A 60,837-nucleotide genomic window follows, 5' to 3' on the forward strand; every position below is an offset into this window, starting at 1 on the left:
TAGTCTATGATAGTCTATGGTTTTAATGTGCTCTCTGTGGGTGGTGGAAGGTTTTGGCTATTTGGTGTGGCACATGCAGATTATTATTATTATAAAAATTATGTTTCCCAATTTAAAAAGTGTTTGTGTGATTTGACAATTGTAAATTGTCCACCTTGAAACTACACATTTCAAAGTAGATAATTAGACTGCTTTATTACCAGTTACTGCCAATTAGAATAATTGGAAATGTTGTTAATAGTAATGGAAACTTAGAATAACTATCTCTAATAAGCATGAGGAAATTTAGGCTTAAACTTGCATCTGAATAAAATCTATTAATAATTAAGTTAGATGAGTCATCTAATTACTATTGACCTTTTTGACTTGTCATAGCAGGAAAAGCAGGTGTTACTAATAACATTAACGGTGTCCCAGTAAGTGAGCCAGCTAAATGGAATTCAGCCATCCTTAACCATCATTTACACCTGTGCTTTTCCTACTGTGACATGTCACAATGTCTTCCATGTAAAAGACTTATCAATATTCACATTCTATGCACTACAAAGCAAATAATTGTATTTTGCATTTACACACAGCAAAAGTGCATTGATTACCCAACAGCACCAGAAAAAGTAAAATTTTTATAATAAATACAGACAATAGATTGGAGGAAATTAGCAAAATACCTTCTTTTCTCATCTTCTGCCGAGGGATCTTCTGTCCTGATTGAGAGAAGAAGCACAGGTCAGGTGAGCTCTTATAGGAGCAAAGTGGACATTAACACTCACAAACAAACAAACTAATGAGAAGCAGGAAACACTGGACTGTGGACGTGCAGTCACGTAGCTGCAGAACATTTGAGCTATGCTGCATTAGCCCTGTAGGGAATATTGCTAATTCCCTTTTGGGAGTTCTTAGCAACTGATTGCCAACTTTTGTTTCAGGTCTGGAACCACACTACTGAACAACCAGTTTCCAATGACTTCGGTTGTCTTTTTTTACTCGTTGTTGTTGTTTGCTTTGAAGCTGCACCACCTAATTCACTGTGTGGTACTTTTCCAGCAGTGTGAGCAAAATAATGACACAAAATCTAATAACCTTAGTCACATACAAGTAATCTCTGTTTATGTGTGTGTCTGTGTGTGTGTCTGTGTGTGTGTGTGTTATATTTTGCTGTGTAGTACAGTCCTAGGAAGCTGTGATTAGCTCTTCAGTGAGTCAGTAGTGTGCTGCTGTCACCTCTCATGGGTCCTGTGCTGGCGGTTCAGATGCTTATCAAGGAGTATACACACACGAAGACATATATGTGCAGTACACACACACACACACACACACAAACACACACACACACACGCACTGATTCCAGGAAATGCTGCCCCTCCCTGAGCTTTGATAGACAACCTCTCTTCTGTATGACACTTCAAAGAAAAACATGACGGGTCTAAATTGAATTCATTACATTTTATAAAGCCAGAAGAAACATTTTTTTTTTTTTTTTTTAACCAAAATAGTGGTTTAACAAAACAAGAGCCATTGGGGACCTGGTTTGATTTTTTTTTTTTACAGTGAAGTTGGTGTTCTTCAGTATCGGCCGTGGTCTTTTGTTAAGCAGGATCAAGACAACCTCACAGGAGATTACAATTTTTACTACATTTATCAAACTATGGATCACTACAGAAGTCTTCATTCTGCCAACGTATATACATTTCCAAATTTGATTTTTATTGTAGGTCATGAAGAAAAAAACTATATAATTCAATATCACACGTGAAGCAAAAGAAAACAAATGAAAGCAAACTTTTTTTATTTTGTCACTGCAGACACCACAGAAGTTATAAAAATATACAAAAATTGAAAAGAAATGGTGTAGAAATGGTGGTGTTTAGATCCCTTATGTTTGAAAGGGATCTAATTTAAATATTAAAGCTGTTCCATCTATGTTTAAACTCATGTCAAAGGCAAAGTGACTAATTTTAATGTTAAAAACAAAATCATGATATGATGAACCCCTGAAGAATTATTATCAAAGTATTGAGTGGCAAAACTTTAAATAATGTAAAATGTGAATGGATTTATTTTTTTACCATATCTAATTATCTAAAGAATTTGTCAAAATGATAACACAACACATACTTGCACTCCATGAATGATACATATATATAAAGGTCTTTTGTTAAGGCAGAAAGTGTGATCTGAATGTATGAAGCCTGAAGGCCACAGATAATGGCCTTCATAAACACTTTAAAATTGTTAGAAAATGACTGAAGTACTTACACATCTTTGGACACTTCTGCTGGCCCTGAAAAAGAAAAGAGATGAAAAGACAAGATTTAATTTCATTATGAAAATTATTGACGGAGGTGTGTGGAAAAAATTACATAACCTTTTGTATTTTGTGTTTTCTCATATACCTGTAGCGAATACTCCTACTACATTCAAAATGTCTATTCAGGCTTGGATTACTACAATGTGAAAGAGAAATTATGTTTATATGCTACAAATTTCAAAAGTAAATAGGTTTTACAAATAAATGTAATGGCACCTGTATTAAATTTTTTTTATCAATATAATGAGGAAAACTTTTAATGAACGGATCTGCCAAGTCGCAAAATGTTCACACCGAACAAGTCAGCAAAATGTTCCCTGACAACACATTTCATTTGTTTTCGTAAAATATGTGGCATCTAACGTGTTTTAACATGGTTATGTTTAGTCAGTCACAGCACTTGGTTAAGGTTAAGGAAGGAAAGATGTCTTGGTTTAATACTGAAAAAGTCAACTGACTTGAAGCACAAAACATGCCATGTTTATTTTATTAACATTTAACTGACACACAATCTTTACGTAACCTTAACTATGTGCTTATATTGCCTAACCCTAACCACACACAGCAAACCCCTGTCTCAATGCTTTAACTCTTGAAAGGCAGAGTTCATTTCAATGCAAATATATTTATTTATTTCCATATTGTTCAATGTTTATTTTTATGGGCACAAGTACATAGCATGACCCAATTCCACACACCACAGCATATATAGATTATGTTAGCAACGCCTGTCCCTAGATTGGCCTTTAAAATGTGCAAAACTTAACAAGAAAATGCATACAAACAGCACAAAACACAGCCAATAACACAGTAAAATGACCATTAAAGGTTTGAATGCAGGATTTATACTTCAGTGTAATACAAGTGTTTGCAGTATATCCACAATAGTGGTTTTCAGTAGGCTACTCACACTCTCTAAACAACAGGCTGTTTTAGTTATCCCAACATGCCCCTGAGGGGCAACAGAGGACACGTTGTAAACTGACATAAGGTATACAGTGTAAAATGCCTCGATTGAAAATGACACCTGGTGTGCTCATCGAAATGCTATCATTCTCATTCTTTGCTGAACCACAGGAACTGAACTTGATTTGAATCAAAATGAGATCATAATAGGTTCATTTGGGGCTAACTTCCTGCTTGAACATAGAGTATCACATTAACAACAGCAGGGGAACAGAAGCCTCTATTCTGCTCTTCAATCATTTTTTCATGCCCCACTCTATTGTGTCACTGTAGAAATGTGCCTTGAAAAGAAAAACATGTAACAGTATAAGACTGGAGAATCTACATTAGACAGAAATACAGTGAATTTCATCGTGTAAAACGAATGAAGGGACATTTTCACGGTAAATGTTTGAGTCTGCTGACATGACACAGGGGCCTATTCAGTAGCCTAACAAAAGCTCATTCATATCCGAGGGTGCACATCTGGGTGCATAAGACTAGGGATGAGCAATGTGATATAGAGTGCAGTGAGGCATTTGACTCTGGTCAGGCCACAGCTTGAAACTGAAACATTCTTGTATGACTTGACTTTAAAGCTTCCTGAATGACTTTGGTTATGGTTATGATTTCATTATCGTCTGGAAACAAAAAACTTAATTAATAAATGGTAACACATTACTTTAACCCCCCAATTTAGCATTAGTAAGCAGTATATAAACACCTCAGACATGGTTTATAACACACTCCAATGTAGTTACACCGAGATATAAAGTGTTTGTTATTATTTAAGATTTATGAATATATTGTACTATATTGTAATTTATTATCTGTTTATACACTAGTCTCCACTTATATATAGTTGTTGGCAAATACATTAATAAACACTTTTATCTGCTTACAACTACATTATAAGTATAGAGTCTTATAAGCCATTTATTAAATCTTTATATGTTTATTCTGATTATAAATGATAAGTAGCTAGATTAGAAATTATTGTTATCAAATAAACACTTGTAGACACTGTAAACAAAAGAAACACAATAAACCTGCTGCTGTCTAAATAATCTGTGGGATCTGTTTATCATAATCCCCTTAGCATTTATAAGCAGTATATAAACATTAAATCAATTATTTATAACACCCTATAATGTAGTTATACATAGATATAAGGATATTTTAAGTGCTTATTAATGTACAGTATTTGTCAGGAATTATAACTCCTCAGATGAAGACATATTATATATTATTACAACCGTTTTTTGCTGTATTGCCATTCATTATCTGTTTATACACCAACCTCCACAGGAGGAGTTATAGTTGTTGACAAATACATTCATCTGCACGTATATCTGCTTATAACTACATAGTAATGCAGTTTATTAAAGGTTTTTACACTTCTTACAAATGCTAAACAATTAAACATAAAACACAAATGTGTAGTGACACAATTCTACATCCTAGGTCAAAATGATATAAAATCTCTTCTTCTGTTTTAATTCTACAGAAAATAATAGTGTGGGAAACAGAGTCCTGTTGTCCTGGTGTCAGCTGGCATGGACAAATAAGTGCAGCCACTGCTCCACATTTGTCAAAGTGACAGAATGTCACACGTCCTTGACATTGTGCTGAAAGCTGACCTCTAAGAAGGAGAAGAAAAATGGAGCGGCTGCACAGGAATAGACACTGCTGTCGTCCTTCATAGACAAACAAGCCACACTCACGACAAACTCGGACACCTACTTAGATATTGTTTGCAGAAAGTGTAATCTAAGTAAAAATTTAAATTTAAAGCAAAAGACAACACTGGGTAGCGTTTCCCAGTAGCTGTCTGTGGTTAACATGCCTGGCAAGCACTGATTAGGTACCTGCAAGCACACACATTTACACAAGCATAAACACACACCATTCTGCTTTAATGGGCAGTGGTGGTGAGGTAATCCTGCAGATACTTCAATCTAATTATTACCTCAATTTGGCTGTGGTGCCCAGAGATTTGCTCAGTATGATTTAAAACAGGTATTCTATGAGCCTAAATCAACTGAGAGAGATGTGTTGTTTGAAGACAAGCCACAACAAAGCAGGACAAGCATTAGTAAACCACACAATATTTTTTCCCCATTCAAGGCTTTATGAATGAAACCTGGACATTGATGGAATATTTCAAAGCCACCTGCTTACAGGTACAAACAGCATCAGTCAAGCGGGGAGACAAAGACAAGTTAATGTCATTGAAACCGCTTGTCTTTCATCCTCAAAATCCATGGCAACCAGCGCAAACACACCAAGAAACATTAAAAAGCATGGATGACCTATAGAGGACTCACTTTTATATCAATGTAGACGTTAACATTGTAATTACAGTTTCCGTGTCATGATCCCTCATCAAAGCTGTACGTCCCTGAAGCTATTACTCTGGTGTGTTATACCAGAATATGGGAGACCCTTCATGATCAACCCATCACCCATAGCTTTAGGAGACCACTGAACGCACGCACACACACACACACACACACACACACACACACACACACACACACACACACATACAAACACACACACACACACAGAGTATGTTGCAAACTGATCAACATGCTGGGGCAGGGGGGTGATTAATAACATTTATAGCATTTTGAGATTAAATGAGATGATGTACAGCTGTCTATTTATTTCTGAATGAAATCAAGACATTGAGAGCCATACACACACAGACACACACATGGACACGTCTGAGGACATACACTGAATGCAAGGGTAACCCTGATACACTTAATTTACATTCAAAACACCTTCTCCCTTTGGTGCAGATACAGTGACAACTCTCTCCCTCACACTCTCTCACACACATTATCACACACACACACACACACACACACACACACACACATATATATATGAAAAGAGAGAGAGAGAGAGAGAGAGAGAGAGAGAGAGAGATGCACACACATATTCCTTAAAAACACTCACCCCCTCCTGAGTTGCTGGTGACTGAGGAATTGCCACAACCCATTTTGCATCGATGCAGCCACCGTCCAAGCAGACCGGAGACGCTTAAAAAGAAGAAGAAGAGGAGGAGGAGGAAGGAGAAGGAGGAAGAAAAGACTGAGACCCAATACACATTGGGAGAGGGGGAGAAAGTGAAGAGGAGATGGAAGAGAAAGAGGAAAAAGGTCAACAAAACGTCTCCCACTGTAAAACACCGGGATCTCCTTTTGGTCGTGTCCCCCCTCCCCTCGCTTCAGTCTTCAGTCTCTGCAATGCAATGGAGAGCTGCGAGTGAAGTGAAAGCATGGAGAGGGAGGCTTTTATACACACACATACACTAGGACAGAGACTGAGAGAGTGGGGAGAGAGAGAGAAAGATGCTATGCCCTCACATGATTTGCTCTTTTCCTCCACCCTGACATGGTTGCCCGGGAAACCAGTGGGGAAGGAGGCGGAGGGTGGGGTGAGACTCAACCAATAGGGAGCTTCCTTTTTATATAAAGGTGGAAAAAATAATAATGAAATGCATTTAAGGGGCATCAATATATCAGTCTGTGTGTGTGTGTGTGTGTGTGTGTGTGTGTGTGTGTGTGCGTGTGTGTGTGTGTGTGCGCGCGTGTGTGTGACATCCTACAAAATCCTCAAAATTGTCTTTGTGTGCTGAAAGATAAAGGACCCTTATTCATGCTTTTACTATCAGTGGGACACACACACACACACACACACACACACACACACACACACACACACACATCTATCACTTGTTTGAGCTGAAGAAGCCTTCAACATTCTTTTCATGAAATCACGAGGGTCAGGCTTAAGTCAGTTTGAAGTCCCTAATAAATCTCAATACATCTCTTTTCCTCTTCTTCAGTCATGCTGTTGTATGGTCTGACCAGACTATTGCAGTCATGTGAGTGGAGTTTAGACGACAGGATGCATTACATTAGCACTGCCCACCAGGGAAAGAAAAAAGATATTTTTCCCTCCAAGTCTTTTGTGCTAGACAGGCTAATTATGGTTTCCACAGGTTCCCAAACAGACTCTCATGATTGTGAGACGCTGTTTACTGGTAAATGAAATCATGTCACATGTCACAAAATCCTGGAATATACTCAACGGTAGAGGATGAGAGTTGATTTTCCACATATGTATGTGATTAAATGCTGTTCGATCCACCTTAAAGGAATATTTTGACATTTTTGGGAAATACACTTATTTGTTTTCTGGTAGAGAGTTAGATGAGGAGATCATACTCTCATATTTGGCAGCTACAGCCATCAGCCGGTTAGCTTTGCTTTGCACAAAGAGTGGAAACAGGGAGAAGCAGCTAGCCTGGGTCTGTCCAAAGGTAACAAAACCAGCTCCTCTAAAGCCCACTAATGAAAACATGATATTTTGTTTGTTTAATCCATACAAAAAACAAAACCTAAAAATGACAACTCGCAATTGTACATGGGACTATGTGTCAGACTTTTTCTTGGCCATGCGCAGTGACTTCCTGGAATCTCTGCTGGTTGCCTGGCAACAGCTGAGAGACAAGGAAACAGTCCGACACTTAAAGCTGGAGTGCGGGACTTTTACATTTAATGAACATCCGTTACATTCAAGTCTTTGCCAAGCGACTTCACACAATGCTGATTTTGCCTATCACTGTCAGGTATATGTCTCTGTGTTTCGCAGTATACCGAGCTTTTAAATCTGGTGTCTGTGGCGACATTCCCGCACTGGTGCTCCAGTAGTGATGCATTTTGCATCAAACAGCAATGATTGGTTTGCAAGAGCAGGATGGGGGAGCAACCATAGCGACGGAGTGGGCTACCGCCATGGCTACAGCAGAGCATCACGTGATTCACGTAGACTTCAGATAGTTCCAAGAAGTTCTTGGCAGGCATTTAGAATGTGTAAGTACAATACATCTATGGTAAATACAGAGATTTTTGGTAATTAGTTACACAATGAACAACTGTCTCTCTGCATGGCTCTGGGCTACGGAAAAACCTGTAGGCATATGCCAAAAGGTTCCGCACTCCACTGTAAAGTGGCAAATTGTCATTTTTTTGCTCTTTTTTGTAGGGATAAAACAACTTTCTCTGTGATCATTCGTAAATGCCAATATAGCCAAATACACAGCTGAGCTGTTGTCGTTAACTTGGATTTATGTTGATTATACATAGATATAAGGATGTTATCACCTTGGGAATGACTGCTGCCATGATTAAATAAGTATTTCAAACTTCAGTTGTCTGACAACAGAAACAGACAAATATGTAAATGAGAACAACTATATCATGAATTCGGCTGCATTAAAACACAGTGTAGGTGACCATAGAGAGCAGGAGACTGAACGGAGGTGACAGGCTGTCACTCAGCAGAGTAACCAGCTGTCTGTGTTGCCTAGCAACAGGCGGGGGGGGGGGGGGGGGGGCAGCAGCAAAGTTTTTCTGTAATTATCATAAACATCAATATGTTCAACAACCTGGAAACTCTAATTTCGACTCAAATCGTTTTTCACATGAAAATGGTGGCTTTAACATTTAGTCTTAGCATTGGTGCTTTCGGTTTAGCTCTTTTAAACACAATTGGCAGTATTGGTGGATGCAACTCCTTGTGTTTGGTCTGTCTCCTTCTGTCTAGAGCCTCACCAGACCAAATGTAATGCATTAGCATCAATAAGGATGGCAGCACAGGAGAAATTGCCCATAATACATTTTGGGGGAAAACGAAAGTACTTTTAAATAGCAGACATATTTTTTTGCTGTAGGCTCTACGCTCTAGGGGTGTCTTTTTCTGTAGCACCACTGTGAGGTTCACATATGTGTTTTTGTGTGAAATGTCTTTATAACTATTAGATGGACTGCCGTAAAATTTGAAACACACATTCATGTCCTCCTCAGGATGAATTGTAATAACTTTAGTAATCCCTTAACTTTTGACAAAACTAATGAAACTGCCATCATCATCAGCTGTACTTTGTGTTTGGTGCAAATGTTAGCATGCTAACATGCTAAATTAAATTGGTGAACATATGGTAACCATTATACCTGCTAAACATAAACATGCAAGCATTATGTTTGTAACCATGTTAGCATGCTGACATAATAGCATTTAGCTCAAAGCACAGCTGTGATAAGTGCAGCCTCACAGAGACGCTAGCTTTGAAGGTATACTTTGGCCACATTGGGTACTTTTCTATGGGGGGTAAGGGTCATTTTCTTGTACTGTCCCAGTCACAAGCTTTTGCACAATTCTTCTCTACTTTCTTCTGAGAGTTTGTTTCCTTGAATCACTGCTTTGTCTAATTCCAGGTTAGTTCTACCGACAAGCATCTCTTTTTATAGCCCAGACTTAGCCAAGCCAGCAAACACAATTAATTATAAAAGTCAGTACTGAAAAGCCTTATCTAATTTAGAGCACAACTTAACCAATTAAACAACACAAGTCCACTGGGGAGGAAAGAATGTGCTCCTGCTCAGGCTGCCTGGGAGATTGATGAGGAGACACTGCTTGTCATGGCTTGCCTACATTATCAAGACACAACACAACACGACATAACTACCTTAACAAGTCAATTAGACTGTTATAAAGACCTAAAATGTCTTGGATCAAGTAAAATAACTGAGGCAATTTCAATGTTACATCTTGTGTTTCATCTGCTTTCGAGGATAAAGTTATCTCTATAACAACAAGGTGTTATTTCTGTTCTCAAAATAGATCATATTACACTGGAAACACTGGAATATTTCAGTTCATTTTAACATTTGTTTCAAGTAAAACTCTATTATATTAAAGGTTGTGTTAGGATGGCGATGCCTTGATGATTTTTTTTGCACTTTAATAGAAGTTACAACAATGAGGTGATGTATAAGCTTTGCTATAGAGATCAGGTTTTACTGAGCAAATAACTTAAAGTATCAGTGTTGTTCTGTACTAAAATATATGTGGAAATCTCAACTATTCTAATACTGGCCAATATAATACGAGAAACAACATCTGGTGTAATTCTTGTTTGACTCCAGTATGTATGTCAGTATATATTATATCACTATTAACAGTTTTAATTCACAAGATACTTACTGGCTGTATTGTTCTTTGTATTTGGACACCTTTTGTTTTATTTACTTGTGTTTTTATTTTTCAAATAACCTGATCAAAAGTCATACATTTATACATACATAACACAGATGTAACCCCTCAAAAATGTTATTTTTCAAGAAAATCCACCCTGAAACATACCACCAACCATTTTTAATCCTTTGATGAAGATGGCTAATTTCCAAAACTAGCAGATAATTTTATAGTAATCTGATGTCAACCAACTTTTTTACTTTAGCTTTTACACCAAAACCTATCAATATCATTCAATATTCATATGAAGTCACTATAAAATTGTCAGTGCTATGAAGGCCACCTTTTTAGCATAAATCGGATCAGTCCAAATAAAACAAAGAGTCAAATCTGTGGTGTTTGTGTGTGATTAGAAGTACACTCAAATTGAGACTAAAGTGCCACATCATTGAGACAGTATGCTTTCGGCAAATATTTTAACATGACGAAGTAGTTGACTTTTAATATACAGTAGTTTAAGTATTACACAGGAAGTCATCTTATACCCTGGAATTAAGTGAATGGTAAATGTACGTCTGTGCATGATTTTTCTAGCAGATATTTTGTTTTTTTTATTACATTGGAGAACTGTTAGTATAGTGGCGGATGAAATTAAGATCAGATTACATGAAAGTAAAAGAGGAAGTGTGACATCAGAGAACATAGTCGGTCAGAGTATCTGACATTTGGAAAGTATAACAGCATGGTAACTATTCACTTTATCATCCAGGAGGGGATTTTTTTCCCCCCGGATGTGTGCAGCCTCTGCAGGAAGTGTGAAGTAATTAGAGAGCCATCAATATTCAGTACATCACATGATCTGCCTGTAAAATGGCTATTATGCAGAAACAAAGCAAGGCGAGAGCAGGATGATGATTTCTTCCAGGACTTAGTGAGTAGATGTGATTTTAAAAGGCACATGGTACTTCTCAACTATTTTTTATACCTAATATCCATTTATTTTGCTAAAAAGAATTCTCAGATTGTTGCCTTGACAAACATTTTAATAATCAGAGGAAGTCAGAGGTCGACAGGCCCTGCTGGTAACTCTATGCCTCATAATTTTGACGGCCGATGTGGAGAAATTCATAAAAACATAAATACCTGTGGTACTGAAACAATCAAGTCGATTCATCTCTTAGTCAATTGACACAATATTAATAGTTAAATTAGAATTCATCTTCTAGGTCATCTATTAAATTCATTAAAGTCTAAACAAGATTTACTGCTTTCCTTTGTTTTATATCATTGTAAATTGAACAACTTTTGGGTTTTGGACTGAAACTTTGAAGACATAACCTTTAAAAAAAGTTAGTTGAGCCTTTTTTTCTGTCATTTTATAAACTAAACAATTAATTAATCAATAAATACAATAATCAATTGTATTAGCCTACATAGGTTGATAAACACAATTACATGGTCATAATTATGAATCCAAACCAAAAGGTCAGTGTTGGAATCAAATCTTTAGTTAAGGAAAATAAGTTATAGGATGAATCAAAACTTTCATTGAAAGCCATAATCGTCTCCATAATGGGCTTACCTTTTATTGTGGTAATTACTTTAAAAGAGTGTGTCAGTTTGAAATGATTATATCTCATTTTGCAATTACTCTAGATTTCATGAGCACCATTTTAAGACACATCTCACCATTTCAAACATTGCTTCACTTTACTTGAGATTTCCTATTTGATGCTACTTTATGCTTGTACTGCGACTCAGACGGAAATATTGTACTTTTTGCTCCAATACATTTAATTGATGTGAGTAACAACTAACAATTAATTTGTATTAAAAATCTAATAATATCATACATAAAAAGTATGACATCTGCCTCCATAATGAGTAATGTAGTAAGTAATGATTTCACTTTTGTTACTCTGAGTACATTTCACTGATTGAGTATTTCTGTACTTTTAAGTAACATTTTGAATGCAGAACGTTTATTTGCAATTGATTATATTTAGGCTACATTGTGGTGCTACTTTTGATTCAGTGATAGATCACAACACTTCCACCATGTTCCACCACTGTTGAAATATGAAAGACTCGCTCTGTTTTACCTTTGGCCGACCAAGAATTTATGGTATCTTTCTTCATTTTGTAAGAGTCTGTGTCACTTATTTTTCAAGTGACAAATGCCGTATTTTGAAATTAAACTCTGCAATTCTTCAAATGTCCACATGGAGTCACTGTTGATACTAAAATGGTACAGTTAGACGTAGCCTACCAACCTAATAGTAAACCGCTAACTGCCTCGAAGCTTTGCTACAAAACAAATCACATCTTTAGAACAGAAGTAAATTACATATACAACCATACAAATATCTAGTTTAGAGTTAACTTGTCGCTGTTTTTACTAGTCACTAGTTGCTCTTAACTTGCTGTGGATGAGCTCAGACTTGGGCCCGCCTCCAACTCCTACGTGTTCCCTCTCACCCGCGCAGAGACTTCTGGGAAACAGAGTCCACGCTCTAAATAATTCAAGCTCCCATTCCTTTTCTTCCACCGCTCTCAAGATGCCGGCCGTACATCACAAACTGCTCCTGGAGGAGGCTTTACAGGACAGTCCTCAGGTAGGCCTGTGTGGGTTTTATCACGTTTAAAGACACAACTGTCACATAAAAAGACGCTACAGGCGCTGAAGTTAGCTTACTAGCCCAGACATTATCTTGTTCCCGTTGTATAGGCTGTTTCCTCTGGTCGATGACAGCTCCAAATTGACACACTGTTATGAGAATTCAAGCCTCTGTCAAGAGTGGCTGCACCTTCCTTCTGTAAACAATGTTGTAGTTTATACAGCTAGTCATAAATGTCGGCATTTGTGTGCCTGTGTTGTATTTACAAAGCTACTGCTCGTCACAGGGCTCCTCTCTCTGTCAGAGGTGTTATTCTGATGTATATCCAGACTCATACCACTATGGAAGATGTCACGACCATAGCTCAACCAGAAGTACTCTTCTGCAATCTTTTAATTTTCCAATGTCGTATGAAGTTAGATTTTTGGTTCTTGACCCAATTCTGGAGCCGAATTGGGCCTGATTCGCAGGATGTGGGAGGGGTTTCCATTATCGGACTCCCCTGGAATTAGTCAATAGTCTGCAACAGGGCAGCAGTGGTTGCTGTCAGTAGTGAATACCATATGTTGTTTGATGCTTATAGCTCTGAATTGCAGTATGAAAGCTGTTCACCAAGTCCCAGGCCTCATGCAAGGGTATTGGTGATGAAGAGGTGAAATACAGGGCAGTCTTTGCTATTGTGCACATCTTGTGTATTTTCTGCTGTCTGTTGCATCACTCTTTTCCCGAACAGGGCTGACCTCTTTGATGGCTCTGCTTAAGTGCAACCCATGCTGGAGGGTCATTTGTCTTCTGTACGTTTTTGTCCATCAAAATGCAGTTTCTACCTAATAAGAAATAGGGGTGGTGTTTTTCCACGTTGTGTAAACACAGCCAAGGTTGACAATATTCCAGATAATTTCCTTTTGGTGTGAAATGGCTTTCAATCCTTCTGTGGCAAAAGTCAGCCGGAGTGAAATGTAAACAGACTTTAGCCGATGGGTGTGTTCCTCTCTGCTGTATCTGCCCTGCCTTGCTGCACCTGTTTATGGAAAAGAAACAACACCCAGACAGGATATTCGCCATTTGCATATTCAGCCCTCTGTAAAATCATTATGCCTTTAGTTTCACTTTAAAGCAGCTCTTCAATATGCCTCTGCATGCTGTAGCTACCTTCTTTTCTTTCACATATTGTCTTATGGCCTCTTTACACTTCCAGCAGTATACTGTAATGCACTTATAATGTAAGTGATGGGGGACAAAAGCCACAGTCCTTGCTCTATGCAAAAATGTATTACAAAGTTTATCTGAAGTTAATATGAGTTCTCAGCAGTCTGAGTTGGTCAAATAAAGTGGATATCTTCCAATGTTACGACAAAGTGTTTTTGTTGGTATCCCTCCGAGGGAAGTTTGTACTAAAATGGCTGTAACTTTGGAAGATATCCACTTGATTTATCTAACTGCTAAAACCTCAGACACATTTCAGATAAACTTCATTTGTATGCCGAACGACAACTGTGGACTTTGTCCCCCATCACTTACATTGAAATTGCAGTAATCTCTTGAGGGCCAATATATTTAGACCTGTTTCAGTATTCATATGGGCACCTGACAATTTTTGTATTATTATTGTTGAACGATTAATAGACAAATTGTTTCAGCTACAATTATCGAGCAATCATCTTGTTGGTTCATCCCTTTGTCATATTCGTCAAAAGAGTGTGTGTACGTTTTGTCCCACAGACTCGCTCCCTGCTCAGTGTGTTTGAGGAAGATGCTGGGATGCTTACAGACTACACCAACCAGCTGCTACAATCGTTGCAGCGGGTGTTTGGAGCCCAGGTACTGAGCAAAACACAAACAGACGCACATACACTCTCTTCCCTTAGTGGTGTGTGGCTCTGTGAAACGTCCACACATGTTCAAACACTGAAACATTTTTTTTTTTTTTTTTTTTACATCTGTACAGGATTCATAATTTTATTTGCCTGATTGAAGATGACTTTGGGTTGAACATTTGCATAATTGAACTATAGTAGAGAATTGTTTTGATTTGCACTGAAGAGAAGATGGTGCTGATGGGGTTTCAGTTTTTGACCAGACAAATACCAAACTAGGATATTTGCAGGACATTTGCAACCTCACACATACAAACTGATGAATGAAACATTATTTTTACAAGGATCTTGTAAAAGCTGAGAAACATTTTAACCAGTTTTGCAACTTAAGTGGTGTTACATAGTGCCTTTAAAACAATCTATACAATCTGTACAATTTCCTCAGTGAACAGGGTGAAACACTACGTGTGCTGTCAGGGCGTAGACATGCTCAAATGTTGCAGTCACAATAAAGGCTTCATTTTTCTCCTGAAAACAAACACCGCTTATGTAACATGACGTCAAACCTTTTCTGAACCAATAATAGTTCACCAATAGAGTTGGCGTTTATATGACCTTGTTACCTTGTGCTTTTTCCAAGGCATTTTCATTGGAACCCTGATTCACCTGTTGTCCATTCACTTCATTTTATTCCTTCAACAGCTGAAGAAAGAATGACACATATAGAAGCTACGGACAAATCCCTAGTAATCTAGTCAGTGAACTTTGTTTTGTCCCTCTACCTTCCTATTACAGAGTGAGATGGGATTGGCCACAGAGCAGCTCTCACAGCAGCTTCTGGAATATGAGAAGAAAGTAAGTATGGGTGCCATGATCAAGGCATGGGAGGGGACATGTCCCCCTCACTTTCATTGTCTCAGGTTGATTTTCTTACTGCAGTCTCTCTGAGCATTGTTCTCTGACTGTCCAGCCACCATAGTCCAGATAAGAGAAGATAATAGTTGACAAAAATGGTAGATATAGAGCGCCTTGGTAGCTGAATGGTTGGTTAATTAGTTATTACCATTTGCTGTTGTGAGTTGGCCTCACAGGCCTTATTGATAAGGTTGTTGGGTTCGTATGCAGCCTGAAAGGAATAAGAGCAGCCACTACTTAAGGCTGAAAAAATGTTCTGCCAATGTGTGTTTTTGGGGTAATATTTATATTTCTAATTAATATTCTCCTAAAATAAATGCTAGCTTTGGACATTAGTCAAAAACAAGACAGTAAAGCACAGTGCTGTTCATATTAAAGATGCAGAAAAAACATTATCTAGCATTATCAAAAACAAAAATGATTTCAAGTGAGGTCAGTGCTGCTGAGCTTTAGAGTTTTACATTGCATCTGTACTTTTTTTTAATACTACCATTAATATGGAAAGCACAATTTGATTTAAATAAATCAAATTTTAGCCAATTTTATCATTGATAAATATATATATATATATACAGTTTGTTTATGTAATTTTGTCCTCCCCACTGAAACCAAACTTACGTCCTCGACCATGTTCGTGACTTAATCCCATTGTATGTGTCAGCCACACCTCATCTTTGCTTCTGAAAGAACCTTGAAGTAGAAGTGCCTCTCTGTTGGCAATCTATCATGGGGTCTCATATTATGTAGCTAACAAGAACTAAAAAGTAGAATAGTTGCTGTAGTCAACACAGCAGGTCTATTAAATCATGCTGGGGGAAAAAAGATATATGGATCAGTTAACTTTGTTGGAAAACAGAGTGGATAGAAAAACAATCTGCAATGACCTATAATGGATGTACTTTTTAGTTCCTTTAAACAAAGCTTGAAACTCAGCATCTTAGCATGGGGTTTATTAGCATCTTTGGCTTTGTTCCATGAAAGTGATGTGCCAGAAATCCTGGCAGAACGGGGTATTTTTTAACTTCTTAGCCCCTAGTATTGGCTAAATCTATGCTACATTATGCAGCTTTGTGGTTTAAACTTGTCCCCCTCTCTTCTTCTTCTGTCTAGAACTTTGCCCTTGGAAAAGGTGATGAAGAGGTAATCACCACGCTGCAGAACTTTGCCAAAACTGTAGGGGAGGTGAGTTCTGTGTTTGCAGTATTGCTGTTTTGTATGTGTGTGTGTGTGTGTGTGTTCTGCACTCACAGCTGAAGAGAGGGGTGATAAACTACTGCACGGCCAGTAGTTGGTCCTCTATCATGTTACAAAGGATATTGCACCTGAGCTCCCCTAGCACGCTGGTGAAAATGACCTCAATGAAAAGGCCTGAGCATTATCCTCCCTGTAAGACCGGAACTGTTTGTATGCTGACGCTAAGAGGGGAGCGGTGAGGTGCATATGATGCCTATTGCACCGGATGGATGGCTGGAGGGAGGCAGCGGTGGGTGCATGGATGGATGGATGAAGGAGGGGTGTGTAGGCCCAGGTATATAGATAAAACAGATGGGCCTTTCACTGTCAGCCATGGGGGTCCACAAGCCTGCCCAGTCAGCACTCAACAGGATTCAGGACACACATCCACACACACACATATGCTCAGAGGACACAGGTTGATTGTTTGCTTGACCTTTACCATTAATCAAGTTTATTTGTCACATATAATCATATAAAGCACAATCACAGTGAAATCAATTACCTCAGCATTTACAGAGGAGAACTCTTTTCACAGTGAGAATTAGGGCATACTACTACTCTGCCAAATCCTGTGAACTTTAGTACTTGCTAAATCTTTTAGATTAAACTGAACGTCAGCTTGTTAGATGTTGTGTTGAGTGTTGCTTGTTGATAAGCGTCGAGAATTATAGCAGGATTTGCTTGTGTGCGATATGTGGTCCTGTTTCCAATGTCAGAGTAAACAGCAGGTTTTATTATTCTCTTCACGAAATCTACTGGTCCACAATATGGTTTTTTTATGATGTAGCAGAGGCGTTGTCTGCAGTTATACACCCATTTCACAGAGAATGTTACTTTCCAGATTGCTGCAGCAATGGCTGGCAGCAAATGTCACTGTACATATTAAAATAAATTGAAATCCCTCAAGATGTTTGGCGGGGGTACATTTTCTGTTTGTGTGCTTGTGCAGAGCTTGATATTCCTGTGTAATCTGTTTTGTGTGGTCCAGCTGAACTCGCTCCACTCTGAGCTAGCCAACCAGATGGCTGACAGCATGGTCTTCCCCTTGATCCAGTTCCGAGAGAAAGACCTCACAGGTAGGGCCACACACTCACATGTAATACATTTTACATTTAAGTATATTTACTGTATTTTATGCCTTTATTACCAAGTTGACGATAGAGAGATGACAGAAAATGTCATGGATGGAGAGAGGGAATGACATGCAACAGAGGTTCAAAATTAGGATGTTGCTATTCATGGTCAGCACCTTAACCCCAAGGCCACCATCATAGCACATTATTGTCATATTATTACAGATTAATCTGCTCTCTGTTATAGGGTTTAGAATATTAAAGCTAAGATATTATTCTTCTAAATATCAAAAATGTAAAACAAAACACACATTTCAAAATCACATTCATCAATAATTCTAAAATACAATGGATTCAGTTTGTACAACCATTTTGTCTTGAGTTATCTGCTTCAAGCAATAATGCTATTCTAACAAAACATACTATATGTTGAACGTTTCAGAGATAAGCACACTGAAGGAAATATTTGGGATTGCCACAGATGGTAAGTACACATCCTAACCTATTTCGGAAAACAATTACAGCATCCAGTTGCTATCTGATTCTCATGTCCTTTCTCCTCTCCTGCAGAGCATGAGGCAGCTATGGTCAAATACAGCCGATTGCCCAAGAAGAAGGAGAATGAGAAGGTAGAGTGAAAGGGAAGTGCTTTCTCAGCTTCACACAGCTTTTCCCCATTGATCCCAGGCTGTTAAAGGCCTTACAGTGCAGTAATGCTCTGGTAATGCAGTGGGAGTGTTTTATAATCGTTTGAAATACAAATAGATGGAATTAATTATTCCTCTGCTGCCAGGCCCCACTGTTGTAGTTAGACTGTAACAGCAGCATGCGCTATAATGGCTGCAAAGATAAGATTCCTATACTTTGCTTCTATTGAATGTGTCGCCATGTCTTCTTGGACCTACGAGATAATGCGACTCATGTTGCTTATTTGTATGTGTGTGAGAGTAGAACAAGTGTTTGCATATTGTATGAGTGTGTGTGCAGAGCTTGATAGTGTGTGTGTGTGTGTGTGTGTGTGTGTGTGTGTGTGTGTATATATTTGCATGTTTAACTCTCTCCTGTCTGAAAAGCTGAAGTCAGACTTGGTGAAGGAGGTGGCCTACACTAGAAGGAAGCAGCACCAGGCCTCACTCCAGTATTACTGCGCCCTCAACGCCCTGCAGTATCGCAAGAGAGTAGCTATGCTGGAACCTATGCTAGGCTACACACAGGCACAGGTACTGAGCAGCTTTTCGGCCTACAAACTGGGCCAGACCTCATTATCGCATCAGTATTGAAGTTCAGGATTTAAAAATGAGAAGCGATTTCCTGATTGGAACTCATTTACTATCATTAGTGCAATGTGTCCATGAAATATAAACTATGGGGGCAAAAGACATTAAATTTTAAGGCCTAAGCCTGTAAGGATGTGACTAGAGCTGCAACAAGAAGTTAATTAATTGATTAGTCAATCAACAGAAACATTAATCTGCTGTTTTTATAATGGATTAATTGTCATTTTTCAAGCAAAAACACCAAACATTCTCTGGTTGCAGCTTCTCATTTGTGAGGATTTGATGCTTTTCTTTTTCAAATATGATAGCAAACTAAATATCTTTGGACTGTTGTCCAAATAAAACAAGCTATCTGAATACATCACCTTTTGCTGTGGAAAATGATAAAGTATTTATCACTGTTTTCTGACATTTTACAGAGAAAACGATGGGAAAAGAAAATAAAGGGCAGATTAATTGATAATGAAACTAATCGTTCACTGCAGCCCTCCATGTGACCATGTGATTATTGTCTGTTTCTAGAAATTTCTAGAATTGCTCATTATTATCTCTAATCTCTCAGATCAGCTTCTTCAAGAAAGGCGTGGAGCTTGTGTCAAAGAAGATGGACAACTTTCTCTCCTCTGTGTCCAGCATGACGCAAAAGTAAAGACTATCTTGTTAACATTCATTTTCATGCATATAGTACATGTGATAAACCGTAGCTTTGGTAGGAGCAATATAAAGTACTGTGGCTTGTTGTGTATGATCCTAAGCAGAAATAATGTTACTGTGACACATAGTTTTGATCAGCCTTTTCAGCTAATGCAACTGTGATTTTACACAAAAATACTAAATATTAATAGTTTTAATTATGCATATCTAAAAATCCTGTATAATAATGCACAATTTGTAGAAAAGTTAAAATTTGTGAAAGTCAGTTTTGATGGATTTTGCCTGTATTAAAACTTTCTTCCTGTCTAGTATCCAGGCCCAGCTGGATGTGGAGGCGGAGGCCATGCGTGGGTCCCAGAGGGAGCTTCTGTCTGTGGAGGACACTGTCTATATGCCAGATAAGGACATTGAGCCTGTCAATCGCACACTTATCCAGAAGGCTGGCTACCTCAACATTAGGAAGTAAGATTAATTACACTCATTACGGCCCTTTCTAATTTCCAGTGACACTTCCTATTCACATAGCGTTCCTTGCTAGTCGATATGTTAAGGAGTGTCTTGAGGGGGAAAAACGAATTGAACAGCTGAGGAACAAGCTTTTAATCTGTCCTCATTGTGCGTATGTGAAATTTCAATGTTTTGTTAAGGAATTAAGTCTGGTGCAATATATGGTGCAATCAATATACAGAGGCTACTTTAGCCTGTCTAAATAACCAGAGACAACAGAGAAAAGATTCTTGCTTCTCTTGCTGAAGTTGCTCAAAATGCGCATGAACACAGTAAACAATAAGTCTGTCACAGCTGACGGTGGGTCAGGTAACATGACAGTGTGCGCTGTCAGCTTATTGTAGAGTGGATGTATGAGAAGGGAAACTTCCTTGATGGTTTCAGGGGGTAGAACTGTAGCGTAGCTCTCAATGTGATTTAGTGAAATGTCAGAGCTGTCAAACTCTCTCTCTCCCTCAATATATATCCAAAGTCTTTGACAAATGTCTGTGACACCAGAGAAAAGGTTTCCACAGAATGCCATTCTGTTTAATGACACTCACCGCAAGCAGCCTCAAACGCTTGTCAAAAGGAGCTGAGTCCAGAGAACATTTGCTGTTTCGAATGATTTCTTAATATCAAGGGTCTGAGTCACCCATGGCAGCATGAGCCACAAACTTCGATATTAATCAAAGGTAATTTATTTGGGAATATTTATTAAATAGAATGTACAAGATGAAGGCTTACAGATGAGCAATTCAAATGAGTCATACACACACGCTTTGTTTTGAGACTGAGTGAGTCAGAGTTAAATTACATTGTAGTTTATTTTTTTTATTTATATGCACCGAAACCATAATCGCCAAAACAAATTCAAAAGCACAAACAAAACAGCTGTGCAAGGATACAGATCCTCTCCAAAGAGCACTGAAAATCCAAAGACAAATAAAAAGGGATTGAGAACAACTCAAGCATTTACATGTGAGAGAGAATTTCTGTTTATTTTTCAAAATTGTGAAAAATAAAATGCTGTGGAAAATAAGGACAAAATAGAATAGGTGCTACATAGAATTCAGACGCACATGAAAAGCTGGGAAGTAAGTACAGTGCACCAAGCAGCAAGTGGAGAATGATTTCAGACACAGCTTTTAGTTTATCTAGTTGTTGTGAAAGTTGTTGTCCTCAGAAAAAGTAATGTGGCTGATAATTTTCTGAGTTGACCAGAATGAAATGTTAATTCCAAAGCAATTATCATAAACAAGTATATAAGACAGTTTGTAGAAAAGTAACAGCCTTGTCTTTTAACGTGTACTACAAAGTGAATGTGACATTTCCATTACACCAAGGAATTGTGTTGACTATGCCGAACGATCAGTTATTACTGGCAAGTTATCAAGTCACTGATATAAATAAGAAATAACAACAGCGTGGTATAATTTAAGGAAAACACGAGGCAATCCTTCAGTTCAAGATCTGGTTAAATAACTTTAATAATAGTTTTTTTTAACATTTTAAAGATTTTTCTTTTTTCCAATTCTAATTAAATGTATGTTTGTTTATTTTTGTTATGATATCCTTAACTAACCTTGTAAGGGGTAATGTTTTGTAATGTTTGTAAGCCAGACATGAGCTAGGAATTTCCATCACGTCCAACCTTAAATCCTTCTTTCCCTTTATGTAGCGCTTGTTTCCATTATGCCACTTGTGGCAGCAAAAGCTATTAGTCTGTTTTTCAAAATCTCATCCTGTAGTGCTGACCTTTTATCCACTTTTTCTGCCCCTTCTTTTTTGTGCTCCAGTAAAACAGGCCTAGTGACCACAGCCTGGGACCGACTCTACTTCTTCACCCAGGGAGGCAACCTCATGTGTCAGCCACGGGGGGCGGTGGCCGGGGGCATGGTGCTGGACCTGGACAACAGCTCCGTCATGGCTGTGGAGTGCGAGGACAGACGCTACTGCTTCCAGATAACCTCCCCCTCAGGCAAAACGTATGTACATTTTTCTACATATCCAACAATGAGAATAATTCACAAACTTGTTTGAGATATTTGATGTGTTTTATGTAATTCACTCCATTGTCACTAATACCTCCAGGTCAATGATTCTACAAGCTGAGAGCAAAAGGGAATATGAAGAAGTAAGTGTGGAAGAGTCTGTTCAAACAGCTGTGTTTGATCTGCTTTATTGTTTTACATCTTCATCCAAAAGATATCTGCTGGTATAAGTATCAGTCATAGAACGGCGGAGGAGCTGTCGAGACTCATTTGTGTGGTTTTTATATTTGGTTTTGTGCTTGGACACATCTGACTGGTCTGTCACAGCTGGTATCAGTCAAGTGATTTCAGGCGGCTCACGTCTTGAGCTAGAGGAAGTCCTAATGTGGATCTCCGCGTTTCTTCCTCAGTGGATTTGCACCGTGAACAATATCTCCAGACAGATCTACCTGACTGACAACCCAGAGGTAACGCACACTCCCACACAGTTTCATACCCACACACACACTGCAAGATAGAAAAGACACCAGTGAAAGCAAATATTTAAGATTTTAAATCAGAAGCATTTCATTTATCTTGGTAGTTAGAACATCCTCCACGTTATTTGATCAGGTAGTGAGACATTTATTTGTTGTGCCACCACTTTAATTAGTAACACATAATATGGGGGGAACTTATTCTTTGTTAAGGAGACATAAAATGTAATGGTGTTGTTCCGGTGCTGTCACGCAGATCCCCCCCCTCCTTTCTCTCAAGTGTCTCACAGCTGTTGTTGCCTTTAGTGCTTTTCTATCCCAGAATCTGGGCTGGCTCTATGAAAATGTTTTTCGTATTTTTCAGATTGTTTACAGAGACATTCTAGAGACAAACAGACTATAGCTGTGTCTGAGATCACTCTTTCTTACCAGAGATTGAGTAATAATTAGAGATTTTCAGTGTGTCGGCACTGACAGGTGCAGTGTCACGTAGCTGCAAATGACATGCTTGTCATCTCAGGAGCAAAAGCACAGGACTTTTAGCAAATAATTGTGTATCTGTAGATAGTTTCTTATGGAAACTACTGTATATTTTCTGTTCCACTGTGGGAATTTTTGATGGTGATACATAGAATTCAGACACACATGAAAAGCCGGGAAGTAAGTACAGTGCACCAAGCAGCAAATGGAGAAGGATTTCAGACACAGCTTATTTAGTTGATTTAGTTGTTGTCAGGTGTGAAAAAATTCCCTCATTCTCTCCTAGCGTGGATGTAAAACTGCATGGATCCTCATTTGTATACAAACAAATGTCAAGTTCTGTGTTCTGTGGCCACTCCTTTATTTCGTTTCTTCTCGTGACCTGTGTTACTTGTTTTTATTAAAAAAAGAATCGAGCATTCTCTATGTTGTTGCCACTAAATAGCTTATAACAACAGTGTAGAGAGGAAACTTGCACTCCAATAAATCCTTGATTTATAACATCATATATCATATATGACAGTTTCTGTAAATTATAAATCATAGACCTATTATATATTTTTTCAATTTTCCAGTTATTTTACAAATAATTTTCAATTTACAATCTCATTACTGCTAATTATGTTATTTTTCATATTATGACATGCCTATGAACACTAATATATTTTTTATTACTGACTGTGTGTTGCAAAAGGACTATTCTTCCCCCCAAATAATACACTTAATGTTATACGCATAATATATACAATTTAAGACTTATTTTGAACCTAAATACGGTACACAGAGCAACTGTTGAGAGACAAGAGCTGAGGTTAAAACTTGGTGATGTTTTAAATATTTACACACACTCACCTGCTTATACAGAGATGCTGCAATGTCCCTGTTTCTTGTTGTTAGGCTGTGGCTATCCGACTGAACCAAACAGCCATCCAGGCAGTCACCCCCATCACCAGTTTTGAGAAGAGACCAGAAGGCTCACCCAACCCTGACAGGTCAGGCATGCTGCTTGTTTAAGGGTTTATTAATAACACTACATACTGCATCCTCTCCTGAATTTTATGATTGAATGCTTTTATAGTGGGGAAAAATGTTTAAACTGAGGACTGAGCTGCACCGTCCTTTTGATCTGTATGAGCCATGGTTTTGGTGTTTTTTTGGCTCTTTATGTCAGTATTTATTGTGAAATACGAGATAATCATTGTGTCTGTGCAACACTGTAACTGCATTTTTTTTTTTTAGCTTTTGAGATGACAGTTTGGTTCAGGAGGGAGGGAAGAATAAAATGCAAACCTATGATTACTGAGAATGATTATAATTGTCATTCCCTAAATGAGACAATAGATTAGATAAATATAACAATAGATAATAAATGGTCACTTTGCTGTTCGCTAAACCCCTCCCCCTAACAGCGATTGTCCAATAACAGCTTAGCAACGGTAACTAGGCACGGAGGATCTGTCAAGCTTTGAATTTTGTCAGCATGTGGAAGCGGTGCGAATGGGACTCTAACAAGAGCGATACTCTATATATAAAGATTTTGGATGGTGGTTTGTTTTTAAGTCCAAAACCAAAATGCAATTGAAATGTAAGTGATGGGGGACAAAATCCACAATCCAAAATGTACAAAAATGCTCTCTTAAGTTTTATTACAGAATTCCCTTTACAGGCCTATAGATTTTATGGTTTTGGGTATACTTGGTTTATAACTCATCTTCATTCTGTCTCATTCCTGCAGAGCGAAGCCAGGAGGTATACATGCTGCCAGTGGCGGTTCCCAGCAGACAGGGGCTGCTCCAGAACCGGAGGACCTGATAGCCCCTGGGACTCCCATTCAGTTTGACATCATGCTGCCGGCCTCTGAGTTTCAGGACCAGAACAGGGGCGGGGGGAGGTGAGGGGATTACTGGGGCAGGAGGTTTGTGTGGGTGCATGAGGAATGAGGTACTGGTGGGTGATGACGCTAATTTCCTGAAAGTTGGCCTCATAGTGGTAATTATATACTGTACATTTCCAGGAAGCTGAATGCTTCATAATGGCTCAGTACAGGATTTAATTGTTTTTTTCTTTTGCTGGTATGTGTGTGCTCCTTCCTGACAGACGCACAAATCCATTTGGAGAAACGGACGATGACTGTTCAACAGAAAGTGACGGTAACCATTTTCCTCTTCCAAATGCTATTTAATGGTCCTCTTTCTCTCTGCACTGTTTGAGTTCAGCTTAACCTCATTGTGAGTTTACTCTCTTACATGAATGTTCCTGTGTTGTCCCTGTCTTTGAGTGTTCATGCTGCTGACATGTTTGTGTGTGGGTGATGTTTGTATGTTTCTGCAGACTCCCTCCTGCAGCAGGTATTCGCCGTGCGCTTCCTGGGCTCAATGGCCGTGCGTTGTGGCAACAATCAGGAGGTGATCTATGAGGCCATGAGGCAGGTGCTGGCTGCCCGAGCCATCCACAACATCTTCAGGACCACAGAGTCTCACCTCATGGTGACCAGCAGTAGCCTCAGGTAGAATTCATCACATATTTATGAACTGTTACATGAATACCACCCCTGAAGGACAGACAAAGACAACTAATTGGACCTCAGCATATAAAGATGGTGATATATTCAGTAATACAGATAGAAAATACAAATTAATTATTGTTTTCTGCCCAGAGTGCTGATGTTTGTTCGCCTGTGACCCTGTTATGGTATTGCAGGTGCGAAATGTACATGATAGTTATGTACCAAAGTTATGGAGAAAAGAAAATATGGTATATTCATAGTGCTGATTGTGTTTTCTCTGCAATCCTTTTGGTCCTCTTGCCATGTGGCGAAACATCCTCTAATAGTCTTATAATCTCCCAATAGTTGTAATGTTGTCTGCCACACAGCCTCACAATCTTTTCTGTATTTAATTTTGGTTAAAATATGTCTTATAACTAAATTAACTGCATTAAAACTTAGTTAGATAGTCTGGTTTGGACCTCTCACACTGCGCAACGCAACAGGGAATTGTTTTGTGAAGCCCCCGGAGGCTGATTTGTGATATTGGGCCATAAAAATAAAACAGACTTGACTAGCCGATGCCACTGGACAAACGCTTGAAAGCTGGCCAGCTGTGCTTTACTATCACTGCCTGAAGACAACAAAGAGAAAAGACCTTGGAGCAAGAACCTTCTGGGGTCTCACCAAGCATAAATACTTGTGACAACTTTTTTGTTTGCCACTTGGGTTGCCCAACAAAAATGTGAAGTGGAGCTGTTTTATAACTGGTGATGGATTTTCACATTTGTAAGAAACCTCACCTTGTACTGTAAAGTACTGTTTGTAGCGAAAGACTATTACAAAGAGAGACAAGAGCTCTCTTATAAAGGTATGAAGCCTTAACCTTGGATTTGTCTGTTTTTGTTGAAGTCTTTATTTTGTTCTCACAATAGGTTGATTGACCCGCAGACTCAAGTTACGAGAATAAGTGTAAGTGTGACAAAAGATCGATTCACTATTTACTCAAGAACCTTAGACCCTTTTTTATTAAGAGGTTCAGTGATGTTTACTGAATTTCAACTCCTACCACATCTGTTTTCTCTCCACATCATCTCCCTCAAAACTCCTCATTTCTCAGTTCCAGCTTGGAGAGGTGTGCCAGTTTGCAGCCCACCAAGAGAACGGGAGGCTGATGGGATTCGTGGTTGAGGGCAGAGACTGGAGTGATGGAGATGAGGAGGGAGAGCCGTCGTTTAGCGCCTTCGTCTTTGAGAGCAACACAGAGGGCGAAAAGGTTGATAGACCAAACACTGACGTTTTTTTCAAGGAGGGGAAACATGTTAACTGATGCACAAATGTATAATGAAGTTTATCTTTTTTCTTTATTCACAGATATGTTACACCATAAGCTTGGCAAAGGACATTACAGAAGCCAAGAAGGTATCGTCATGGAAACATATTTCTTTTAATGTCAAAACCCATTAGTAGGTTTTTTAATTAAGTTGTTTATTAGGCATAAACAAGAGGAGAAAGTATAACATAATTAAATAAATGAGCTATTTTTAGTGGCAAGGGAAAGTGATAGTCACCCTCTCATGGTAATGTTCCCCCATAACAGAGAAACTGGCAATATTATATCAATGATGCTGTTTTATTTGAATCAAACATTTATCTTTGTAAAAATACAGTGCCTGTTTAAAGAAGTGTATCTTTGCTCACAGACTTCTGCGATAACCTTTAAAAGGAAACGTAAAACTCATCTTTTCAAACTTGCTTTCACCTAGAAACTTAACATATTTTACCTCACTCACAGTATTAATTATGTATTTAATTATACAATTGTATATAGATTTTTTTTTTTTTTTACATCTCTCTTTTTAATGTTATTTAAAGTCTTGCATCTGTCTCTTTATATGTATTTTCATCTTTTGTGCCTTTTTTTGGTTTTATAGTTTCACAACACTCAATCACAGTAGCCTTTTCAGTCAATGAAGAACAGAAAAAGAAAGAAACAAAAAAATCTCTACAAATTGGTGAATATAAAGGGGGTTGGTCAATATTTTACCTCCCATAGCCCTAACAGCATAGAGGTGACAAAGCAGGTACACAAACACAAATAAATAAAGTCAATTCTTACTCAGCTGGACTTAGCACTTCTGTTTTTTGTTTTTTTACAAGGACCCTGAGGCTCTGGCCCAGCTGATGAAGAACATGCCTCTAACAAACGACGGCAAATTCCTGCTGCTGGAGCCTGAGACGGGCGACACGACCAACGGAGCAGGACAAGAAGACCTGGAGTCTGAGGCCTAGTCCCAGTTAGGACCAAAAACCAAAACAACCAAGACCAGGGCCATGGTCCGACTTTTGCCCAGGAGAGGAGGCTTTCCCTGGATGAAGGTGTCATCTTGACCCCCTAGCCCTAACTCTGGTACTGTAACACCCATATTAGAGTGTAGTTCACTTCCACTTACTGTGTTACTATAGATCCAGTTTTTTGCTGTCGGGTAACGGGGGTTACCTGGACCAAAAAGCACATCTCATGGGCGCTCCATTAGATCTGCTTTTCTACGGTCAGACTGTAGCATCGGTCTTTGGATTTGGAGTTGTTTTTTTACACCACTGTGGGTGGTACTTACATCAAAAGGGACACTATATAGGCATTGATTGTGTGTCATTGTCCTCTAATATCCCCAGCTATCTAACAGGTGGTGGATCATTTGCTTCAGTTTAGGTTTACATTCATTTCTAGGTTTACATAGTTTGGAGTCTGTTTGGAGAGTTTATTCCTTTATGTTGTTTCACTCGTTAACTTGTATGTAAGGCTCTTATGCAACTACTTTGGCGTTTATTTCTTGTCTATTCGTGTACAAAAAAGTAATTGCACTTCCAAGGTTAATATTTGTTTAATAACGCTTGATGGCTACAGAATGCACTAATTGAGAAATGTGAAGGATCTTAGACTTTTTAAGACGATGAAGGACTTAAAACCATGTCCATTCCTTTTATCTGCAGAGCAGTGACTGTTGCATTGCTTGTTTTTATCGTTACTCTGTGTGAGCATATGTCTTGAAGCAGTGGACACAATTGCCCTGAGTAATTAAACGTTTTTGTTCTCTCTCTACTCTCGATGAGGTTACACAGACGTGGCTTCCTAAGCATTCCCACTAAATGTAATTAATGTCATATTTTACATTATTCTCCACTACCTGTGCAAAACAGGTCTTAAGCTGATCAGTATGCGATGTCCTCCTTGAGCAGCCTAAATACTCTAGTGAAATTAAAAAGTACTTTGCGCTCAGTTTGTTGAATGCCTTTGTAAATATGAACTGTCCGAGTGTCTATATGATGAATAATCAGAGTTGGCTGCATTAAAAGCTTTCAGAGCCAATATGATAGGACTGATTTGGTGCATGATTAAATAATGCCGTTCTCTCTGCCCCTTCGCAGAAGATTAAAACCTCTACACTAAGCATCGAGCTGTAATAGTAAAGAAATTCACTGAAATGTTACAGTAACGCATGTAGGCAGACCACAGAGGGTATTATGTAGTCATTGAATAGCGGTTTTCTCTTTGCTTATAGATATGAATACTAATCAGATCAGAAAAACTGAAGGAAAGGCGGTTGATCTGTGAAATTCTGCCTTCCCTCTGGGTCCCAGTGCAGTTTTGTTCCATTTCAGCCCATTTGAGCTGTAACACTAATCTCAATGGACAGAGGAGGCCCATGATGCACTGTGTGAATGTGACATGTTTCGTACCGTGTAATACAGACCAGGTCAAAAACCACTGACTTGACGTTGATCGTGAAAGTTACATTGTGTTGACCAGTGCGTTTGCTTGTCTGCTTGCTTTTTCTACTCTTCATCAGAGCTCTTGGCAGAAACACATGTTAAACAAGGACAAGGAAGTGTGGATATCTCATTTAGGACTGCCTACTCTACTGGTGAAATAATTAGTTAGGGTTATGTTTGATTGCTTGTGACACTACTCATTATAATAAAAAGGAATTAAAGGAAGTTTGACATTTGGGGAAATGCGCTTATTCAATATCTGGTGAAGAGTTAATTAACACATATATCCTTTGTTTTATCCGTACAAACCCAAATTTAACAATTTAATGTTTGATGGATGGCCATGTGTGTGTCTCTGTTTCTTGGTTGCAACCAGTAACTTCCTGGAGTCTCCACTGGTTGCCTGGCAACTGGGCAGAGCCAAGAAATAGTCCGGCACATGACGTTGCTTTTACACTTTGTTTTTTACACCCTTTTTAAACAGAGATAGAACGTATTAATTAGTGCCCTTTAAAGTTTCTGGCAGGTAGACTTTGTTAGCTATCTGTTGAACCCCCTTTTTTTCAGTCTTTGTGCAAAGTTAATCAACCCCTGGCTGTAGTCTTTATATAAAAAGGAACAAATATTAGTGGTATCAATCTTTTCATCTAACTCTTTGCCAGAAAGTGTACTTCCCTAAATGCTGAATATTTGCTTTAAATCATAACGGTTAACCATTTCTCTTTCTGTTGCCTGATGTAAATGCGTATCGGCAGATCTTCTGATGCTATAAAGAATATTCTGTCCATCTACTAGACTTGTACCCTCCTTCCTCGGGTTCTGGTTGAGACGCTTCAATCATACCATTAATAAAAGTACAGCAATTCATACAAATGTGCTCAGTTTGACTACACTGGTGCCTGTGTTGTTCTTCTGATTGATGGCTCAGTTGGTGAGAAGAGTTTCTCCAACTTTACCATCCAGTCAAGAAACCAAATCCTCTTACTGTATGTGGCCTGCAGCCGATTACACTTGTTACAGCTGTGCTGCATAGTCTTGATATATACAGTATGTGCTTTGTAAGTAATGCACCGTCAGGAAAAAACTGGGTACTCATGGTGTAGAAGATAAATTTCAGTAATATAGCAAGGACTGCATTTTCTCCCTCTCCCTCTGTCTTTTTGTAAATGGCTGAAGTTGACAGAATCCATTACCCATAAGGCTTTGCATTTAATTTGTCCTAGTTTTCTAAACCCAATGTTAACATGCAAGTTTTTTTTTTTTCTTACTCAAGAAACTGCTTTTTCGTTACATCACAAAAGAACTTTTAAGATCAACATCAGAGAAAAGAGCATTTATTAAACATATAATTGACATTTAATTTATATGCACAATCTACACAGCTGGAGGCACACCTGAGCATGGGAGACATTACAGATGGCATCGGCTTCATCTCAATTACTTTGGCAGCATACAATTTTAGAAGCAAAGCCGGCATTCATCAAGCGCATAGACATGTAGTCAAATCCATGCCCTAATATAAAGTACAGGTGGGATTTAAATGTGCATATAGGGGATTCCAAAAATGTAAAACACTGGATAAATATCTAACAAATGGCCTGTATTATGTCAGGTACTCACATCTAGCTCGTGTACAACATAAACACCAGTACACAGCTCAGGAGTCTTTGTAGTAGTTGTTGAAATTAATGCGTAGCAGGAAATCCTCTAGATGAGGCTGGTAGCCTCTGTTCACCAGCTTGGTCACCACTGAGAGAAGAAAAAAGAAATGTAAAGCACTTTTAGAGAAATATATACCTATACGTATAATTACATACAGACTTATTTGTTAAATCTGTGTTCTCCCCACCACTTGTGTTCAAACAATATTCGCATGTACGTTGAAGCATTTTTGCGTGCTGTAATCATTCCTCCTGTTCATACAGCCATCAAGAGATCTCTCTTACTGATGTGCTTCCAATATAAATGACAGAGGACAAAATCCACAGTCCTTTTCTAAGTTCAGTTGAAGCTAATATGAGCAGTGAGAGACAGGAAAATCAAGTGGGTATCTTCCAAAGTTATAGTCTTCAGTAGTCAGATACCTCAGACTACTGAAGTCTAATTATCTTCATTATACTAAAAACAAGACGAGCTGCTTCACATTTTGACTATACTTTTCTCAGAATTTCATTGTGGGTGAATGCAAATAAAAGGAACATTTTCATTAAAATCAGATCTGAAACAATATTCTGTCCTTACCTTTGAAAAGGAAGTGAGAGTAATACTTGAAGGTGTTGTACGACTGCTGCATGGCAATAAAGCTGGGGTGCACTGCCTCCCCCTGCTGGCTGTCCCAGGGCTGTGCGATCAGCTGGGCTCGAAACTTGAGGATCAGGCTGAAGATGCTGTGGATGATGTTCATGACCGGAGCCGCTTTCTCTGTCAGCAAACCCCTGGGGAGGCGAGAGAGGAGAGAGTGCAAAGTTTAAGAAACATGACAAGGAACTTTGAAATGACTTTTTCAGACGGGCTGAAATTATACACAGAAAAGTGTGATACTGACAACCTCTCCTAATGAGATTAAATCATTCATTGGGTTCAAAAGTTAGCCTCAGATCCAGCTGGAATTTTAATTAACTTTTTACGAGGAGGTTGAATTAATTTTATATGAAATTATGGGTGCTCCACTTCAACTTGCTGTGCCTGAAGAAATGATTTGAGTCCCCTGAATATTTTTTTTTTTTTGCATTTTGTGGTGTTGCAGGCTAAAATCCTGATGGTTTAAATGAGATTTTTCAGTTCACAAACACTTTGCAGAACAGCTGTAACAACATGTAGTTTTGAGTCCTGTATGTGAACAGTCCTATATATATAGTCCTAGACTATTATCTTGATTTATTGATTGAGCTAAAGCTGCAACTATTATTATTATTATTAATATTATTAATAATATCATAATAACTTTATTTATACAGCACCTTTTAGAAACAAAGTGCTTTGGCAGACAAAGGAAAAGTAGAAAGCAATTTAACAAAAAGCAAGTAAAGGCCAAACAAAAGCAAGCCAAATTGATTGTAAATAAATACAAATAAAAAATAAATAAAATAAAAGCAAATGCATAACAGCAAAATGCCCTGGAAATTTAGCTCAAAACATTTGAATACATTTAATGCATTTTAATTCAGGAAGCAACACCAACAAATTCTATCAAGAGGGGCCGAACTAAACAGCAGTGTGGAGTGACTTCCCGTAGAGAACTGCATTCCAACTGTGCCACATGCATCTTTAAATCAACTCATGATGTTTAGTGTATTCAGCATGTACTTAGCTTATGTAGTTTATGCAAACAGTCTTTGGGCTTACAAGGTTATCTGGGCCTGCTCTCACATGGGGTGCACAGGCTAAAAGCTGATAACACTGAGTACTTAGAGCCATGATCACTCAAAATGCTAAAAAGTTTAAAATGTATTGTATTCAAGGAGAGACAAGGACATTTGGTCTTGTTCCAAAATGTCTTCCCCTGAATGCAACTGAAGAAAAATATCATATATCACATAATTATGTGCATAGAGATAACAGCAAGCATTATATTACAATAAACACTGTAATATGCACATATGCAGTTCTAGCCCTCACCTGAAGATGGCTCTGTTGAGGTAATCTGCATGTGTGCGGTGGATAGCATCCAGGTCGCTGGCAGTGGCCAGCTTGGCTGTGAACTCGCTCCAGGACACTTGCAGGATCTGGTTGGCGATGTAGCCCTGTATCACCTTGACAAAATGCTGCATCTCATGTCTGTATAGCTGCAGCTGACGAAATTGCACCGAGCGACCTGCACCTTTCACCAGCGCTGAGGAAAACAAAGATGGGAACAAGTCGTGATCAGTGCTGCAGAGATTGAAGATAACAAACATTTGCTGGTCACAGACTTTCAAATGTGAAGATCTGTGACTTTTCTGTATCATATCAGTGTAAAATCAATACAATTGGGCTTTTCTTACAGTTTCTCAGCAATTTGTGCTCATTTTGGGCTCTGGGAACATCTTTATTTTACCTTTAGGCAAAAATCAATGCCCATGAATCAGTAATGAAAATAATTGATAGTTAAAGCTATTGTTACAATACAGACAGACCTTGGTTGTTGTTTTTGTAATTGTATTATCATCCATCTATTTCTTTCAGTGCAGTCATGTTAGTCCTTATGTTAGTGCTTATGGTAAAAAAAAGTATTAAGTAATCATCCACATTTCCCCCTGGTGATCAGCAATATTAATGTTATAATCGCTAAAGATTACATCCCTCTAATACCTTAATACTTTGTTTTTTCCCTTCAGGATGTCCATTTATGTAATCTGTACACAAGCTTTCACCGATCAATACTATCTAACCCACTGAAGCATACTGTTTTACAACAATCCCAATGGTATGAGATGTGCTTTGTATAAATAAAACATAAAGGAATCGCAACATTCCCTGCTATAAATATTTTATGAACAGCTGACGCACAACAGGAAGAATCTGAACTCTTCCTTCTCAGAGGTAAAGTGGGGTCTGAGCTGGGCCTGAATCAACAGCTCCCACCTTCTCACCTGTTCTCTTGAGGTGAAACCAGACCTCGCGGAGGCTCCACACCATGTGTTTGAGCTGCAGCAGGAACGAGAACAGACGGTTGTACTTGTTCATGCAGCTGTCGGTGATGATGATGTTCAACGGCCAGTCCACCTGGGAGATGACACGAAGGGAAAGAGACAGAGGCGCCGGCGGGGGGGGGGGGCAGAGGCGTGAGTGTGAAGGTGTGAGAGCAAGTGAGTGTGAAAGAAAGCAAAGGAAAGAGAGTATAAAAAAAAAAAAAAAAGGTAAAGGGAGAGTGACGGATGAGGCGAGAGGAGGGGAAGAGAAAGGTGTGAGTACAGAGACGTTGATAAAGGAGGTGAGAGGATTGTGAAGGGAAGATAGATTGGTGAGAGATGGGGGGTAGATGAGGAAGAGGAAGAAGAATGGGGGAAAAAGATATATGGGGCGAGAAAGAGCGAAGTAATATACATGAAGCAAAAGATAAAGATACGGAAAGTGAGGGAGGGAGATTAAGGAAAGGTACAAAATGGAGATTCAGCAGGAGAGGAAACAGGAGGGAAGAGGGAATCATGAGAGATACATGAGGGTGAAGAACAAAGAACAAGAGCAGAGGACAATATGTGCAGCATTAGTCACCGTGCATGTCATCCACAAGACCCAACTCCAATCAATCTATGAGGTTCAACCATGTAAGTGCGTGATAAGCTAATTTTCCACACCCAGAGCAGTTTGTCAAAACATGACAGGTTGTCACATCCAAGCTGCCACTCATGCAGAGACAAGCACACCCACGCAAGCGTACACACTCTGTTACTCAGTCCATTAAAAAACACACTGCCTCACCTTGTAGCGCAGCTCCAGACAGTTGAGAGAATCAGGGGCGTGCGGGTGGAAGGTCTCTGGGAGAAAGCGCAAGGCGAAGGTGAAGTTGCCAGCTAAAGGGGTGTCTCCATGTAAGCTGTACTGCAGGGCCTTACTGAGGATGGAGTTTAGGACCAGGGGGGTCAGCAGCTCGCCAGGAGTTTGGCCACTGCCCAGCTGGGTGGAGGAGACATCGGTTAAATAAATACACAAAAGGTCAAACATGGATAACTACCCATACCTCTACACCTGTTGTTTCAAATGTGCTATCAAGGTTTTCATTCCAAACAAACACTACAGGTAGCTGATTACAATGATTAGCTCGCTTTCCGGTTGAAGGTGTGCTAATCAGTGAACTCAGCTGGAACAAAAACCTTCTGTCTCATGGGCCTCAAGAGACAGATATACATGAATGTTTCTGCAGAACAGCACCGAGATGTTAGCAATGGCTGTGCTTGTTATTTTCACGCCAGGAAGCTAACAGAAGTAGTCTAGGAATCTAGCAGTGACACATCATGTGCTGCAAAACAGGCAGGGAGAGACATCACATGTAAAATACAAGTTTAAAGCAGCTATAATCTATATTTTGAAATTGTGAAAACAATGTGACAATGAACGGGGTCGTTTGTAGTGATTAACCTACAGAGAATTATCACCTGAATCTGCAGCTCCTCATAGTCATTTTCAGCCGCAGCAGGCAGCTGTTTTCAGTGGAAAAGCTCTAATAATCCACTGTTCACTACCTGCTCAGCACCACATGGCAGACAGACACAGTTAGTTCAGCAGCGAAAGAGCCAGATATTTCCCTCAGGAGTTGGTAAAGTCTAAAAGTAGAGCCATAAGTGAGTGAATATTGGACATATATAGATAATATTGCCTCGAGTTCTTGATTAGCGATATTTGCTTATTTACACATCCAACAACTTCAAAATCATTCATTTCCATGTGACAAAAGTAAGTCCAATATTCACTCATCTTTTAGCTCTGTCATCTCCACCAAATCCTGAGGAGTTAGCTACTAAATGCTCCACTCTAACGAAGTAGAGTACAGTCGGTTTTTAGATGCCTGCTGCTGCTGAAAATGAGAGCGGAGAGAGTGAACCACAACAGTTAAGTTACAGGCCGTACACCAAAACAATGACTTTAAAAAGGCAGTGAAAAGCTCCATTAGGAACTGCAGGGTTGGTGATAATCCTCTGTGGGTTTGTCACAACGAGCAACCCCCTTTGCATTACACATAGTAATTGAATCCATTATTAATATAAAAAATATTGATTAGAGCAGCTTTCAGAATGCTCAGTTTTGCTTGTATATTTCACAACAGCAATCCCTTTTTGAGAAGCTGTATGCGATATAACTGCAATACACACGGGCTCTATGATACTATATTACATTTTGCAGGAGAAAATATGAACCCTCACACAAGAGTCATGTAACTTCTTCTCGAGAACTGCCGTCCAACTGTGGCTCATATATTTCTAAATAATGACTAATTGTGTACTCAAACTTTGGTGTACGTCTGTACATTCAGCGCGTACTTAGTAGTTTCGTTTGCAAGGTTACCCATGCCCGCTCTCAGATGGGTTTCCCCAGGCTAAGAGCAGATAATAATAAACACATGCAGTTCTGATGAGTCAAAAAACAGAACTAAAATTAACTGTGAAATATGCCACAATACCCCCTTCTGTTCCTGAGTTATGGTGTTGAATAATGGCCAAAAAAGTGTTTTTCCAAGACATTGTGATGTCACAGTGACGTTGACCTTTGACCTTTTGGGAAAGAAATGCCATTAAACATCTGTGTGAAATTTTGTCATAAGTACTGCATCAATTCTTGAGTTATGGCCAAAAAAACGTGTTTGTCAAGGTCATTTTGAGGTCACAATGACCTTTGAGTCGAGTGTCATCAATTCATTGTCCGACCAACTGTGAAATATCATCAATTATTGAGTGATGGCCAAAAATGTGTTTTGTGAGATAAAAGTGACCTTTGACCACCGAATTCTAATCAGTTCATCTCTGAGTCCAAGAGGACGTTTGTGCCAAATTTGAAGAAACTCCCTCAAGGTGCTCCTGAGATATCGCGTTCACGAGACAGGGATGGTCGGTCGGACAACCCAAAACCATAATGCCTCTTGCCACGGCTATCGCCAGTGCAGAGGGATAAAAAGAGTTTGTTTCAACTGTATTACATTCAAAGTGAGACCAGGACATTTGGTCTAGTTCCAAGATGTAATTTTTGTCCTCTCCTAGAGGTAACAACCTGAAGAAAAACACCATATATCACCCTGTTTTGAATCTGCATAAAGATGACAGCAAGACTTGTGAAAGAGCTTCACCTTTTCAAAGAGCAGATCGCTGAGGGACTGAGCGAACTCGCCGTCCTCCATCAGCAGGAAGTGGCGCAGCGCTTCAAAATGTCTTTCCACCCCCAACTCCACAAAGAAGTAGTCCACCACGGCCTTGTTCACCAAAGATACACTGGAGATGGAAGGGAGGGGATGGAGGAGAGGATGACCAAAATAAGGAGAGAAAAGTTTTGACACAAGAATCAGGACTGAAAATGATGCTGACTAGCAAATTTGATACAGGTTGTGAGGATGATAGACATCAGCTCTGTCTTTTTCCACTTCTTTGGACGGCTTCCTCCATCCCATTACTATAAATTATTCCTGGGCAATTCACATTTATATAACAGTGGGGTTTAGGGAGGGTTCTCTTTAAGTGAAAAGTCAGCAGGGAGGAGATAAAAAAAAAGAGTTGAAAATCTCTGGCAAACTCCACCACATCATCTAAGCATGGGATAAAAATGTGTTAATAAAAATTTAGAGATATGCATTCCAAAGCTATATATACTGCACCCCCTCTGTGTGCAGAGAGGCATGAGAAAGCTATTTCTTTACACACAAAGGCTAAACTGCACAGTGTGCAGAAACATCGTAGGTGAAGACTGACAAGCTGTCTGGAATTCTGATGGAATTTCAAACAGAAAAAGGATCCTTCACAGATGGAAGGTAATAAGAATTTAAATTGTTCCTCCAGTGCCGAATGTGCACTCAACTACAGAGTGGCCTGAAGCAGAAAAATGACAAGAGATCAGTGAAAACCTCACAGCTGCATTCCTCTTAAACATAGGATCAGGCTTTATAGGTAAAATAATAATACGTTTTTCACTCAAAACTCTCATACTCATAAAACACACTTTTAAACAATAGCTTGTAATGTGATGTTTTGAATCCCTCTCCAACACAAAACAGACCCTCCCCTCCTGCAGCTTTCTTTCAGTCAGACACTCACTGTGTGATGAGCGGGGTGGTGACAGAGTGTTTTATCAGAACTGGCAGGGAAACCATCTCGCTGAGTTGGACAGCAGTGGTGTCGGTGGCTCTGCGGAGTGTGGGGTCCATGGGAAGGCCCCAGGGGCCCCGAGTTACCTGCTTCAGCAGCTGACACTCGGGGGACGAAGCTGTGTGAGGAGGACATGACGGGCATGTTGCTGAATAAATATTGCTCTCACAACTGCAGAAAACCGTGTTGTTAAATAGTGCAAAGAGGATGTAGAGTCGAATGAAACAGAAACAGAAGTCAAATAATTACAACTGAAACAATCAATCGATCAACAGAAAATGAAGAGCAAACTATTAGTCGTTTAAGTAATTTTGTAAAGTAAAAATGCCACCAAGTCTCTGTTCCACTTTCTCAAATGTTAAATATTCACTGGTTTTCTTGTCTTCGGATATTAAACTCAATATCTTCAGGTTTTTGATTGACAGTCAGACAAAACCAGACACTTGAATATGTGAACTTGGACTTAATACTATTTTCTAAAATGCTAAGAACTAAATGATTAATCAATTAATTGAAAAAATAATGAACTGATTAATTGAAAATAAAAGTTATTGTTAGTCACAGCCCTAAAAATAACGTCTTAAAATGAATAGTATTTACTGCAGGTTGATTTCATTAACTATAACTATATGAACTATAAGTTTTTCCAGTTATTTTGTCCACTCTATATTTATGGTAATACTCCTCCCTGAATAATTATGGCTCCTGACTTTGATCAGTAGTGTGGAAAATGTATTCGGCTGAGCAGATTCTGATTGATCCCATGGAGACACTAGAAGCTGGGTTGAATAATAGCAGCATGACTGAACTACAAAAGCAAAGTGAAAAAAACAGGATGCTACTTCAACGGGTCATGATGCACCCCACCCAAACATAAACCAGGCTTAATACCCTCATGAAATATCACTGCTTTTTATGCAACCTCTGTGCCTGCTGATGGAGTAAATATTTAACAGCCTCTGGAAATACATCACTCCTGAACATGTTTTAATTTACATGAAGTAAGCTCCACTGCTGAAAGGTGTATCATTTTCATTTCAATGCAATTTGACATGACGTTTTCTCGTACTTTAAATTATGTTTCTTCTTTTCTCAATAAGTTATTTCAGAGACATCAGGGAGTAAGCGGGCTGCACATACTGTACAACTCACCTTTGACCTTTGTAGATATGCTCATGTTCTTCAATTAAAAAAACTTTAAGACGAAATTCTACTTTCAGAAGATCAAGTGAGTTTAATTTTTAACTAGATTTGTACTGTAGCGTAGAACCCTACATGTTAATAAAAGAATGGGTTTGGCTTTTAGTTTCAGGTGCTCCACAATTTAGTCTCAAATCATTTCTGTCCATAAGCAAAGGCAGCAGTCTTGGCAGAATTATTGATTTCAATTCCTTGCTTCGGCTAGAATGCAGAACTTACTTTAATTCGGTTGTGTTGTGAAATTAGCATGCACAGATCTTAATTTAGTTTGTGATACTATTACCATAACTGTTCTTAACTAACTGCATTCATATTTAAAAGTTTTCTGTTATTCTATATAACTCCACGTCCTCTCCTACAGAGCTAAAATATGGAGTTCCTCAAGATTCTGTTTTGGATCTACTTCTGTTTTCTATTCAGATGCTCCATTTTGGCAATTATTTGTAGTTACATTGTCTCTCTTATCTGCCATGCTCATGAAAGCCAAATATATGTACGTGTAGATGCCTGTGAATAAATCACCTTTTTTTCTCAGCAGAATAGTCTGACTGACATCAAACAACAAATGGTTGTCCATATGAACGAGAACAAATGTGAAACGGTTTCAATTTGGCCACTGTGTGCCTGTTGCAGTTTGTTTCCCCAAGTACAAAATAGCTTTGTGTTTTGTGTACCTTGTGGTACGTGTTATTAAAATTGTTTTAATACAACAATGACGCCTGAGCAGGCAAGGCTGATTGGCATTAAGACACACTACACTACACAATAGTTTTTGACCCCAATAAAAATTCTGAAGTCAAATACTAAAGGTTCAATTGTATTTTGTCAACTGAGAACTACACTACACTCAGTTGCCAGTTTATTAGGTCCATCTATCTAAAACTAAAGTAATCTAATACAACAGTCCTGCAATAAATCCTCCATTCATGAAGGTTACAATGTTCAAACTAGACACCATTGTGTCTAGAATTGTTGTCAAATTCTCCTTAGCATGTACACAAATACTCATCTTGAACATCACATTGCCCACATTAACTATGGCCAAAGATTAATGGCTCCTTTGGCACAGTCATATGTTTTCAACTAACCCATTAAGTTGTAGCAGTCTTCGTAGTATTCCACCTGGTACTGAGCACACAGAGCCAAGAGGTATTCCTGCTCAGACTTTTCTCCAGGGGTCAAACCAAAGCCGGCTGCCCAGGACGCCGTGCTCTCAACCAGCTGCTCACCAGGACGGTCCGACTTATAATCTGAAGCAAGATATAAAACAACAGAACCCAATTTACAGAGACATCTTCATTTGTTACGCACAATTCTTAACAGCAGAGGGTCAGAGCAAAAAAAGATTTTATATATTTATCTTTTATATTTTATCTTCTTTAAATCTGGAAACATATTTAGGGTTTTCAGATTTTTCAATGCAAAGGCAGAATCAGTGTGGTACAATTAAACAGTTATTAGTGTCCATGCAAATATCAAACCAGGCTTTATATGAAAATACTAGAGTGAAGACAGTATAAAAAAGGTGTATTATACTGAAGCCCAAAGGCCGCTGACAACAATTTGAATATGAAAAAAATGAACATGAATATTATAATTCTAGATGAAATTTTGGAGGAAACAAAACAAACAGACTAACGAAAAGCCCAACATGGAGAGGATTTGAATGGAAGGTCAAAATTTCTAAAACTCATTTTCTGTCAAAATATAATGATTCACCTGGGGTTGTGGCTTGGTAGGGGACTTTTACCCATATATTTTGGGACTGCCCAAAACCTACAGTATTGCCCTTTAATTCGTTACATCCTACCTGACAATAATCTAATCTGTTAAGGAGGAGAAAAAAAAAGGAAAAAGATCACAGTCTCCTGATCAAAGCCACAACCTCAAAATATTGCACAGAGGAGAGAAATAATTAATTTAGTTTGAAAATAGAAGTATTTATGAAGAACTATGTACTTCAGAGTAAAAACATCAATTTTTTTTTTCTTTATGTCTATGTTTTTTAGGTGTTCTGTTGTGTCTTGAATTGACGCAGTTAAAAAAAAAAGAAAATATGAGCGAGTTTATTGATTTGGATTACATTTGCATCAAAGATCATAACATCTTATACTATGCTTACGAAGCGGCACTTCAGTGCACTCACTGCAGACTGTGTATCACTTAATATTATTCATTACCTTTACCATCTTCGTTGTCTTCTGTCTTCTGCTGATTTCCACCGCCTTTGCCCTTCACTATGCATCCAACTGCAAGTGAAGAATCCGATGAGTGGCCGTAAGTGCTGCCTGGTAGTCCAGAGGGTTCTGGCTCCATCCCCAACACCACACAACCCACCCCCAGCGTTGAATCAGAGGAGTGGCCGTAGGCACTGCCAGGTAGTGGTGATGGAAGTGGCTCAGTTTTGGACACAATACATCCGATGCCTAAATTTGAGTCTGAAGAATGACCATAGGCACTGCCAGATAGAGAACGTTTGGGTTCGTCTCCTGAAACGACACATCCAGTACCCAACGCTGAGTCTGAGGAGTGACCATAAGAGCTTCCAGGTAGAGCAGAAATGGCGGGTTCAGTTCCAGATACAGCACAGCCTGGTTGAAGGGTGCAGTCTGAGGCATGCCCATGTTTACTCCAACGAAGTCTTGCTTCAGGTATGTTGGACACAAACTCGCCCACTTTTATATTAGCATCAGAGGAGTGACCATGGATGCTGGGAGAAGGAAGTGGTGCAACAACATCTGAGACATTTTCTCCAACTTTAATGTGGGCATCTGAACTGTGACCATGAACGTTGGGGGAGGGCAGAGGGGCAACTACATCTGAAACATGCTCGCCAACTCTGATGTGGGCATCTGAGACATGACCGTGGATATTTGCAGTAGCAAGTGGAGCGACAACCTCTGAAACGTTTTCTCCAACTTTAATATGAGCATCAGAGGAGTGACCATGAACATCGGAGGAATGTAGAGGAGCATCAACGTCCGAAACATGTTCTCCAATCTTGATGTGTGAATCTGAGGCATGACCGTAGACGTTAGGGGACAGAAGAGGAGCAGTTACCTCTGATACAAACTGTCCAACCTTTATGTGAGCATTAGAGGAATGTCCATGGAAGCTAGGTGAAGGCTGCGGGGCAGTAGCATCTGAAACCAGCGCTCCAGCTTTTAGGTGTGCACTGGAGACATGAATGTTTGGCAAAGAAATATTTTCACCAGCTTTATCTTGAGCATCTGAGCTGTGGTCTTGAGTGCTTGCAACAGGTGGTTCAATCCCACCACAGTCAGAAAGACTTGACACTACTTTGTGATGGGAAGGGGCAGTATCAACAACGTCTTTTGTAGCCTCATCAGATTTATCCTTGTCTTCATTAGCCTCTGCTTTACTTTCCAAATTCCTAATTTCAGTCTTCTGTTCTATCATAGATTCAACTTCCGCCTGCATGTTGTCTGTCATTGAGCCACTCCCATCTACTAGCTGCACTGAGGCGTGAGATGGATGTCCATAAACGCTTGCTTTTGATGTATTTTGGGGCTCCTCTAGGGTGTATTGGCCTAGAGGAAAGCTGGATTTGGAGGCTTGGCCAAAGGGGCTGGCTTTGGGTAGAGTGTCCTGGACTTGAGACATGTTCTCTCCTATGGGGATGTGAGAAAAAGAGGGGTGGTTTTGTATCAAGTCAGGCTGGACTGCAGGTCCCCAACGAGGCCGGGGCTGGGCTGAGGCTTGGCCAGTGATACCCTCAAGTGGACTAAAGGGGGCACTGAAGTCATAGTCTACTAGTTGCGCTGTAGGACACACTTCAGGTAGGTCCGAGCCAATCTCCTGTAGGGCCATGTCCACCTGCTGACTGTCAGGATTTGGTAATTTAGGGAGAAAATCATTGATGTCAATGTCCTCAGAGATGAGGGCAGGGTCTACTGTAAGGGGGGTGAGGGTGGGTCGGGGAGATGAGTCAGGTGGAGGTGATACAGCATCAGATTCTTGAGTCTTGGCTGGTTGTTGTTCAGACGGATCCTGAGTGGGAGATTCCTGTAAAGAGAAATACTCCTGATGATGTCTACAGCACACACTTTCGAAGAGCATAATTAAGTGGAAAGAAGAGGGGATTAATGCCAAAAACCAGTGTGTTGTCATACCAGTGTTGGTTGTGCTACAGTCTGTTGTGCTGAGGGAACAGATGGCAGCACTTCCATGGGGGGTCTTCCCTGGCCTAAAGGATATTTCTCTAGTATTGCCTGGAAAGAAGTCATGAGAGCTTTGGTTAAAATTACCTTGTCCTCTGTGTGTGTGTTTTCTATGTTAATGTATTACAAACCTGAGTCTGCTGCCCGTCATGCATGAAGAACTGTGCCCGTGCTTCGTCAAGTCTCATTCGTTGCACCCGCCACATGGCCCGCCTCTCTCTGCGAGCTGCTTCCTCTGACAGACGGCTGTACTGAGCAATCAGCTCCTTCCTACAAATTGAGTGTAATGACACAATTACAAGTTTATCCAAAGCAACTTGCAGTAAATGCATGTCTAGGAAAGTGTTAATGTCATGTAGAGCTGCAACAATTATTTTCATTGATTAATCTACAGATTATTTTCTTGATTAATCAATGAATCATTTGGTCTAAAAGGAAGGTGAGAAGATAAATAAATAAATGTCCATCACAACGTCAGAGTCAAAGGGTATGTCTCCAAATGTCCCTAACCCCTTTTTGCTTGACCAACAGTTCAAAGTCTAAAGATATTCAGCTTACAATCATAGAAGACTAAGGAAATCAGCAAATATTGAAAAATGAACAAGCTGGAACTAAATAATTTTTCAGTCACCAGGTAGCTTTGCTCCAGTTAGCTTCATATTAGTACTCAACTTAGATCAGGACAGCAAAATATTAATATTCACTACTCTTCCTAAACACAGATGAGCTGATATAATACAAAAATATATAAAACATAATCCACAATGTACTATAAATAATATGTATTATTTGTACACTGAATAAGTCATCATATTTAAATTTGAGTGCACATCATCCTGCAGTCAGTGGTCTTTCTACTCCGGGAATTGTCAGCCACTTTAATGATGTATAATCGATTAATCAGTAAAGGCCTGCAGAACATAAAATCCATGTTTTTCCCTCAATGGAAGCCTTATTTTCACAATTTCTATCCAATATTTTTTACGGCACATCCCAAATAATAAAGGTATTTAAATCTTGAAACCTTGCAACAAATAATACAGGCAGGAATGGTAAAAGAAGCCACTGTGAACTAGTCAGGTGAAAAAGCTGTGGGGGACAAGCGCTTACTTCAATTTTGGTAAACTCTGACCTCCAACACCTCATCAAACTAACTAGCAACATTAAGACCTCTAATGGAAATCCACGTGTGCCGTGCTCCCATTAAAGGCTCTGATCACATTTGCTGTGGCATCACGTGGTAATCCCAACTGCAAGGAAATTCGGCCGCTGAAATATCGCACACAGATGGAACTGATGCCCCATCATGTCACAAAGTCAGTTAATATATTGTAGATCAAATAAAATCTTAACAGAGATTAATCAATCATCAATAAAACATTAACATCTCTGGTAGCAGCTGTAAAAACAGTCAGACCTGGCTCTCTGCTCCAGTTGCTCCTCCAGGGCTTGTAGTCTCTTCTCTCTGTCTCTCAGCTCTCTGGCAAAGCTGAAGTCATCCTCCTCCTGCTTCTTCTTGGCTGCACTTCGCCACTGGTGCCAAACACACACAAACACATATATATATATATATATATATATATACACATATATCATTGCTCTCAGCTTCTAAAATGGGTATCAAAAGCCGTGGGTAAAATGCCATACATTTTACTCATGGTGTTTTTCCATGATTTTTTTTTTTTTCCTTATCATACATTTCTGACCTGTAAGATGTGTCAGATCAGAAATGTGGATAAATGTAGTGGTGGAGTAATACTCAGCCTTAGACATTATAAAGTTGCTACAGTCAAGATTATATGTTAAAAAACAAAATGTAGCACCATCAGACCACGGCAAATTCCTTGTAATGTATGTTACTTGGCACTAAACAGTTTCTGATTCTGATCAATATTTTTATAATAACAACATGTATGTATCTAATGACAATGTGAAAACAATGCCACAATGTGAAAGGGGTCTCCCAAAGTGAGACCGACAGAGAATTATCACCCGAATCTGCAGCTCCACTTAACTTTACGGAGCTTCAGCTCATTGTTGAGCTGTCCGGTCCACAACTTTACTGTTTTGGTTCATAACAGCTACAACAGACAGCTGTTTACAGCTAAAATTAAGGGTGCTGTGATCACTGGAAGCAGTATCGGCTGATACCAATCATCGATTACGGGTCTATTTTGAAGCCTTCTATTTATCATGTAACATTATCTGTTTATTTTACTATTCTTAACAACATTGTATATTGTTAAGTGTTTAAGTCAAGAAATGAGAAAGTATCATGAATTGACAACCATTTATTGGCAGACAGCATGTGCAACATATTCCACTCTCTCTCTTAGAGTCTCTGTTACAACAGCTGAGTGAGTGGCGATTGAGATGCTGAACCAGGGTATTCAATTAAAATTAAACAGGTCTAGTTAGAGAAAATTTCCTCAAAGGTCCGGAACACCATAATGTGTTATTGCGTTATGATTCAGAGTCCTATATACTGAAGTACAGTAGTTGTATGAGTGTCTGTATGTAGTCAACAACAGTACAAGTACAATTCAATAATATTTCAACAATATCTCTAGTTTTCACATTGAAATGGAGGGATTATTATTTGAATGCTGCAGAGTTTTTGTTATATATGCATTAACCCAGAAATCCCAAATAGCCCATGACCCCCACACACACACACACACACACACACACACACACAGCGGAGGAGAGACAGGTGAAGTGAAGGTTACTCGAGTTGATGACAACTTGTTAAGTTATGTAATGCTGAAACTTTACAATACCTGCTCAGCACCAAACAGCAGACAGACAAAGTTAACGACAAGCTGGTGAACTTAGTGGAGCATTTAGCAGCTAAAGAGCCAGATATTTCCCTCAGGAGTTGGTAGAGACAACACAACTCCAAATGAATGCTCTGTGTCTGCTGGATGTGTAAATACTAACTGTTTGCCAACAACTTCACCATTTCAACTTTAAAGGTGATTTTGTGCTCATTGTTTCTGCTGCCTCAAAGCATAACTGCAGGTTTAACATTTGAAGAGACTGTCTTGTTTTGGTGTCTCTCCTTAAACACACCATATTTTCTTACTCTCTTATAAACACATGCTCAGCATCTTACTTTCTCATACATTTCTCTTGTGAACACATTTATGCACAGGAACATTTTTAAATCTGTTACTCAACATATTTTATTCTCACACACACACACTACCTCTTGCTCCTGCTCCAGGTGCTGCTTCAGCTCCTCAAAACGCTCCCTCTTCTTAGCCTCCTCAGCCAGACGTTGTGACACCTGCCGCCCTACAGGGGTTGAAAGAGATAACAGTGGGCTGCTTACCCCACCCACATAGAAAAAGTGCATAACATCTCTGTCTCACACACACACACACACACACACACACACACACACACACACACACACACACACACACACACACACACACACACACACACACACACACACACACACACACACACACACACACACACACACACACACACACACACACACACACACACACACACACACACACACACACAAAACAACATCACCATCTGTCTCACACACACAAACAAATATTCCTATGCCAAGACACGCAAAGAGCATCAGGTCAGACTCCCAAACTTTGCCACACATCTTTTTAAATAATAAATGATGTGAGGAGTTTGCTAAACGAGCAGTGATTGGACTTCCCCGCTCATAATAATGGAAGCCGTACAAAGCTTTCCTCACTACCACTGCCCCTGTGCATCTCTGCTGCTCTCTTGAGACGAACGAAAAGAGCTGAAAGAAGCTCTCGCAGTCAAAAGTCAACAAGCGAGTGCAAGTTATACTCAGAGCTGAGCCATTTGTTAAAAGTATACTCATTTGGATGGTGGTGTGCATATACATACAGCACTATATAAAATTATACTTGCAGTGTGTGTTTTTGTGTGTGTGTGTAAGTGTAACACTAACCACGGATGCTCTCCAGAGTTTTGGCTGCTGAATCTCTGACCTGATTGATCAGCTCCTGGCGTGCCTGCTCTGCTCGCTGGGCCTTACAATAGACAGACAAGAAATCATCATTAACAGAGATCTATCCGCGTGCCCTGTAGCTCACCTCTCCTCCCCCACTTCTGCCAGTCAGCACAGCCAGCAGCACACACGATGTAGGCCATACAAGCCAGGTTGTTACACTAAATCAAGCAGCGTGCAAGCCCCAGACTTCAGCTGCATCATTTTAATGAGTTGCTGCTGAAATTCTGGCAGTGTCACCATCATGGATCATGTTATGTAAAAAAAAAAAAAAAAAAAGCAACGCCTCTCTGTCTTAAGGGACAATACCTGTGTAATGACTCGTCTTACTGCAGGTTTGCCCTCCCTCCATGGAGTTTAAAACTCCATTTAAGTCAGCTAGCAGAGACATGATGATGTCTTTATTAAGGTAATAACGGCCATGTTTACTAACACTCATATGAAACACTTTCTTCTTTCTTTATGTTAAGTTGACCAAAGCTCTTGTCAGATATGACTGAGGAGGAGCAATATTAACAAAAAGCTCAGACTTCAGAAGAAAATATGCAAAAATAAATCACAGCTAAGACACAATTGCATGGGAACAATATGCCTGTGTCTCAGTACCTGCTCTTCCCTGCTGATGGCGCTGTGCTTAGCAACCCTCTCCATGCGTCCACGATACACAGCACAGTCCCTCTCAATCTCCTCCACCTCCTGGATGGAGAAGGTGACAGCAATGCGTGGCACTGGCAGCTCCGACCAGCAGATGTAGTGCTGTGGACACACAGTCAACAGAAAGTTAGTACTATAAAGGAGGCTCGTTATTTTAGGTATTAATCCTAATGCCTGATGTCTTATTTTGGTGACATCAAGTGTTTTCATATCACAGACAAAGTTCCGACATAGTAAACCAGTTATGCATTAGTGGTTCATTCAAAACATCAGCCACAATGTATTTTTTTCTGAAACATCCGCCATCTCAAGCCACATCAAACCGACTGGATGAAGTCAATTAAGTTTAATTGTCACATGTAATCATATAAGGTACAATCACAGTGAAATTGTGATTGTACCTTAGCAACAACGCTTTCACTTTTATAATTTCACATTTCATAGCCATCCTGCAGTATGTCCTGGAATAACAGACCCCAACACACTGTTGACACATGGGCCCTGCGGTTTAGGTCAGGTAGGTCGAGTCATAAAAAAACCTGTGCTGGTGAATCAGCAGGCGAGTCACAGAGAAGTGAGGAAATTAACTACAGTTATAGATTATATAAAAACGATTCACTGAGGCTTTCTATTTGTCTGGCACTCAACTGTCGTCATGTTAGGGGTCCATTTATATACAAGGACAACTCTTTAGCTTTGGGTTTATATAGGTACTTTGCAGCCAGTAGTGCTGGGAATCACATGGTAACTTGTGATAATACATTGGCAATAGTTAGCATAAAACCAAAGGCATCATCATACAGGCAATTGTGAAATATGGTAAATGGTACATGGACTGCACTCACATAGCGCTTTCCTAACCTTAACAGACAAAGAGCTTTACAATTTGCCTCTCATTCACCTATTCACACACACACACACACACACACACACACACACACACACACACACACACACACACACACACACACACACACACACACACACACACACACACACACACACACACACACACACACACACACACACACACACACACACACACACACACACACAGTAGCGGAGCAAGGCAACACTTTGACATGTAGACAATTGAAGTGGGCGGCTGTGGCTCTACCTTCGCCACTACTGCTTTTCCTTGTCTTACATTATAGTAAACTGAATATCTTTAGGTTTTGGACTGTTGGTCATACAAAACAAAAAGCAATTTGGAGACGACACCTTGGATTCTGAGAAACTGTGATGGACATTTTTCACCATTTTCTGATGTTTTATGGACCAATTAATCGGAAAAAAAGTGGCAGATTAATGGGTAATCAAAATAAGCATAAGTTGCAGCCCTAATATCATCTCATACAACTAACGATTCATTTTATGATAAATTTGGCAATTTTTTCAATTAAATCATTATTCGTTTCTCTACAAAATATTAGAAAAGACTAGAAAGTGCTCATCATAACTTCTTTACCTGCCGTCTTCAAATGTCTTATTATGTTTGACTAATAGTCCAACCCCCCAAAATATTCAGTTTACATTGATATAAAACAGGGAAAAGCAGTAAATCCTCACATTTTAGAAATTGGCATTTTTACTTGAAAAAGGACTTTAGATTGACAAACCGATTAATCGACTAATTGTTTCACTCCTCTATACGTCACGATGGCGCTGTCACAAAAAAGGAAAATTTATACCTAAAAAGTCATTATCTGTTTTTTCAGAACGCAGGACTCTAACTGGCAAAAGGCTGGAGACACAGAGAGCAGAACAGTTCAGTGTTCAAATGTCTGCAATAAACGATGAAAAACACCTCTCCACCAAGACCACAAGAGAATTTATCACAATACTGATGCTTGTGTATTGATGACGTTTCGCAAGTGTCCCCATATGTCGCAGTATTGATTATTTGTCCTATCCCCTTTGGGCAGTGTGGCTTTCCAAATGGGCAGAATCATTGTTGTGGCAAGTAGATAATTGCGGAGTGCGTGTACATTTTGTGCCAATCTGTGTATCTCTAAGCAAACATAGTACACTGAATGGCTGTTAACAGCAAGAAAAACATATCAAATATGGTAGGGTAATCTTAAGGATTAACATTTTATATGCCTAATTTATTCACTGCAAACAACAGTCAAAAATGCTCTTTGTACTGAATAAATTAAGAATATAATTTAGGTTATATGTGTCAGTATCTTCAGTAACATTCAGCTGCATAAAATCCCCCGTCTGCATATATGAATGTGTTAAATGTGCAAAACAAACCTGTGGGCAGCAGATCTTGAGGAGGTTGATGGTCTTTCCACAGACGTACACGTCATTGCCGATGTGTCTCAGGAAGATGGGCACACAATCCTCCACATCCTTTGAGATCAGCGTGTAGCCTTGGACCCAGAAGTGTTTGTCTGCACAAAGTCAAAGAGGCCTATTACATGCTGCTCTACAATTTAGACCAAGTAGTTTCACTGGTCCATTATGCCTCTGATAACAGTACAACACACTCACGACTGAAGTACAAAAGCAATAGTGGTGGAGTAATACACAGGCTGAATTTGGCCTAAAACTTTTCCTTATTAGTATGACTTACGGGGCATGGCAAAACTCTGGCTGCTTGAATTAACACTTGGAAATTGTTAGCGCTTAGCTCAGTGATCCTAAGCAAAAAGCATAAGAGAACATGAATGCAGTGAGCTTCCAGAGCTCTTTACAGAAAGCCTGCGGCTTGCCAAGAAAGCTTAGCCGCTGATTGCTTCCCTGGACGACGGACTTCGAGGAGAACAATGACATTTGTGTGTCCTCCAAAAGGCAGGAGCGAGAAGTACAGAGGTTCACTGCTGGAGTTGATGAGGTGTAGCCGATGAGCAAATGAACCTCTTAGCCAGACAAAGCCGAGGTGATAGTCTGACCTTGAATGGGGTGTTGCATGACATACAATATTTGGACAGGCTGTAATGATTCATATAAAACTATATTTATGGAGTACTGTCAACATGAAACAGTTACAGTGGGTGCTCGTTTGGGGGAGAGGATCTAATCATCATTATTCTTTACTTATAAACAACTCCCAAATACAAGGCTGCAACTACTGATTATTTTCTTTATTCATTAATATTCTAATTGGTTTCTTGGTTAATTGTTCATCTATAAAATGACAGAAAATAGTGAAAAATGCCTGTTTTATTTTTCCAGAGCCCAAGGTGACATTTTCAAATGTCGCGGCCCAGCAGCCCAACACCCCAACACCCAAAGATACTCAGTGTACTATCATATACAAAGAAAAGCATCACATCCCTCACATTTGAAAAGCTGGACATTTTTACTTGAAATATTACCTGAATGATAAATCGATTGTCAAAATAGTTCCTAATTAATTTTCTCTCAATTGACATATCGCTTAATTGTTTCAGCTCTACCCGAATGTTCATATCGTGTTTTCTTTATTTCTGAACAAGCTGAAATACTAATCTAAAATCTTTATTGTTTTATTCCTGTGATTGTTTATATAATACTGTTTTATTATTGTAACAAGAGCTGAAATGTTTAATTGATTAGTTCATCAATTGTTTATGTCACATTTCAAGCAAAAATGCCAAAAAGTTGATGGTTCCTTTTCTTGTGCTTACATTATAGTAAACATAATAATTTGGGGGGTTTTGGCTAGTCAGATAAAAAACAAGACATTTGATCTTTTACTCTTGGATATTGTGATGGCCTTTTTTTTGTTTTCTGCAGACCAAATTATTAATTTGTAAATCACAAAAAACACAGCAGTTTAATTGATAATAAAAATAATTGTTAGTTGAGGTCCTAATTGTAACCCTCACAATGAAAGTTTGACTTGAGCTGTAACAAATGAATGTGTCTCTATATCAAAGAGTGAATATTAAAATCTATTAAATCTTCAGTCAGTCAGTTCCTGTCGAGTACAGACGATCTGTATTCATCTCCCCTGCTAGGATCATCTCCTCCTGTCTCAACTCTACTCCTCCGCTCTCCTTAAAGTGCCAAGTCATTAATTGGACTAAAATGTATTCAGCTAGTCCAGATTTGTCAAGGGCAATTACAAGAGAGGAAATGTAAGAAAAAAACTAATTTATTTCAGAAAATGTTTCGTTTTAGCCAGCATGGTGTACCAACTGAAAAGAATAAAGGAACCTTATCTGTTTGTGTTTGTCCCTGTGGCTTACTCAGCGGAGATGACTCTCGTCTCCACAGCTGTGGCAGCTGATTCTGTTTCCCACTGATTATCTTCCAATAACTTCATGACATCCTTTATAGAAACAAGGACAAATCCAACTAGGCAATAAAAGCTGTAATGAAATCTATTTTTTTTCTGCTAGACAATCTGTCTGGCAGGCTTTTCATTTTCAGAACCTGCTGACAGAAGCCAAAGTGTTTATGCGGCAGCGTGTGTGTGTTGTATCACCTCTGAAGCCGAGATAGTCCTCATTGACCTGGATCATGAATTCTCCATAAACATCTCGAAACACGCCGCTATACACCCAGTCAGACACAAACCTAAGAGAAGCACAGTCAAAACAGTCAGACATAGTCCTGACAACCCCTGGGAAAAAGATCAATAGAGCAAGTTCTGTATATCAATGAAGTAGAGTCATGTCCTTGGGTTATATTATTTTGTTTTGAAGGCACACAACTGCATGAGGAGTGTAGTGACTGACCGTGTATAAGGTTCACAGCTGCTCTTCAGCAGCGACAGCAGGACCGGATAGTTCTCGTTGCTGCAGTTATTCTGTGCTTCATTGTACAGGTAGGACAGCAGTTTAACACCCTGAGGAGAGCCACATGGCACTGAGCTGACATCCCATCTGATAGGCTAAACATAGCCGTGATGAATGACATATTGCAGTTTGCAGATAAAAAAGCACTCACCACAGGGAAGGTAGCCTGGCCTGCACCCAAAGGCCCATCTACACAGCACAGTTCTGACAGGTATCTTAGATTAAAAGAAAGCAGGGATTTTTTTGATCTGGTGATATTTGCATCAAAGTCCTCTCTGTCTGTCGGGATACGACTGTACTGCCGACTGGGTGAGGGTGAGGTTCAAAAGTGTGAAATTAACACCAGACACCGACATAAAAAAAAAAAGAGGTTTAACCTCACCTTAGTTGGCGGCCCACTTTGCGGAAGAGGAAGCCAATTGTCAACAAGCTGAGGATGGGTGGAGTGCTAAGAACACAAGCCCTGTAGTAATGCAGATACTTCCGCAGACCACCTGTAAAAGCCTTAAAGGGAAACATAATTTTTTATTTTTGTTCAGCCTGATGTGAAACCACTGAGATGGTCACTTTACCTTGTGTGTAGATTGATAAATGTACTTGCGCTCTTGACACATTGTGCCTTTTTATGTTGCATGTTATATTATTGGCCAGCTACGGATTTTCCACTACCTTGTGTATTAAAACTCCTTTCTAACATTTGTATCTTTAGATTGTTCATATGTGTGTGAATGAACTGTTTATGTGTATTCGTGTTTGCAAACTCACTTGTCTCAAATGGCCCCTTGAGGCAAGTATTTTGAATTGATGACCACAACAATGGTCCCATGCAGAATAGAGTGGAGAGCAGTACAATGTGCAGTCTCAACAATATTAATGATGATCATACAAACATACCTGAAAAACTAGGCCTTTTTTGTCAGCACTCTGCAGAGAAAAGCGGCTAAGCCTCAAGTAGTAGGTGCCGTACTGGGCCAGCTCCCCCAAGAGACGAGACACACTCTCTGGAGAGGCTCCTGACACGCACACACCAGGTCTGACGTCAAACTGAACACTCTGTGAAGGAGATTACATATTTACAGATGGTGGAGAAAATACAATGAACAACTGTACAGTCTAATAACATCCAATAAAATAGCCCTGCAGCAAAGACAGTCTTTGTTAAGCTTATAATATTGAATTTCTGTTGAGGCTGTCACAGAGTCACCTCCATGGTGATTTCTGAAGGCATGGTTTGTGGTGTTATTATATTTGACCGCATTACGTAATCAGGCGTTTGTTATATTGTCCTTCCCATAGTTGTTTTATGAGAACTGGATACAAAGTTCCTAGACAGGACCCTTCTGGGGGTACAAAAATAACAAAGACAACATTTGGCAATCTAGCATAACACTACCGCACACCACAGCCTCAAAGATTACCTATGAGTTTACAAAAACACCTCTCTGACAGTCTCAGCAAAACTTTTAACATTATAAGCGTTGCAGAGGTTGCATCTGATGCAGGACTATTGTAATAGATTACATTAGACTGTAAAGCTGTTCATGCTATTGTGTCCACCTCTTGTACCAGCCTCCATGTTAATGGTTGTCTGCTAGGGAGAGAGTGTATAAAGGGAGTAAACAAGAGAATAAGGATTAAATTCATACTTAATGGGAAACAATAAAGCAACAGAAGAGCTCTCCTGTGGTTTTGTTTTTGGCATTAGGAATATTATTTTCTCATTTAATGCATCTCATCAGGCGACTGACTCACTTTTTAAAATTTTCTTTGAGGTAATATGATTTTATATGTCAGTTGGGTTTGTTTATATCACACATGTAGATTGTCCATTGATTCTGCTCTCTCATTCTCCTCTTTGTGTCCTTTTTTTCAGTGCTTTTATCACTTTTATCAATTCAGTCAGACAGACCCCTAAAAGCAACAGATCAATTGCATTTTACTGCATTCAAGAGACTGATAAATAACAGATAATGAAATGCACCTGGTTGAGGGGGAAGGTTGTGGACGCCACTCCGATCAAGACGTTGAGGAGGTCAGACACCAGTTGTGTCTGAGAGTCCAGGGGCAGCGGGAGGAGAGGAGAGGGTGTAGTAGTGCTGACCACCCTCATCTCCCCCTCCCATAGACGATAGAGTTGGTCAAAGGCCTCCCTGCCTCCCTCTGTTAGATATAGTGACTCCCTTTTTCCAGGTGGGCTATAGGAAAAATTTAGTAAAGTTTGGTTGTGTTCCAGAGAGGGAGAGCAAAATATTCACTGGTTTCAACTCTTAAAAATGTGTTTTTTTCTGTCTTAGATCATTGTATATTTAATATCTTTAGGTTTTGGACATTTGGTCTGACAAAATACACAAGTTGAAGACATCACTTTAGACACTTGGAACTTGTGATGGGTATTTTTCACAATTTTCAGACATTTCACAGACTAAATGATTAATCAAGTTAATCAAAAAGAACTGACAGGTTCATAAATCATGAAAATAATTGGTAGTTGCACGTTAAATAATTTTGTTTCTGTAACTGTTTGTTGATTGGTTACATATAAGCAACTGACGAGTCATTTACCAGCCAACAGACTCCCAGCAGCGGCGTCTTCCTGGCTCAAACGAGCGGACAGCCTCCCATATATCAAAGTCTGGAATGGGGCTGGGCTCTGACTGAGAGTCTGGGGTCAGGTTGGAGGCTGACTGGAAGCCCTCATCCTCGGACTGATCTAAACAGGAAGGGACCTGCACAGACAACAATTAAGCCTGATGATACTGTTGCACTGGAGTTTACACCTAAAACACTTTATGACACCATATTACAAAACAACTAAACAACATGCATTAGCTTTAGATACTAGCCTAAGCAATAGTCTCATACCCGTATAGCCAGCCCAGTTACATCAATATTACTGGGAACAGGAGGCAGGTCCAGTCTTATGTCGATGTCTGAGGTGCGAGTGTGCTGCAGTGCTCCAAACAGCGTCAGCCTAGTCTCCCTCTCAAATCTTTCTTCCGCTTCCAATTTAGTCCTCAGAGCCAGCAGTCCTGTGCCTGGAGGGGCATCCATCAACCTCTGAGTTCCACACAAACTCTCCAACGTCCCCCACTCCTCCCCACACACTAGACCCCACGCCCGAGCCTCTAGCCTCTGCAGCTCCTCGCTCTGGTAACCCCAGGGTCGAGGCCTCCTCAGCACGGGCCTTTCTCGTCTCATGTAGTCCCTGCTGAAAGAGGTAGGGGGTGGAGGTGCCGAACCAGCTAGATGTACCAAGAGCTCAAGCACTGCGTCTACTTCCTTCAGGCCTGAGGATGCTCCCTCCGGCAGCCTCCCCAGCTGCTCCTCCAACCTCTCTGCTTCTTCTCTGCACCCTGCCACCCGCAAGTCAAAACATATCATCAAGACTTTGTTTCTGGGTGGTGTATTAGCTGTGGCACTCGGTCCTGAGGCAGACCCTTTGGTGCCATCTTGAAATAGCTTGGACAGCAGGGCGCCATAGGCACACTTCTTGAGAGCTCTGCGGAAACCTTCTCTTGAGACACCTCCCAGGGCACGGCGTTTCCATGACACCCCAGACAGGCTGGAGTCACACAGGGCACCCAGCAGCTCAGTGATGCTGCTGCTGTTGCAGATGGGCTTCATGGGGTTGTTTGGGCTGGGGTCCATTGTGGCACTTTCGCCTCAGCCTGTATGAGTGAAATAAAATGGGGTTAAACGGTAACGTTATTGTCTTCTGTTTTATTTAACAAGAACATCCGAACTGGGATACACAGTGCACGACTGCCAGTATAATATCACAGTGAGAGTTTAGCTAGATCTGGGACAGTATTAGAAACCAGAAATGCTCACAGTACAACCAAAGTTTATACGTTAGGTTTCTCCTTTTACCGCGTACCACTAGCGTATGTAAACGACACGTAAACTAGACAATAAATATATTACAGCAGGGTCAGCTAACGGTGACTAGCTAAACCAACATTTAGCTATGTTAGCGTTTACTAACGGTACTGTGCATCAAACAGCATATTGAATTAGCCAGTCCAATGCCGTTCTGAGCTAAAACGATGCTTCTTGAAAGTATTTACCCTCTCGAGATGGTGTTTTTCCCGTTGATTCAGACAGTTTCAATCTTGCATAGACCCCAAGTGACTCCTTTACATGCATGCTAACGTTTGTTATTAGCAAGCCCACCCGCAACAACTGGCTGCCCTCCTTAGCTTATGTGCCAAGCATGCAGAACCCAGTAGGTGGGTCCTCTACACAGCTCCCAAATGTCTTTATTAATCAGCGGTTTCTTGTTCCAGCATATTAGCGCCAGTTAATATGCTGTGATGTTGTTGTCGTTAGCTAATTGCTAGCTTGTCATCTTCCATCATCTGCCGCGGGACTACGACAAACCTAGAATCTGCCCCTTTGAATATGATTGGAAAACAGGATGTTCAGCCTCCGGTGATTGGCTAAGGATGTTGCAGAGACGAAGCTGACTGGTCAGTCTTGTCAGTCAATCACTGGATGGTAAAACTGTCATTTGCCACCGTGTTTTGCTGCATTCAGGTGATATGGGAAAATGTACAAGCCAGCTTCCTACTGTTTGTAGATGTATTTAAAGATAGAGAATTATATATGAAAATGAATACAATGAAATGTGTTACTCTGTACCACAACACTGCCGAAAATTACAGAAGGTAGATAATAATGTTAATATGGGATAATATTACTTTCAATTGCTCTAACATTTATTGAATCTACGCTCCCGAGGACTTGAATGCAACAAAGGAGTACTAAGAAACAGTTATTGCGCGGGAAACTCATGGGCACACATGCTGCTTACTTCCTTAAGGCAAGGATTACACACACAAGACAGATATATTACTGTGTTTTACGTGGCTGTAGAGGCTAATACACACCTGCTGTAGAATATGGTATCTCCATTTCCGTTGATTAAATACCATTATCCATGCACTCCATGCAGTCTCCAGATGGCTTTCCGTAATTGTTCACTGGTTTGACAAATTAAATTAAAGGAAAGGTCTACATTTTTATTCTATCCTGAAACAATACTTATATAGCCATATGTACTCCTGTCCATACTGGCTGACCCTTCCTAGCGTGAATACAATCCAAGCTAAAATGAGGCAATAAAATCAAGTCTGAGTTGGTCAAATCAAGTGAGAATGTTTCAAAGTTTTGGATTTTGTCCCCCATCTCTTACAAAACAAAATGAACACAACCTGCTGCTCTTTTACAAAAACACTCATTTCTTTCTAAGATTTCAAACTACATATACTTGAGCATTTTGGATGCCACTTGTAATTGTTTTCTTTAATGTAGAACCAATGTATATTGTGTATGTAAATTGTGTGTGGTACATTTCTGTGTTTATCTATGCTTATGTTTATTTTTGTGCACAGGTCTACTTAAATAACTGATAAATTACATAAGTAAACTAAAGGAAATAGACAGATTCATAGTGGAGATTTTTATTGTACTGCATATTACTTACTACCTATAACCAAACTGCACCAATATATTGTCTTCCAAAGCACCACAATCACGACACGCGGATAGGATCTTCTATCATTTCAATATTTGAGGTTCTGTATTTGTGGCTTGTAACTCTGCACATCCCAAAGTTTTCTTAAGACCACTTGGCCTGCTCTATCCTCCTGGGTCACTCTGGTTTAACGAACTTTAAATTCAAACTACTACTATACAATAAAATGTAGTTGTAAGTCTGTTAAAATGCAAGCTACTCTGACAGGATCTTTTAATTTGCTCTCAGGTTATTACTGAGCTTAGCGAGCCCTCTACTCAGTTGTTGTTTGGTTTTAAATTATTCATCAGAACAACTGTTTAAAATGACACCACACCATCATTGTTTTTATTTCCACCAAGTTCTCCTCCTCCTCGTCTTTCCCTAAGGTAGAAGAAATCAAAGCCAAATCTCATTAGATGGTTTGAAACATGTGAAAGTGAATCGCAACCTGCTGGTAAACACAACCATCTCCTGCTGAAGGAGAGGCTGGCTGCTGTGTGTGAAGCGTTTCAGGCAGGAGAACAGAAGCCAGCAACATGCAGATTTTAACCCAATTTGTTTTAAGAAACCCTGCAAAGAGGCTGACTTAAAATAATTATTTTTAGTGTGCTGTATCATTGATTTCTAGACATTGAAGGGCATGGTTATTTAGAAATCTTATCACAAGTGCAATGCACAGGAAGTAATGTATACTCCCAAAATGATGTAAGCTGCAAGTCTTAATAGAAATATAAAGTACAGTATTGCCTTTGATTTCCCACCAGTGATCAAGGATAATATACAACATGCAGTGCTTGCGATAATAACGTGTAATCACTCCTGCTTTGGCAGCAGCCCTTGAAGTTGCTCTATCTGTTGCTGCATCAATGATCTGCTCAGTTAGAAGATGCCCTGCGCAGGCCTCTGGTCCGTCTTTGATATCCCCACCCCTGCGTCTGGGTTTGTTAAGCAGTAAGATGAGGCAATTTTGCCTTTCATCTTTCTTTTTTCCAATTTCATTCTTAGCTGTCAGTACTTAATTAATGTTTTCGCAGCAATTTTTCAACCTTCACTGTCGATGACAGATATTCTGTGCGGCTATTTACATTATCAACTCGTTTCATGAAGCCAGACCTTGGCTTCTAGTCTGTATTCTGAGCCGTGTGACAGGAACCTGATGTGGCATTTGGGAAAAAAGTCAGCCTTCATAGGGTATGCTGCACATGAGAGGTGATGCTATCAATAAAGTCGTTTGGGGTCATAATATGCACGAATATCTGAAGAAAACTGTCATGTTCAAGCACTTGGCCCTCTCTTTCGTAAAGTGTTTGGTTGGTTTGAATAAGCGATAATTTTCATAAATCCACCTATAACTCCTGCCTGTGTATAATGTAATGAGCTGTATAAATACCAAAGACCTTCAGCAAAATATTCAGTTCACTTCAACAAGAAATTGGCTGCCTGTGGAAAGTGTTACTCTATCACCAAAGGTGATTGTAACTCATGCAATATGCAGGGGGAGGCGAGTGTTCAATTGAAGCAAATCAATAAAGTGAAAGAAACACAGCAGATATGAAGGGTGTATATGTCTCTGAGTTTATTCACGGAGGAGTGTATGATGAAACCTGTGGGTAACTGCTCCGTCCACACATAACTTTGTAAAATTAAGGTCATCCAGTACAACCAGATCAGGTACAAGATTGAGAATCTTCTGAGCTGCCTTGGATGGGGGGAGGGGGGGGGGGGGGGGGGTTGGCTTACATTAATGGTCCTGTACTGAAAATGGAGTGTCCCAGTATCTTTTATCATTACAGCACATTCACAAGTTTCAAAATGGAAAAAAAGTCTCGACAACTGCACAGTTTTTTTTCTCTTTTGCTTTTTTTGTCCCAGGACTCAATGCATAGGATTTTACAGTTAGAATACAGTATTTCAACATGTTTTACAAAGATTTATATGGTATAGGAAACAAGAAATAAAAATAATAACTGCACAGCAGTAAGAAAGGTCATTTGTCGAGTATAGATAGTCATTTATCGTACAGTACACACTGTGGAATAGCTTAGAAACACAGGGCAAAGAAATTTAACACCGTTGGAACAATTTTGCGCTATATTCAATCTACATAAGGATACCCTTTTGATTTCAGACTAATTTAGGAATGCCAGACATTTTCAAGAGAAATCCAAATCACATTGGCC

The 60,837-nt window shown here is 39.6% G+C and overlaps 3 protein-coding genes across 3 annotated transcripts in view; 1 reads left to right on the forward strand and 2 right to left on the reverse strand.

Moving 5' to 3' along the window:
• Positions 1–6,263, reverse strand: part of LOC139286302 (overexpressed in colon carcinoma 1 protein) — a 7,928-nt gene extending 1,665 nt beyond the window's left edge. Inside the window, exons 1-3 of the mRNA XM_070907045.1 lie at positions 6,221–6,263; positions 2,257–2,281; positions 669–704 (exon numbers count right to left, since the gene is read on the reverse strand). Of these exons, the coding sequence (XP_070763146.1) occupies positions 669–704; positions 2,257–2,281; positions 6,221–6,263 (104 nt within the window). The remainder of the gene's footprint in view (positions 1–668; positions 705–2,256; positions 2,282–6,220) is intronic.
• Positions 6,264–12,864: 6,601 nt separating this feature from the next.
• On the forward strand, positions 12,865–30,478 carry appl2 (adaptor protein, phosphotyrosine interaction, PH domain and leucine zipper containing 2). The gene is made up of 21 exons (XM_070907169.1): positions 12,865–12,921; positions 14,647–14,745; positions 15,537–15,596; positions 16,767–16,838; positions 17,881–17,968; positions 18,408–18,449; positions 18,536–18,594; positions 19,039–19,185; positions 19,805–19,887; positions 20,206–20,358; positions 22,182–22,370; positions 22,477–22,519; positions 22,787–22,843; positions 24,230–24,324; positions 25,068–25,223; positions 25,430–25,482; positions 25,664–25,838; positions 26,753–26,789; positions 26,938–27,093; positions 27,192–27,239; positions 27,978–30,478. The coding sequence occupies exons 1-21, from the start codon at positions 12,865–12,867 to the stop codon at positions 28,107–28,109; spliced, it is 2,001 nt and encodes a 666-aa protein (XP_070763270.1). The 3' UTR covers positions 28,110–30,478.
• Positions 30,479–30,909: 431 nt separating this feature from the next.
• On the reverse strand, positions 30,910–57,315 carry tubgcp6 (tubulin gamma complex component 6). Its single transcript, XM_070907350.1, has 25 exons — positions 57,207–57,315; positions 56,002–56,807; positions 55,702–55,865; positions 55,121–55,334; positions 54,034–54,192; positions 53,522–53,643; positions 53,291–53,354; positions 53,080–53,189; positions 52,827–52,918; positions 50,666–50,805; positions 48,359–48,508; positions 47,693–47,774; positions 46,946–47,034; positions 45,155–45,270; positions 43,869–44,007; positions 43,690–43,788; positions 41,743–43,582; positions 40,645–40,806; positions 38,306–38,474; positions 37,348–37,489; positions 34,992–35,186; positions 34,163–34,295; positions 33,210–33,423; positions 31,833–32,026; positions 30,910–31,340 (listed from the first exon to the last, which is right to left on the reverse strand). The coding sequence occupies exons 2-25, from the start codon at positions 56,785–56,787 to the stop codon at positions 31,249–31,251; spliced, it is 5,667 nt and encodes a 1,888-aa protein (XP_070763451.1). The 5' UTR covers positions 56,788–56,807; positions 57,207–57,315; the 3' UTR covers positions 30,910–31,248.
• Between the last annotated feature and the right edge of the window lie 3,522 nt (positions 57,316–60,837).

Source organism: Enoplosus armatus, chromosome 6 (assembly GCF_043641665.1).
Source record: "Enoplosus armatus isolate fEnoArm2 chromosome 6, fEnoArm2.hap1, whole genome shotgun sequence".
Lineage (NCBI taxonomy): Eukaryota > Metazoa > Chordata > Actinopteri > Centrarchiformes > Enoplosidae > Enoplosus > Enoplosus armatus.

Bases quoted from the DNA above. Each gene is read 5' to 3' on its own strand.
- appl2 (XM_070907169.1), top strand. From the start codon at position 12,865: ATGCCGGCCGTACATCACAAACTGCTCCTGGAGGAGGCTTTACAGGAC. The intron at 18,450-18,535 runs GTAAGTACACAT...CCTCTCCTGCAG, and splicing joins ATTTGGGATTGCCACAGATG to AGCATGAGGCAGCTATGGTC. The intron at 27,094-27,191 runs GTTGATAGACCA...CTTTATTCACAG, and splicing joins GCAACACAGAGGGCGAAAAG to ATATGTTACACCATAAGCTT.
- tubgcp6 (XM_070907350.1), bottom strand. From the start codon at position 56,787: ATGGACCCCAGCCCAAACAACCCCATGAAGCCCATCTGCAACAGCAGC. The intron at 47,775-48,358 runs GTACTGAGACAC...GTCTATTGTAAG, and splicing joins CCATCAGCAGGGAAGAGCAG to GCCCAGCGAGCAGAGCAGGC. The intron at 38,475-40,644 runs GTTAGTTGAAAA...CTCCTCACACAG, and splicing joins AGACTGCTACAACTTAATGG to CTTCGTCCCCCGAGTGTCAG.